A 72,089-nucleotide genomic window follows, 5' to 3' on the forward strand; every position below is an offset into this window, starting at 1 on the left:
TAAACCTATGTCTAAAGACCTTATAACTTCTTATTTTAACCGAACTCCCCCATTCACACACATACACTCAAAAATCACGTGGATTTGATGAAACAATCTTTTTTTGCTAGGCATTCAAAGCACTTCAGCTGCAGCAGGTGTCAAGTAGTTCTTTCAACATGGGGTATAATGACAGGGCTATGTTTGGATTTTAAAATTGTTAGATTTCAGTTGAAGCTTTACTGCAAATTCCAGAAAACACAATCAGTCAAGGGAGAATCAATCTTGAAGCAAAGACTCTTAGATTGGAAGTAAAGAAAAATAAATTTTGCTACCTCCAGCAATATGAATGTTCTCTTCAAAAGGGATTTTTTCTCTTTAGGCAATTAACACAGCCGTCGCTCTTGTAAATATTCTACAGAGAGAATTCTCTTCTTTCAAGGCAAGCATGCTTCACTGGTGTTTCTCAAACTGGTTTTAACTGGTTGGTGCACACAGTTAAAAGTTATATTACATCATGTGACGTCTCGACTCTCCTGCTGTTGCCTAAGTAACAGGCGCAACTGGCAAACTGTGCCTTGAAATCTAAAACCCCTCTCTTCGTCTTAAAGGCACACTGTTTTAATCAGAGGAAAAAATAAATAGTTCAGTGTTATCACAAATACTTGCAGTGTTCATCAAACTAATTTTATATCCAATTGCACATTTAAAGGCCCCCAAAACAACATAATCATTACAAAAAAAATTGAAAAAGTCAGATCTTTTTTGGAAATTTCCATTAAAGGCTCACTTTTGATGCAAAAGATGCATAACTTGTAACTCCATTGTTCACTCTTTATACTTATGGATCCAACTGCACTGCCATTTGTGGATGAGTCCAGAACGAAAGGAAATAAATATAAGATAGTCACCAACAGATCAAATAAATAATGTAGGAGGAATTTCTTTACCTGGAGTGGTGAAAATGTGGAACTTGCAGCCAAGTAAAGTGATTAAAGTAGATATATTTGATGCAATTTAAAGGGACCCTTGATGCATACATGAAGGAGAAGGGAATAGTGGGATAGGACAGCATGATGGGAATAAGTAATTAGAATCAGAAGAGACTCGTGTAGAGCATAAACATTGGCATAGAGCAGTTTGGACCACTACCATATGTTTCCATGCTATACAGAAATAAAGAACTTTCATTTATATAGTGCATTTCATGACCTCAAGACATCCCAAGATGCTCCACAGCCAATGAAGCACTTTTGAAGTGTAATCACTGTTGTAATGCAACAGCAGCCAATTTACGCACAGCAATCTCCCACAAACGGTCACACAATAAAGACCACATAATCTATTTTTTGTGATATTGGTTGAAGGATAAATAGTGGCCAGGACACTGATGAAAAGTTCTTCCTCTTCTGAAATAGTGCCATTAGATTTCTTTTACGCCCACCTGAGAGGGAAGATGGGAACTCAGTTTAGTATCTCTTCCAAAAGGTGACGCCTCTGACAGTGTAGCGCTCACTCAATATTGCACTGAAATGTAGCTTCAATGTTGTTCTGTGTACTGCAAGGTAGTTGCAGTTGGAAGGGAATATGTGAGGCCAGAATTGCTCATTAGCATCTATAACAAATGTTCCTCCATAATCTGCAAAGCACAAAATAGTGTCTTTGTTCTGAGATCCTAGCAGTTCTGGTATCTTTAAGAATGTTGTTAGTTAAGTAAAGGAAGGAAATAACTGCCCACATTTCATGAAATCTAATCCATGAAATGGTTTGTGTATGGCTGCCCACTGGAGCAATGGTATATTATACACTGCATAATTACCACTGTGGACTTTTGTCAGCAGTGTGTTGACTGGAGGATTAGGTGAAAGAAAATAAAGGAAGTACCATATTTTCTTAGCAAGGATCAACTGATACTTGATATCTAATATGGTAGATGGTAATATCAGATCGTATGCTTTGAATTCCAAGATTTAATATTTATAGAGCAGAGAAATGTATGTTTTAAATTTGCAGTTACGAACATCGAACACAAGTTAACTAAGGCTCTAAGCCCTAAACACTAAAAATCTCCAATAGCATGTGTGGGAGTTCATATTTTTCGACAATTTTTCAAGGCTTCATTTATTATTTTCTTTCCTGGTCATGCCTATTAAACATACACTTAAAGTGTTAAATTGTAAAAGCCACAACTTCGTAAACCTCCATTTTTGGGACTCATACCACTCAGAAGTTCTTCCCAAGCTTTTCCTCGTGTTATTTAAAAATGGAAAAAATTTTTAAATATTATGAATTTCCCTGTTTGTAACCTTGGTGTCCTATTTAACCCTGAACTAGGTCTTTGATCTCATATCCGCTGCATCACCAAAACTACCTACTTCCACCTCTGTAATATCTCCTGTTTCCACTCCTGTCTCAGCCCATCTACTGCTGAAACCCTCGTCCATGCTTCTGTTTCCTCCAGATTTGACTATTCCAATACTTTGCTGGTTTCCCATCTTCCACCCTCCATAAACTTAAGCTCATCCAAAACTCCGCTGATACATATTTTAATTTCCACCAAGTCCCCTTCACCCATTATACCTGCGCTTGCTGACCTACACTGGTTTCCTGTATGCCAATGCCTTGATTTTATGATTCTCATCCTCATGTTCAAATTTTTCCATGACCTCATGCCTCCCTATCTCTGTAACTTCCCCCAGTCCTACAAAACTCTGAGAATTCTGCATTTCTCCAATTCTGATCTCTTGTACATCCCCATTTTCTTCACCCCATTAGCAACCATGTCTTCAGCCATCTAGACTCTAAGCTCTGAAATTCCCTCCCTAAACCTCTCCACCTCTTTCTTCTCCATTAAGACACATCTTAAGATCTCCCTCTTTGACCAAGCTTTTGCCAACATGTCCTAATTTATCCTTCTTTGGCTTGGTATCAATTTTTGTCTGACTAAACTCTGTTGCAGCACCTTGGGATGTTTTACTATGTTAAAGGTGCAATATAAATGCAAGTTGTTGCTGTTTGAATAAAATACAATAATGTATTTTGGAAAGAAACAATATATATGAGCACGAGAAAGAAAAGAATTCTTTCTGCATTGAAATACCTGCATGTGTAACTTTCCATCTCAATGTCCATTGGCACAGGTTTCTATCCCTAAAATAAAAGACTGCTTGATTCCCTTATGTGGAATTAATATTTCCATTTTAATGAGTATTTTTGATTTTACAAGCAGCCCAAAGTGCTTTAGGGTAAATTCACTAATCAGACTTCCTGTAAGGTCATAGAGTCACAGAGTCATACAGCACAGAAACAGGCCCTTCGGCCCATTGTGTCTGTGCCAGCCACCCAGTACCCAACTATTCTAATTTCATACTTTTGCACTTGGCCCATAGCCTTGTATGCTATGGCGTTTCAAGTGCTCATCTGAATACTTCTTAAATGTTGTGAGGGTTCCTGCCTCCACCACCTCTTCAGGCAGTGCTTTCCAGATTCCAACCACCCACTGGGTGAAAAAAGTTTTCCTCAAATCCCCTCTAAACCTCCTACCTCTTACTCTAAATCTATGCCCCCTGATTCTTGACCCCTCCGCTAAGGGAAAAAGTTTCTTCCTATCTAACCTTTCAATGTCCCTCATAATCTGGTACTCCTCAATCATTTCCCCTGTCAGCCTTCTCTACTCCAAGGAAAACAACTCCAGCCTTTTCAGTCTCTCTTCATAACTGAAATGCTCCAGCCAAGGCAACATCCTGGTGAATCTCCTCTGCACCCTCTCCAGTGCAATTACATCCTTCCTATAGTGTGGTGACCGGAACTGTACACAGTACTCCAGCTGTGGCCTAACTAGCGTTAGGTGTTATGCTTGAAAGGAGCACAGTTTGGAGATAAGGCCAGAACACTGTAGTTCTTATTCTCCAATCCAATAGGGGAGATGGTGGCATAGTGGTAATGTAATTGGGCTAGTAATCCAGAGGCCCATGCTAATACCCTGGGGACACAGGTTCAAATCCCACCACAGCAGTTGGTGGAATTTAAATTCAATTAATTAAAAATCTGGAATTAAAAGCTTGACAGTGTCAGTAATAGTGCCTCGAAACTATCATTGATTATTGTAAAATCCCATCTGGTTTATTATTGTCCTTTAGGGAGGAACTCTGCCATCTTACCTGGTCTGGTCTACATGTGACTCCAGTCCCACAGCAATGTGGTTGACTCTTAACTATGCTCTGAAATAGCCTAGCAAGCCACTCAGTTTAAGGGCAATTAGGGATGGGCAAGAAATGTTGGTCTGCCAGCGATACCCACACCCCATGAAATAATTTTTAAAAATCTATAAACTTTTTGTACTGACCTTGGGTTTGGGGAATTTATCTTTTTATGTATAATTTCTGGTATAATCATTGAAGACTTTTTTGTGTCAGTTTTAAAATGTCCAAACTATTTGTGTTTACTTTCTGCTCTGAGTTGAGTGTTTTTTTATTGGTGTGCTTGTAATTTCTGAATAGTTGGAGAGATCTATGAAGTAAACCACACGCACATGATTAAGTGTGGTTACATCATCCAGTATCTTGTTCAGATGGTCAGTCTTCTTGTGAGTTTAGATATGGTACTAAAGGTCACAGGTTTTCTACCATATGGGGGCAGGGCATCACAGCCAAGTGGTCCTCACCCAATGTTGGCAATTTTGCGTTTGTCACCAGGAGTCATGATGAAATTACAGCAGAATTCCTCCCTAGCCCAGCCCTGCTGAGGTTAATTGTAGTTTTTACCCTAACTGAGATCAACTGTGACTCAGTTGGTAGCACTCTCATCTCTGAATCAGAAGATTGTGGGTTCATTGTCCAATGCTGGAAACTTGAGCACAAAAGCCTAAGTTAACAATTCAGCGCGGTCCTGAAGGAGTGCTGCATTGTCGGCAGTGCTGTCTTTTGGATGAGACATGAAAGCAAGGCCCCATCTGCTCCTTCAGTTGGTTGTAAAATATACCGTGGCGCTATTTCGAAGAAGAGCAGGGGATTTATCCTTGGTATCTTGGCCAATATTAATCCCTCAATCAACATTAAAACAGATTGGTCATTATCATATTGTTGTTTATGGGAGCTTACTTTGCACAAATGGCTGCCACGTTTCCGACATTACAACAGTGACTACATTTAAAAAGTACTTCCCTGATTGTAAAGTGCTTTGGGACATCCAAGGATATAATTGCATTGGAAGCAGTCCAGACAAGGTTCACTCAACTGATTCCTGGGATGATAGAGTTATCTTATGAGGAAAGGTTGGACAGGTTGGGTCTGTATTCATTGGCTTTTAGAAGGATGAGAGGTGATCTGATTGAAACATATAAGATCCTGAGAGGACTTGACAGGGTGGACGTTGAAAGGATATTTCCCCTTGTGGGAGATACCAAAACTAGGGGTCACAGTTTAATAGAAGGGGTCTCCTATTTAAAACAGAGATGAGGAGACATTTTTTCTCTCTGAGGATCGTGAGTCTGTGGAACTCTCTTCCCCAGAGAGCAGTAAAGGCAGGGTCATTGAATGTTTTTAAGGCAGAGGTGGACAGATTCTTGACAAACAAGAGAGTCAAAGAGTATCGGAGGTAGACAGGAAAATGGAATTGAGTCCACAAACAGATCAGCCATGATCTTCTAGAATGGCGGAGCAGGCTCGAGGGACCGAATAGCCTACTCCTGCTCCTTGTTTGTATGTTCATATGTAGATCATGAAATACGCCATATAAATGAATGTCTTTGTGATTTAGCACTGACCGATGATCAAATATGAGACCTACTTCATCCATGTGGCTCAGTTCCACACTGAGCAGCGCCTTTACTAGCTGAGCCATCAGGGGAGCTGCATTTGATGAATCTTATTGGGACCTGGTTGGCAATGGATACTTGTACTATAATGTTAGGTTGATGAGCTCTGAAAGTCAGAAAGCAAATTGTGAACAAGACTCATCAGGGTGACTGAAAAACATTTAAAAGTGGGTGTTCACCCTTAATATAACAGGAGCCGCTGATCTGCACCCCCAGTGACACGGCACCCCTTAGTTCAGATGCTGAACGGAAACCCGATTAGAAAATTTTGGTTGAATAAATCTCTGCTTGGTCTTTCTCTCCTCTTCAACAACAACTACTTGAATTTATATAGCACCTTTTACATAGTAAAATGGCCCAAAATACTTCTCCACCCTTCTTTCTTTCTTACTACCTCCCTCCTTCTCCACTACCAGCTGTCCCAGCCCAGGAATTACATGAAAAGCTAGAATTTCACATCTCTTCTAGCCTAGTAAGTGACTGGAGACATTGAGGAATCATTCATCCTCATTCAGGTTTCATATGCCCTGTTTGCACTTAAGTGAACTTGCGATTTTCATAATTTCACACAAACCTCATAGTATATTCCTTTCTGAATTCCACAATACAAGTTCAAGCCACCATGAAAGCCCATTTCACTTGAGGTTTACTTCCAGTATGATGCCAGTGGCACTCAATACTATATAAAATGGTAAACTCAGAAGCTGGTGCCTGCTATGTCCACTGGCAGATGGTCATTGCTCAGTCTTTTCAAAGTATTTTTAAAATTCCTCTATTCAGTTTGTCCCAATAGACTATAGAATGATGGAACTGTTCATTGACATCCAAAACAGAATGGATTTGTAACAAAAATAGTAGTCAGGCATGGAAAAAGCCGTGATGAAATAAACAATGAAATGGAAAAGTTATGAATTTAAAAAGTCACCTGTTAAACAAAACCACAAGAACATGGACACCTGTACCACAGTCAAAATGGAGTAGTGGTCACGTGACCCCTCCTGTACTGGAAATCAACAAACCCGTCTACAAAAATGGAACTCGTTAACCTCATCTGGAATAGCTCTGGGGAGAACCGCTTTGAAATTGAAAGGCCACTATGGCATATTAATGACTCTTATCAACATGAATGAGCTAACAAAGGATTCTGGACGCAAACTGACTCACAGCCCAAACCAAATGAATATATAGGTGTGAAATAGCACCGTGTTAACAGAATGATCCGCATTCAGACATCAGTTGATAGGCATGGTTATCTTATCCTGGCCCATTGTGTGGTTACACGAGGGGAGAGGGCCATGTGTCTCCTAACAGAAACTCTAATGTGATGGATTTTTTTGCCTTTAAAAGGTACCCCTCTGGAGAGAGAGGGGAGATCAAGCCAACACCTCAGAAAGCCAGTCCACTCGGGCTGTGCAAGGGATCCAGCCAAGCAAGAAGAACCCTGCTGAACATTAACTGAACAGCCACGACAGCAGAGATATCATAAAGTGACTTTAAGACTCTCCATCTGTGAAGGTAACAGCATCCCCACCATCCGCTTTGTACTGAGCTGTAACCACTTGAACTCTACAACACCTCAACAAATTCAAGACTACAAACACCCAGGCCTGCACCTTTAAAAAAGACTTTCATCCTATGAAGACCCAACAAACCACAAACACTTACCTCATTTTAGAATTTAAACTACCTCCTACCGTTTTCTCTCTACCTGTCTATTCTTGTGTGAGTCAATGTGTGTGTGGGTGAGGTTGCGACCATTTCAGGAATTGTGTAAAAATAAATAGTTGTCTTTTTTTAACCTGTGAGAAAACGTATCATTTGCCTGTTTATTTGACCCTAAAAAATCCCTCAGGGACTAACCCTCCATTTTTAACAAAACACGATTGCAATCATTTGGGAGGTGAACAGAGGGAACCACTCACAACCCTTTCCATCTTTCCGTAACACAGTATATTAACTTGTAATTGGGTGCTTATAGCAGAAAATAACAAGTGTCTTGGGCATTGGAAGACAAAGTACACTTATCATCACAGAGGACACACATGCTCTTTGTAAGGGAGCTATGCACTAGAGGTGGAAGGCCCCCACTATGGTTCTATGATGCAATAACCAGAATGGGATCAAAACCTCCATGTTGTATAATTAAAGTGTTAGACTCCCTAGCTAGATACCAAAGATGCCTTGAGGCCACACCTACTGGTTAGTTCAGTTTTTTGACAAGCAATGCCCCACTTACATTGCTGAAATTTCAATTCTGCTTTCTAGAAGGGAGTTCTGTGCAGGTGTATAAGCATAGATATGCAAATTTCCTCACTCAGCAGTGTTATTGCTTCTATTTCTTTTGTAAAATATGTGTTAAGGGCATATATTTAAATTATGGACACTGATTCATCTGGAATCTTGAAGAGATGGCTGAAGTTTGTAGTTTTTCTTTACAAAAGTTACCAGAAAGTTTGAATTGCAGTTACTGAAAGGCACCTGTTTTCAAATAACCCAACAGGGGTTGTTTTTCTTTAGAGAGATGTTTACAAAGAAGTCACAAGCCAAGATTTATGGTTGTCACAAAGCTTGTGTCTGGAAAAGTTTTAGTTTCAATTTGAACTGTTAAAAAAGCAAGTTTGCTTATTGCTTTGCCAGGAGAAGACAGCTCGCCTCTTTCGCTTGAAAAGAAATCCTGCATCTTGAAAAGAAATCCTGCATCGTGTGTTTGCTATTTCCTCCTATATTTGAAGAAACCTTTACTGCTACATTTCTGCTGTAAGACCTATCTGAAACCTCCTGTTGCTGAATCTCTTGCAAAGCCTACCCAAACTGATCTTCAACACTGTCTGGAAGGAACTGTTCTGGGAAGATCCTTGTGACAGCTGCCTATTCACATTTGGGATGCCTAACCAACACAAAGGACATACCTTCCTTTCAGATTAAATTTTTTTTTACTCCTTCAATTTCTTTGTAAAAGCTGTAAACAAAAATCCCTTTTATTTTTTCCTGGTTAACTGGTTGTGGATGTGAGTGAGGGCTAGGATAAATAAGGGGCTTTAATATTTCAGTTTGTCTGTATGTTTTACTTCATTATTGGTTAAAACATTGTTTATAATAAATTGATAATTTTCCTGTTTATCAAAGACCTCGGGTGAAGGTGCTAAATTGGGGAAAGGCTAATTATAACAATATTAGGCAGGAACTGAAGAATTTAGATTGGGGCGGCTGTTTGAGGGTAAATCAACATCTGACATGTGGGAGTCTTTCAAACGTCAGTTGATTAGAATCCAGGACCAGCATGTTCCTGTGAGGAAGAAGGATAAGTTTGGCAAGTTTTGGGAACCTTGGATAATGCGGGATATTGTGAGTCTCGTCAAAAAGAAAAAGGAAGCATTTGTAAGGGCTGGAAGGCTAGGAACAGCTGAATCCCTTGAGGAATATAAAGACAGCAGGAAGGTACTTAAGCAAGGAGTCAGGAGGGCTAAAAGGGGTTATGAGAAGTAATTGACAAACAGGATTAAGGAAAATCCCAAGGCTTTTTATACATATATAAAGAGCAAGAGGGTAACCAGGGAAAGGGTTGGCCCACTCAAGGACAGAGAAGGGAATCTATGTGTGGAGCCAGAGGAAATGGGCGAGGTACTAAATGAGTACTTTGCATCAGTATTCACCAAGGAGAAGGACTTGGTGGATGATGAGCCGAGGGAAGGGAGTGTAGATAGTCTCAGTCATCTCATTATCAAAAAGGAGGAGGTGTTGGGTGTTTTGCAAAGCATTAAGTCCCCAGGACTTGATGGGATCTACCCCAGAATACTGAGGGTGGCAAGGGACGAAATTGCTGGGGCCTTGACAGAAATATTTGCATCCTCATTGGCTACAGGTGAGGTCCCAGAGGACTGGAGAATAGCCAATGTTGTTCCTTTGTTTAAGAAGGGTAGCAAGGATAATCCAGGAAATTATAAGCCGGTGAGCCTTACGTCAGTGGTAGGGAAATTATTAGAGAGGATTCTTCGGGACAGGATTTACTCCCATTTGGAAACAAACGAACTTATTAGCGAGAGGCAGCATGGTTTTGTGAAGGGGAGGTCGTGTCTCACTAATTTGATTGAGTTTTTTGAGGAAGTGACAAAGATGATTGATGAAGGAAGGGCAGTGGATGTAATCTATATGGACTTCAGTAAAGCCTTTAACAAGGTCCCTCATGGCAGACTGATACAAAAGGTGAAGTCACATGGGATCAGAGGGGAGCTGGCAAGATGGATACAGAACTGGCTCGGTCATAGAAGACAGAGGGTAGCAGTGGAAGGGTGCTTTTCTGAATGGAGGGATGTGACTAGTGGTGTTCCGCAGGGATCAGTGCTGGGACTTTTGCTGTTTGTAGTATATATAAATGATTTGGAAGAAAATGTAGCTGGTCTGATTAGTAAGTTTGCAAACGACACAAAGGTTGGTGGAGTTGCGGACAGTGATGAGGATTGTCGGAGGATACAGCAGGATATAGATCGGTTGGAGACTTGGGCGGAGAAATGGCAGATGGAGTTTAATTCGGACAAATGTGAGTTAATGCAATTTGGAAGGTCTAATGCAGGTGGGAAGTATGCAGTAAATGGCAGAACCCTTAGGAGTATTGACAGGCAGAGAGATCTGGGCGTACAGGTCCACAGGTCACTGAAAGTGGCAACGCAGGTGGATAAGGTAGTCAAGAAGGCATATGGCATGCTTGCCTTCATCAGTCGGGGCATAGAGTATAAAAATAGGCAAGTCATGCTGCAGCTGTACAGAACTTTAGTTAGGCCACACTTAGAATATTGCGTGCAATTCTGGTCGCCACACTACCAGAAGGACGTGGAGGCTTTGGAGAGGGCACAGAAGAGGTTTACCGGATGTTGCCCGGTCTGGAGGGCATTAGCTATGAGAGGAGGTTGGATAAACTCGGATTGTTTTCACTGGAACGACAGAGGTGGAGGGGCGACATGATGGAGGTTTACAAAGTTATAAGCGGCATGGACAGAGTGGATAGTCAGAAGCTTTTTCCCAGGGTGGAAGAGTCAGTTACTAGGGGACATAGGTTTAAGGTGAGAGGGGCAAAGTTTAAAGGGGATGTGAGAGGCAAGTTCTTTACACAGAGGGTGGTGAGTGCCTGGAACCTGTTGCCGGGGGAGGTGGGTGGAAGCAGGTACCATGGAGATGTTTAAGAGGCATCTTGACAAATACATGAATAGGATGGGAATAGAGGGATATGGACCCCGAAAGTGCAGAAGGTTTTAGATTAGGCAGGCATGAAGATCGGCGCAGGCTTGGAGGGCCGAATGGCCTGTTCCTGTGCTGTACTGTTCTTTGTTCTTTGAAACTTGGTTGGTGTGCTTTATTCTGGGGAAAAATAAAGTATATGATTGACTGTTTCAGTAAGTGGTAAAATTTAAATATATGTTGTGACCTGTGGAGAAGTGGGACTGAATTAACAGTGCACTCCTCCCGCCTCAGTTGTAATAGCAGTTATATTTTAAATAGTCAGGCAGTCCAATGGCATTGACCTCAATGCCTGAAGATTTAAATAATTGCAGGAAGGTTTAAAAAATGTTCAGGAGGGAGACACTGAGTATTTTTAGCACCTGGTTTGACATCACACTAGAGTTGCACTACATTGCCCTTTTAGTACAATGTGAGAGCCGTACTAGCAGCAGCAGTTCCCTGTGCAGGGATCTTGCGAGACTCGTTATAACCGGATGATAAATCTTCTGGGGTTTGCTAAAACTGGTGTTTGGAAAGACATGAATTCATTGGACATTTCTTGGCCAACCGAGTGAATTGATCAGGTTTACCTTTGGGTTGCAGTTGGCTATGTGAGATCAATGCACTGGGAAACTGGAGTTCTAAAACGGGTCGCACATAATATAAAAGCAGTGCCAAATGGAAACAGTACAAGACTACCCCTCGAAAAAGTTCCATTCCCTTTCTCTCTGGCGTCAGCTCGCGTCTTTACTCTGGATCTAAAAGCTCTAAATGTGTTGCCATGTTTCAGGATTTTTGGCTGTTTAATATAGAAGGAACTTTGGGAAATTTATATGAAGATATTAGGGATCATTATGGCTTTGGGTGGTGGTGTATAAAAGACCATAGTGAATCAGCTGTCCATCTTCCCTTATTTTCATTGAAATGAAGTGGGACCCCCAACCGCCCCCTCCATCCTCCCCAACCCCATCCCACTGATTTGTATATTAGAAGCAGGCTCCTGCCTGAAACAGGTGGGTATTTTGGCAGCCTATTTCCACCATCAACCAGAAATAGCAGCAGGCAAATTGGGAGCGAGAATGTGTGATAAATTCAGTGCTACAATTTTTAGAGCAGTACCATCCCTTTCCTGCCGGGTGGATAATCAGCCCAGTTTCACTACTGAGGAGTGTTTAACAAGATTCATGTGGTGGAACATTTATGAATTATCCACCATGAAAGGCTCATACCCAGTCCAGCAGACGGCAGCTGCTCTAAATTTCTGAATGTTGAATGTTTGCAACTTGGATAAATTTGAATAAATCTTCACAAATCAGATTTGGGTCAATTTAGATGTGGCTAGAATTGAAAATGATTTTGGAGTTTGTTTCCTGATGTTTTCTGATACTTTATGGGCGGCACAGTGGCGCAGTGGTTAGCACCGCAGCCTCACAGCTCCAGCGACCCGGGTTCAATTCTGGGTACTGCCTGTGTGGAGTTTGCAAGTTCTCCCTGTGTCTGCGTGGGTTTTCGCCGGGTGCTCCGGTTTCCTCCCACATGCCAAAGACTTGCAGGTTGATAGGTAAATTGGCCATTAGCAATTGCCCCTAGTATAGGTAGGTGGTAGGGAAATATAGGGACAGCTGGGGATGTGGTAGGAATATGGAATTAGTGTAGGATTAGTATAAATGGGTGGTTGATGGTCGGCACAGACTCGGTGGGCCGAAGGGCCTGTTTCAGTGCTGTATCTCTAAACTAAACTAAAACTAAACTTCAGTGCAACTAGTCGAGGTTTATTAATCACCTGTTTATACCAGTGTGTTACCAGACTCATGTTTGAACACAATATGTCATTATGATGAAACTCTTCAACAGTATTAGTCACCCCAAGGTGACACAATCGAAACAAGCTATCGAGTGGAAGTTTTCCAGTTGCCTGGCAACTGGGCACTAACTGTTAGATTAAATGGATGGTTGTTTTGAAGTGTTTAATGTACACGTCCTACCTGGCCTAGAACTTGATTTGTTCCAGCCTACCAGCTGGGAACTGAGCACAGGGAACAATTCCTTTGTCAGTACAGGTGGACCTGAGCCACACCCGATATTGGGCCTTGGGCTTTATTTACATGAAACAGCGAGCTGCAGAACGCATGCTGGGCTTTCCCAGGCAGCTTGCTAGTGGAGAATTTAAATCTCAGACCCTGGAAGGGGGTTGTGGGAATTGTGGCTCATCCAAAGTTTGATGTTGAACAAGCAGTCTGAGAACACAGACGCAGTGGAATGGTTGATAGAGGTGGTAGGGCCAGGTATCACTCATGTATAATTTTTGATAAAAATATTGCCAAGGGGCAGCATGTACATGTGGAAAAGGACAGGCTCCAGGATAGAACTCAAGAGATTTCAGAGGCAATGGTTTGGGGGCAGGAAGGGAAGCCATTGCTAAAGACACTTTTACAATGATTGGATAAGTAAGCATAAAATTAAGTGAGGACAGTTCCACCGAGCTCGACAATGGAAGAGAGGCTTTGGAGGAGGCTGGTTGATTGAGAATGACAGAGTTGTAATGCACCACAGTAGCAGTTATGGAGAACAGAAACAACTGAGCCCTAAACTCTGGAATTCCCTCCCTAAACCTCTCTGCCTCTGTACTTTGCTGTCCTCCTTTCAGATGTTCTTTAAAACCAACCTCTTTGACCAAGCTTTTTGTTATCTCTTTATGTGGCTTGGTGTCATATTTTGTTTTACAAAATCCCTTCGAAGTTCCTTGGGACATTTTATAACATCAAAGACACTATATAACTAAAAGTTGACAAAGTCATGGGGGAATTCATTTATAACTTTGGATAGGGCTGTTTCAATGCAGTGGCAGGGGCAGAAGATTGATAGGAGAAATTCAAACAGGGATTTCTGGCAAAGATGGGCATCAATGACAATACATTCAAGGACTTCAGAGAAAAAAGGAAAGTTGTAGATGAGGTGATAGTTTGCAAGGTCAGAGGAGTTGAGGGTAGAGTTTTTGAAGAGGGGTTGATGACAGCCGTTTTGAAGGTAAGAAGGACAGCACCTGAGGAGACAAGGTCACTTACAACACTAGCTTGCATGGGAACAGGAAGTGGTCACCGATCTACTGGAAATGGGCCAAAGGTGCAGAAAGTGTGTCTTCTGAACAAGATGATCTCAGACAGGGTATGAGCGGAGCTGGGAGACAAATTAGAGAGAGATGTGGGTTCAGGTCCAGGAGTGTCTGCGGGAAGGTTTGACGTGGAGGACAAGGTGAAAGGAAGGACACAGCAAAAGCATCTGAACGGATGGTCTCATAGATGACAAAGAAGCCCTTGCACTTGTGGAAGCAGGGGAGAGCAATTTAAAGAGACGGTTGGTAGCGGAGAAAGGAATATCTTTGCTCTGCAGGATGATCCTGAAGCAGTGGATGTCTTTAGCGGAGGAGGTGATAGGAATGTAGCCAAATCTGCTAGGATTCATAAGAATGAGGTCACTGCTTTCAAAGTGATCTGTTCTGATGTATTTTACTCATAAAAATAAACTCAGCTCTAAATGTTGCCATCTGTGTCACTCCAACTGATTATAAATTTTACTCCTATTATTTTCTTAGTATTGATGGCACTGATTACAGCAGTAGTATCCAGCAAGAAATTAGGCTACCACCTGTCAATAACATGTCATGACAGCATGTTTTAGAGGAGCTGTTCTGGTTGTCATAAATTATTAATGCCAAAGTGATAAAGGTAAATCATGGCCTGATTGAATTATCTATGCTCATGGGTGTAAGCTTACCTTATGGGCTGAAGAGAAAACATTATATTAGTCCCTAAATTAAAACATTTTATTGTTAGAATTTGCTGGAGTTGGGTATCTCACAGTGAGTGCCATGAGTTGAATTATTTTTCCTCATCTTTCTACTCTAATTGATTTTGCGTTGCAAATTTCTGGAAGTGTGAGCTGATAACGGGACATCTGGACCTTGGTGAAGAAAGGACCAATAGTCTATCTACCTAATCAGTGAAAGTTAAGGGTCTCAATGGATAGCAAAGCTCTAAAGTGTCAGCTTGGACATCTAATTAAACTAGGGGCTGAATTTTCAATAGCCTGTGGTAGCATGTCTGGTGGTCGAGGGGCGGGCGCTGAAAATTGGAGGGGTTTCCCATCGGGCCGGCTCCACGACATATTCCAGCCTCCACAGGATTATGAAGGAGTCAGATTGATGGAGGGAATGGTTACCTGCCTGGCCAAATCTGCAAGGATTCTTAAGAATGAGGCAACTCTACTTTCAAAAGTGATCTGTTCTGATGTGTTTTATTCATAAAATAAACCCAGCTCTAAATGCTGCCATCTGCGTCACTTCTATTGATTATAAATTTAAGGGTGTAATTATGGGCACTCTCCTGATGCCAACCGTCATGTGAGGAGACAGTCCATGAAACCGTGGCAGCCTCCCAGTGGCGGGGTGGGCAGACGTCGGAGCCAGAGGCTCCAATCTATTTGGAACCCTCCACTCTGAACATTGGCTGCAACCACAGCAATGCCCGTTACTATGGGAGCTTTCCCCCTCATCTCTGAGGGCCCTAATCCTTCTGGCCTTTGTACTTATTTGACATGTGGCCAGCGACCGGGAATGGTGGCACCTCCTTGCCTCCCTACCTACTTCAGCAGCTGTCACCTCTGATGGTGAGGCTGCTGATCATTGACTGCTGGAAGGTCTCCTATTGACTCTCCAGACTTGGGAGCCCAATTAGACGGGGCTCCTGCAGGCATCCACTTAATTGGTCGCCTCCTTCAAAATCGCCCCCGGGTCCCTCAGCTGGCATTTCTGGTTCGCAAGCTGCATTTTATCCCCAGGGCAGGATCAGGACCCGAGAATGAAAATTCAGCCCAAAGTTTATGAAAATATCATCAAATTAAATGCAGGAAAATGTGTAATTCTATGTTTTGTTTCCTATGGAATTTGACACATAAATGTATTAATAAGACAGCCTCTTGTCTAGGGGTCAGATTGTTATAAAAGCAAAATACTGCAGATGCTGGAAATCTGAAATAAAAACAGAAAGTGTTGGAAATACTCAGCATGTGTGGAGAGAGAAGCAGAGTTAAAGTTTCAGGTCTGTGATCTTTCATCAGAACCTGAAACGTTAACTCTGCTTCTCTCTCCACAGATGCAGCCTGACCTGCTGAGTACTTCCAGCACTTTCTGTTTATGTCAGATTATTCTTTACATTTACTACTCACTGACACCCTAGGACTTGCCTGAGACTAGTGTTGGAGAGGCAAGTGCCCCAAAATTCCATCACTCTGAAGGGAGAGCTGCTCGTGGGGCCTCGACAGGTGCTGGCAACTCACCCAAAATATTTTTTTTAAGGGCCAAGGCCCAGTTTTATGCCTTGGGCCTCTCAGTTCAGGTTTGCATTGCCTAGGCAGAACATGGGCCCATTCTATCAGCCTTAACTTTAAATGGACAAACCAGGGTAACAACCCACTGTTAACCATTTTGTGTTGGCATACAGGTGAAAGCAGATTTTCCTTGGTTTGATTTACTCACAATTATAAATAGTTTCTGTTCGATCAAACATGGTAAAATTGTTATTCTGTAACCTGCAATAAACTTCCTCCATTGTATAGATCTTATTCCTTTGCATGATTTCAAAAGATTACTTGTTAGAGAAATTCTAAATCCATTTATTGTTGGAAAATTAATTAGCAATAATAATTGAAAGTCAAGATGACCTATAGGGAGTTGGTGGTCACTTTACAGCACATACAGATGTGTAATTGATGCTTTATCATTCCATTTTGCGAGTCAGGATACATTAATTGCATGTACTTTAAACATCTTCCTCCAAAACAAATTAAGCAGTTATTTGATCTCTGTTTTTCAAGTCCATAATTTTTGGATTAGGTCATTTCACAAAGTAATGTAATGTTCTGCCAGTGAACTGATTTGAAGAGACACAATCCAGATCTTTAGTTAAAACTAAAAACATTTTATTTTTGCAGCAAATTACTGCAAAAATATCACTGACCATGTGGTGCTTCAAAGTGTTGTCCTGTGGATTTGAATATAACAGTGGGGATCTGCTTAGTATTCCTTTTCATAGTTCTTCATCTTGGTGCGGTAACAGCATTTTTCACTTCATCCAATAACAGCTGTTGCACTCTATCAGCCTTAATTTTAAATGGACGAACCAGCATTAAAAAGCCACTGCTATCAAAGGGGTAGAATTTTGTGTTGTCTCTCCCAATCGGCCATCATAACTTTGACAAAAGATCTGCCCCAAAGAAGTTTACGCATCTCTCTGGGGTCTCCACTGATTTTTTTGCTGACGTTCTAGTGGATGATCAGGAGAACTTCCATGGGAATTCTGCCCTATAATCTCTTATTTGACCATATCAGTATTCTCAGTTCCCATTCACTTTGTTCTGTCAAGTTTTGAAAAGCTCAAAGTCTCAAAGATAAAAGAAGGAACTTGAAAGAGTTAAGGAGATTAGTACTTCATTTCGCTTTCATTTCATTCTGAATTGTTTCAGTATGATGATGACCAAGTGCATAACTGCACACAGAGCAGAAATTTCACTAGTTTGATTCCTGGTCTTTGCTGAAGTTTCTGATTTCAACCAGGGGTCTAATTGGCTTTAGTATTCCCAGACTAGGGAAGGAAAAAGTCCAGCAGGATTCCAGCTGTTCATCACTTTCCAATGATAACATCTAACATGAGCAACTTTAGAATGTTGGGTAATGACCTCACCTGTGGGGCATCCCATGGCAAATTAAACTCTCAACACTCGCTATCTGGGCAAACAGATGAACAATGTTTAGTTAGATGAGGCATCAAGGACCATCAGTGTTGGGGAACCACAATCCTGCTTTAATTACACTATTAGAAAAAGACGGAAAATATTTGGAGAAAATAAACAAATGCCAAGAACATCCATGATGTACCTCAAGCTTTGATTTGTCTTTTCTGGCATTCCAGTGCAATACTTAGACTGCTATATGGCCAGAAGCGCTGTCCTTTGGGTAAGATGCTCAGCTGAGACCTGATTGCCTGTATGTTCAGTTCAGATCCCCTGGCAATATTCATTAATGTACTGGCTAACATTTCTTCCTCAATCAACAGCCCCAAAAATGGATTAATTGTCATGCCAAAATTGTAATTAGCTGTTCGTGGGGAAATGGCTGTAATTTCTCCCTACAAAACCCAATAAAGCACTCGATTAGGGTGTTCACTGGTAGTTTTTCACTATCTCCTTGTCGCTAACAGAGTAACATCTTCCACTGTCTTTACAACGTGCATTCCTTTAAAACATTGCTAATACAACAAAAGTCTTTATGTATTATCCTAACAAAGAACCACATAAACCACAATCTGTTCATGAAACTAATTTTTCACACCCTTTCAAAGACAGTGTTACAGAGTCTATCCATTGTAATTAGAACGTAGTGGGTGGCTCAGGTATGACTCAAGTGTTAAATGAAACCAAGGGTTTTTTTCTTTGACAGGTGGACTTAGCAAGCTTATATGTGCTATAATTCATTTCAGACCATGGCATTATAGGACAACAAATAAAGGACAAATAGAAAAAAATGCTGCGTGACTTCAGTAAATAGAATTGATGAATATGCAGTGCTCAGTGTGAAGATCACATTACCCACATTATTGGTTCTGAAAAATAACAGACCAGAAACAAAGAGCAATTTAATTATAGACTCTGCACATACTGAATCATAAAACAAAGTTTATTGTATAAAAAATTATGAATAGTTATGTTTCCTAAATACTGCAAAAATAATAAATGTGCTAACCAGCGATATGGAAGTATAATCACTACCAAATGTTTTTATGGGTCCAAACAAATTTAGAAAGATAGATGGGAATACTGGTTTCTGACTCCAGCAATTAAGTGAACAATGGAACAGCAGAATGTATGTGCATTTTCCTTTACTTTAAACAAATTCATTGATTGTTTGTATGAAGATTATCACAAAGGTTTATTACTGGTGGTTAATTCTTGTTTTTTTTTTACAATTTGTCCTATTCCCTGACAAGCCGATTACTAAGCTGCACATGCACAGCTATTTCTCTCTCAATCAACAGTCAATGAACAAATATTACTTCCTCTCCGATGATCTCATGCCATCAAAATAATCCCAATTGCAATCTCTCTGCCTCTGTTCTGGCTTCTCTCCCATACTTTTTTACTATTTCTTTCTCCTTTCCCAGGTTCTCCTCTCAAATCCAGTTGCCTTCCTTATTTTTCCATATTTTGACCTGACCTTCTTATCAGAGGGAATCCAGATACGGTGCTGTGTGATCCCCAGGGGCAATTTTTAACTGACAGCAACATGTTTCTCACCTGACAAGCAAGCAGCTGGCTGTTGAAGCCCAGTTTTAAACCTCAAATTACCTATTGATGACCAATTGTTTGATGCAATTTTCAGGCAGTTCTGTAAGTGGGCAAACAGGCTGCCCATCTGGTTCAATAAGGAGGTTGTTTAAATTTGAAAATCTTGTCTGACTCCAATTGTAGGACCTGACTGCAACTCTTTGGTACAATTGAGAGGCCCAACTTTCAGGGACCATTGGAGGCAGTTCAAAAAATGGCGGAAGAAATTTTTATTTTTATTTTTGTGGGGCCAGGAGGAGCAGGGGTGGCATCCTATATAAGTACCCCCACCATCCCTTCAAGATTACTTGCTGCTGCTCCCCACCCCCAGGCTTGACAGTGTCAGGGCCAGCTGATTTCTTGCCCTCCCAAAATGTGAGCTAAGCAGAGTACCTGCTTTGTGCCTGAACCTTGCTAGTGGCATTTAAATGAAGCCTGAATTGCAAAATAGCTTGGGCTCTTTTCTATTTGTCCTTGGGACATGGGCATTGCTGGCAAGGCCAGTGTTTATTGCCCATCCCTAATTGCCCTTGAGAAGGTGGTGGTGAGCCACCTTCTTGAACTGCTGCAGTCCATGTGATGTAGGTACACCCACAGTGTTTTTTCCGCAGTGATTTGATACAACTGAGTGGCTTGCTAGGCTATTTCAGAGAGCAGTTAAGAGTCAACCACATAGCTATGGATCTGGAGTCATGGGTAGGCCAGATTGGGTGAGGATGGCAGATTTCCTCCCTTGAAGGTGAGTAGTGAACCAGATGGGTTTTTACGACAATCCAGTAGTTTAAGAAAATGATTCATTATTATTGTAACTAGCATTTTATTCCAGATTTATTAATTAATTGAATTTAAATGCCCCCAGCTGCCATGGTGGTTTTGAACTCAACTCTCTGGAGTTTTAGACCAGACGTCTAGATTATTAGTCCAGTAACATTACCACTATGCTACTGACCCCTATGTGATTGTCTCCCTTCTCGATGCCGGTTCTGGGCTGTTCTGTGGCTACTCGACTGACCTTGCATCCATTTCAGTTGTTAAAATGCCCTTTCTATGGACTGAATTTTATGGGGCCATTTGAGATGGCAATGGAGGCGGGGATGGGGGGAGTTTGCTGTCTCGAGATTCTTAAATCTGGATCTTAATACCACTGACAGAAAACATTCCTTCCATACTTACAAATCTAAAATATACATTAAAGACTAACATATAATTACAGTTTTCTGTTAACAACAAGACCATGTTTTTGGGCGCCAACTGAAGTGAATTATGACTTTAACCCCTTATCGGGGCTAAACCAAACAGGAGTACATACCTATGAATCTCCTTCAATCAAGTTCAAACCAGACAAATTCTCAGACACTTAATTGGGTCCAAAGAATTGCACTAGCTTTCCCTCAAAGAAAGAAAAGCAACAGAGAATTTTACCATCTTTTGGATAGCCTATTTCTAATATTCTATGGCTAATTCATAAATATCCCAGATATCATAAGGGTCTGGGAAACTCTCTTTAATATGTATCTCTCCACTTAAAGAATCACAGAGAGGGGGTTCTTGTAGTTGCATACAGAATACTACATGAGATGATTTATTAACTTTTATATATTTATTAAAGAATTTAACATGCAAAAAACTTCTTAAGTGGATAAGTACATCACAATATCAAACATTAATGAGAGATGTAACACATATTCTTATTTCTAACATAGAATCCAAAAGTTTAACCTTGCTAATATTACAGCAAAATTATCTTAGAATATCAAAATTTAAAGTAAACTTGTACCTTAAATCCCCGAATAAGGCATGGGACGAGAAGTGTTGTTTGAGGATTCAACACCCCTAAGTATTTGCTTCAGAACCTTTCATTTTTATACTATTTCAAAGGTATCATATAACCTTTGTATTCGATCTGACCTTCCTGTGTTCCTTTTAAATCCATATCTTTAATTACCATTTCCACTTAATGTTGTACTGGAATTTGAAGTTGTGAGGTTTTATCTGGTCAAAATGTTCATAATTGTGTTTACTTGACCTCTCTTGTTCCCGTGAGTACATTCTCATTTATTGTTAATTGCCCTTTTCATGGCACTCCAAAGCAATCGGCAGAGCCAATTTGTCTGAACAAACCAATTAAGTTTGTTCCTACCTCTGACTGACAGGATCTTTCAATGTATGTTTTAGCTTCCAAGTCCCTGACAACAGAGATTCTATTCCAACAGGGACCTTGAAATATTTAACTCTACCATCTTAAATGGGAACTTCAGTGAGCTCTGAAAACTAGCCATTTATTCAATCTTTAACTCTAAAGGCATAATACACTAACTTTGATTCTCTAGCCAGCGGAAAAGCCCCTGGGAAGGACGGCATTACCCCTGAAATAATCAAGAGTGCTAAGCCTGCCATACTCTCAGCACTCTACGAACTGCTTTGACTGTGCTGGGACGAGGGAGCAGTACCACAGGACATGCGCGATGCCAATATCATCGCCCTCTGTAAAAACAAAGGTGACCGCGGTGACTGCAACAACTACCATGGAATCACCCTGCTCAGCATAGTGGGGAAAGTCTTCGCTCGAGTCGCTTTAAACAGGCTCCAGAAGCTGGCCGAGCGTGTCTACCCTGAGGCACAGTGTGGCTTTTGAGCAGAGAGATCGACCATTGACATGCTGTTCTCCCTTCGTCAGCTACAGGAGAAATGCCGCGAACAACAGATGCCCCTCTATGTTGCTTTCATTGATCTCACCAAAGCCTTTGACTTCGTCAGCAGACGTGGTCTCTTCAGACTACTAGAAAAGATCGGATGTCCACCAAAGCTACTAAGTATCATCACCTCATTCCATGACAATATGAAAGGCACATTTCAGCATAGAGGCACCTCATCAGACCCTTTTCCGATCCTGAGTGGCGTGAAACAGGGCTGTGTTCTCGCACCTACACTGTTTGGGATTTTCTTCTCCCTGCTGCTCTCACACGCGTTCAAGTCTTCAGAAGAAGGAATTTTCCTCCACACAAGATCAGGTGGCAGGTTGTTCAACCTTGCCCGCCTAAGAGCGAAGACGGAAAGTCCTCATCTGGGAGCTCCTCTTTGCTGACGATGCTGCATTAACATCTCACACTGAAGAGTATCTGCAGAGTCTCATCGACAGGTTTGCGGCTGCCTGCAACGAATTTGACCTAACCATTAGCCTCAAGAAAACGAACATCATGGTACAGGACGTCAGAAATGCCCCATCCATCAATATTGGCGACCACGCTCTGGAAGTGGTTCAAGAGTTCACCTACCTAGGCTCAACTATCACCAGTAACCTGTCTCTCGAAATCAACAAGCGCATGGGAAAGGCTTCCACTGCTATGTCCAGACTGGCCAAGAAAGTGTGGGAAAATGGTGCACTGACACGGAACACAAAAGTCTGAGTGTGTCAAGCCTGTGTCCTCAGTACCTTGCTCTACGGCAGCGAGGCCTGGACAACGTATGTCAGCCAAGAGCGACGTCTCAATTCATTCCATCTTCGCTGCCTCCGGAGAATCCTTGGTATCAGGTGGCAGGACCGCATCTCCAACACAGTAGTCCTCGAGGCGGCCAACATCCCCAGCTTATACGCACTACTGAGTCGGCGGCGTTTGAGATGGCTTGGCCATGTGAGCCGCATGGAAGATGGCAGGATCCCCAAGGACACATTGTACAGCGAGCTCGCCACTGGTATCAGACCTACCGGCCATCCATGTCTCCGTTTTAAAGACGCCTGCAAACGCGACATGAAGTCCTGTAACATTGATCACAAGTTGTGGGAGTCAGTTGCCCGCGATCGCCAGAGCTGGCGGGCAGCCATAAAGGCGGGGCTAAAGTGTGGCGAGTCGAAGAGACTTAGTAGTTGGCAGGAAAAAAGACAGAAGCGCAAGGAGAAAGCCAACTGTGTAACTGCTCTGACAACCAATTTTTTCTGCAGCACCTGTGGAAGAGTCTGTCACTCTAGTATTGGCCTTCATAGCCACTCCAGGCGCTGATCCACAAACCACTGACCACCTCCAGGCGCTTACCCATTGTCTCCCGAGACAAGGAGGCCAAAGAAGAAGAAGATTTCCAAATTCTTCTTAATCAAGCCTATTATACCTATATTCCATCACAGGCGCATTTATGCTGTGCTCACCAGGTTGTGTGCCCATATCTAAAAGCGTGTGACTACCCACCGATGTGGGAGTATCTGTGCTGGTGCAGGGTGCAGGGGAATGATGTGACGGTGGACCCTCTGAGACTGCCTCCTCCTCCTTAGAGGTGGCCGACTGTCTCCCAGCTTCTTGAGCCTCCTGGTCACCTTGACTTAGATGAGAAATCATAGAAATAGAAGGATTAGGGTCTGCCCATCGTGACATTCCTACCACCCCAAATGTACCTCTCCATTGATGCCATGGGGATGACATGCACTGCATGGCTCTTTGACACCAGATACACCTTTGTGCCCTGGGAGATGCTCTCTCACTCTGTTGGGTGGGCACCCCTGTCTAGCCATCAGCTGTAGCACAGCTGCCTTGTTGCCCTGCCAGTTCCATGGTCTCCTCCTCTGTTGGTGTAATGAGATGCAGATAAGGAACTCCAATACTGGCCTTGGCATGCTGCTTCTATTGTGGGCCTTCTTCTTCTGCAGACAAGGTTAGTCTCCCAGTGGGAAAACCAGCCCTCTGATGATGATAGCCCATTGAGCCATGATGGGGGCTCACATATGCCTCCTGCATGGGGTCACTCTCGAGGGACTCTGCAGGGAAATGCATTGACAGACGGGAACCTCTAACTTTTGGGGCTCATAACCCATTGCCATGGCTGGGTGGTCCCTCCCACTCCACCAAATGAATTTGCTCACTCTGACATAAATTTGGTGGAAAGGGTTGGAATTGAATGGAACCTTACCTTTGCAGACTTGATGACATTATTGACCCTTTACCGGCACTAGATCCAGGTCCTTGGGGTGACCCCATAGTTGCTGACCTCCTCCGCTATCTCTATGCAGTCTTGCTTGGCCAGGTGGGCTGGTCTCCTCCTCCCATCCCTGGGAAAGAGGACCTCCCACCTTTGCCTTGCAGCCTGGAGCAGAGTCTGGAGGGAGGCATCACTGAACCGTGGGACCACCCGGGGTCTTCCTTCTGCCATTCTGCCTGTAGGCTTCCAAGCCGATGCCTGGCACTCCTGAATGCAGGGGCTCACTTCAGGCTCTGAGATGTGAGGCAGGGCTGTCAGCTGTTTAAGTATGGTACCTGGAGCTTCCACGGCATCACCTGACACTCTATCCTCTCACTGGCCAGCCCCCGTGACTCCCAATCCTTAATTGGCTAGCTGCCGCTGAATTACGTTTGGCCGGTTACTGATTGCCCCAACAGATGCTGCACCCGCTTCCAGTCCCGACGTCGGGACCTGCAGCCGAGAAATAGAGTTCAGTCCTATGGCTTTGTTCAAGGACTTTATCACTTATTATTAGACCCATGTTTCTACATATCAGTCATCATCTCCAGAACACAACGCTTCTAAAATATTTGATTTGAAATGGATTTATTTTATATATTCTGCTATGTATTTTCTGTATGCATCCAAAAACTTGAGGGACGAATGGGCAGTTAGAGATAGGGAGGGCAGAGGGTTGGAGGTGGGTTTTATGAGGAAAGTGGTGATGATAGAAGATTTAAAAGGGAAAAGGTATGGGTGCCTGAGAAATAGGAAGCATTGACAATTTTAGCTAGCGTGAGAGCCAGGAGTCGCATCTTTAGTGGTGAAAAGCTGAGCAGGGGAGGAATAAAGGGCCAAGAGGTGGGCTTATGGAGGAAGTGCCAAAACTGCACATTGCCCCAGGACTATCCTGGAATGCAAACTTGGGGCTGGATTTTAACCAGTCCTCTAGGGATGGGCTGGGAGGCGGGGCAGCCCATAAAATGGCAAGGGACGGTGGGGGAGGGGGGTGGAGCGGGAGTGCCCGTAATCTTCGTGTCCGCATGGCAATTTACCAGAGGTGGGGAAGGTGGAGGATGGCCCTCCTGCCCAGAGGCCAATTGCACCACTTAAGTGGCCAATTAAGGGTGTCTTCCTGCTGCCGTTGACATTTTACCAGTGACGGATGTGCCCTCTGTCACATGGGGAGACTGCCTGGCTTGGCGGGAGGCCCTCCCAATTGGGCACTCTGTGGCCCATGCAAGATCCCCTCAGTGGCAATATCTGCCCCTGCGGCAACATCTCCCCCCCTCCCCAACCTCACCAACCCCCCATTCTCCACCTGTCTGGGGCCTGCCTGACTGGCTCCGGTGACCCCTGACCCCACTCATCATGTTACGAAGGCTGCGTCCATTGCTGCGTCCTCCTGGCTGGGTGCTGTCTGGATGGGTCTAAAATGCAACTGGGAGTCCCACAGGGGAAGGGTTGCCCCTGTATTCGGGCATATCATTGGGATCTCTGCCGCCCTGACAAAATTCAGCCCTTGGCTTTCGAACTACCTTCTTTTTTTCACTAACAAACATCACTTTAAACCCCTCTCCTCTGCCTCTTCCACCCTTATCTTCAACAAGTATGAGGAACTCATGGACTTCTTTGCCACTAAAGTTGTGACCATCCATTCAACTGTCTCTGCAACATACCTCCCTCCTTTTGCCCACCAAAATTGTACTTCCCTCAAGGTTCCCTAGCCCTGCCTGGAACTCGCATCTTCCTCTAGTTTCTCTCCTATCTGAAAGTCAGAGTCCCCATACATAGGTTCAGCAGTGAGACCTGGTGAATGGTTGGCAGTGGTCAGCCTGGTGAGACCAGTGGTGCTTTGTCAATAGTGAAGGGAGTTAGGCTTAGCTGGGGGCCAAACCAGAATCTAGGCCTGGAACTCCAAGAGGAGACAAATTTTAAAAAACTTTTTTTAACTTGGTTCCTTGACAAAAGGGCCAACTGGGTATTCCATAATGCCACTGTATGTTGGGGACCCTTGGCTAAACTTCACAGCCTTCTCAGTATGGCAGGTGCCCTGGCTATGGTCCTAGTGACATGGGTGTTAATTATGGAATAAAAACAGAAAATGCTGGAAATACTCTGCAGGTCTGGCAGCATCTGTGGAGAGAGAAAGAGAGTTAATGTTTCAGGTCTGATGAAAGGTCATAGACCTGAAACGTTAACTCGCTTTCTCTCGCCACAGATGCCACCAGACCGACTGAGCATATCCAGCATTTTCTGTTTTTATTTCAGATTTCCAGCATCCACAATATTTTGCTTTTGTGTTAATTAGGGAACCTCTCGCTTGCCTGAGTCAATGGCAGAAGCTCCTGTGGAAGTTATCCTCGTGCAATTGTTGGGATTGCTGTCCGAGGACTTTTGGGGATGGCAGATTTAAAAGTAAATGGATCATTTTAGACTTCTGAATTGTTGCTGGTAACCATTTAAGTACAGACTTCACTAAATGCATAACTCATGCACATTTCGACTGAGTTGATGCATGTAGCTGGTGATGTTGTCCATGGCACTGCTCCATGTATAATCTCCCTATAAATTAACGCTTCTCTTGATGTTTGATAAGAAACTGGATTTGGCTCAAATGTAAACAACCTGATCTCTGCTCATCGCCTGTCTCAAGAGATTGTCTCACACATGTGATGTATTGTAGGTACTGTTTAATGTTTAGTCAGCATGTGTGTGTCAAGGGGCTAGTTCAAATTTTTGACTATCTTGATGAAAAATATAAGAGGAATGAAACATTTTACACCTTTCTTTTCACTTGCACTCAGGAATTCCCAGATGAGGTATAACACAGACAATGGTTGGAGTGCACACTGCACTACTTCAACAATGTGCCTTAATTCTGTCCTCATAACAGCACCTATCACCCTCTTAATACGTTCATTCTCCAACAAGCCATTCCGTTTTCACTAAGGGTGAGTCTTCAATTAATATTAAATTAGAAGCAGTTTTATACTATGAGCTATGAAAACTAGGCTAAAACTGACCCTAACTGTTTCACCATAATAATTGTTCAAAAGGGATTTATATTCGATTAGTTTGTAGTTGAAAGAAAAATCATTGTACAAACAATGGGTGTGAAATAAGGTTGTATCCACACTGTTGCAGATTTTAAATGGAAACAAGCTGATAGTGATGTTATCTGAAGAGATATACAAAATCATTAAATTTTAAAGTTTGTCTCCATTTGAATGATTTAAAGCAATAACACAATTCATGTTCAATTGGATATCACTTGACATTCTGTGCACATTTTAAGCATGCTGTAACAAATCTGTACTTCATGTTACATGTATTTTTGCCACCTATTTCTTCTCCCCCTGAACTCCTCTAGACCTCCTTCTCCCAACCTAAGATACTATGTGATTTATCCCTATCTTCCCTGGCACTTACCAGAATATATTTTTTTTATTCATTCATGGGATGTGGGCATTGCAGGCAAGACCAGTATTTATTGCCCATGCCTAATTGCATTTGAGAAGGTCCTCTCTTGCCTTCACCTCCCCTTTCACTCCTCACACCACTGCTATCACCTCAGTCCATTGCTGTCAAACATCGTTCCCTTTCCTCAAGCAATGGTGTAATCACCCATGTCCTTGGCCTTTCTATTCTCCCTAACTATTGACTCATCTCCAACTTCACATCCTCTCTGAGACCTGTTGTGATATTGCTTTAATGGAATATGCATATATTAAGTATGCATCATCACTGCAAGAAATGATGTCATACAGCATGTGACACAGCAGTAGTTGCAGTGTTGATCCCTAGTGAGATGTTCATGTCGAGCTCTCCTGTAACTTGTATATAGTATTGTGAGTCTTCAATAAAAACAGCCCAAAATATTTGTTACGTTTCATCAGTGTGTGATTGGTAAGTCTGTATGAAGAACCCAGTAACACAAGACCCTTCAGTGTATTGTTGCCATGCAATTGCATGTGTACCTCTCCCATCACTTCCTGTTCACAGCTCTTCAATCTGAAGCAGTCCCAACCATAGTAGTGGAAGTGCTCTTGTTAAGTTCATTAACAACATTCATAGTGATTGTAGCCCTTCTGTAGCTTTTGGTACATTCAACCACTCCATTCTCCTCCATTGCCTCTCCTTTGTGATCCTTCTTCTTGGCATTACCATCTCATGTTTCCAAACTCACCTATCCTATGTCAACAATGCATTTCATGCTTTAGCTTCTCCTCCTGCTCAGTCAACTACTTATCTTCACCACTAAAGCATAATTTGCATCCGTCCCACTGCTACTGAAACTCTCATCAATGCTTTTGTCATATCCTAACTGATTTTTACAATGCTCCCTTACCAGTCTTCTGAGCTCCACCCACTACAAGCTTCAACTAATCCAGAATTCTGCCACTCACTTTGTCCTTTACAAAGTCTCACTCACCCATCACCTCAGTTCATAGAAATTCCACTGGCACCCCATCTTCCAACACAATGATCTCTAAATCTTGTGTGATGGAAATCATACCTGCCAAATGGAAACAGATTAATTTTGTCATATGAAACACTACTTGAATTTTTTTTTTACTGGACATTGAACATAATTTGTTTAAAGAAACCAGCTGAAAACATGGTTGCACATTTGTATTCTGAGAGACTGTTCCATAGAGAGACAATGGGAGTGCTCCCTGATTCAATTAGCAAGATGAGTTTTGCCAATAGTGATGATCAAATGACATTGAGATCCATTGACTTTGGAAGGGACAAACTTCCATCCCCTCCAATGAGTGTCTGAAAGACTCTGAAGTCCAGCAACCCTCCGAGAAGTTGCTATTTCAAACAAAGAAATGGTCACATGACTTAACTGCTGGCCAGACTGGGGACTGTTTGAATTGTGTCTCACAGAAAGGTAACAGACTGCATGTTGAGAACCAAGGAGGAAGGTCTCCGCTCTCTCTGTCTCTCTCTCCAGCAAAGTCCCAGGCACCCACGGTAGCAGCTTACGCCTCAAGACAGAGAACCTCTTCAGTCTTCTGATACCAGAGAAGCAGGTCGGAAATTGTGCACCGGGCCCCAGCGAGAACTCCAAGACCGTAACTGCAACTAAGGACATTGTATCAAGGACATGACCACCTAGTAACCGAATTCTATTTATTGCCAACCCTACTTCAACGCGCCCCCCCCCAATTCTTTCTTCCCCTCTGATTCTGTGTGTGTGTGTTTCTGTCATGTGCATGCTAGCGTGGTTGCATCACGTACTTTAGTCATTTTTAACCGAGTTAGAGTGATAAGGCTAATAAACTTACATCTTTCTTGTTTAAACTTAAGAAAACCTGTCAGATTGTTTCATTTGCAATTACAATTAGAGTGCAGTGAACAAAGGACTCACTGAGGGAGTAATCTAAAATCACTGTGTTTTAAAAGTTAAACCCTGTTACGGCCAAACCAGGAAAGGGGAAAGAGGGGAGCCTGAGACCCCTTCCTCACCCAGTCATAACATTTGTCTCCATTTACAAATCCCTCCATGGCCTCACTTCACTTTATTGCTGCAACCTCCTCCTGCTTTCTATCCTGGCACATGTCTTTGCTTTGCTGAATCCAGACTTCTGTGGATCCCCTCTCCTTATGCTTCATCACAAGCAGCAGAATCTTTAGCTTTCAAGGTTTTGTCTCTGTAGTACTTTTCTCAAGCCACCCACTTTGCTCCATCTCTTCATCTATCTTAAAAATCTTTCTTGAAACCTATCTCTTTTTTCTTAGCTTTGGTCATTGCTCTTAACCTTCTGCCTACTTTTGTTTGCTGTCCAATCTGCTTCATTCTGAAGAGCTTAGTATATTTTTTCTATATTTGAGGTACTTTCTAAGTGTAGGTTGATGCTATTAATCTAATTAGGCATACATCAGAGCATATCTGCATATGTAACAGTACCACACAATAATGTGCCCTTTCCCTTTATCTCCAGCAGGATGACCAGCTGGGATATTCATTGCAAATGTAGTTGTGGGTTTTCATAGTGTTCATTTTCATGGCGGTTTGCAAGATGTCCTTCAATGATCTTGATTTCCCTAGTGGTCTAGAGAAATGCTCTTCAGTGTCCTAAGCACATAACTTTTAAGTTGAAAATTCAAAGTGTAAATCAAGCAGAACCTCCTTCCTAGTTAGTACTTTGGACTAGGTGCAGGTGAACAACAGATGGATTATCTGCCAGTCGTTAAAGTTATAGTGAAATGCTTTTCTGGTTGATTGAAAGGTCTGAGAATGATTTTTTAAATATATGAATGCGTTCAGCTGGATGAATAGTGGACTCGGAACATAAAGATATTGGGGGTTCTAGGTATAGGAGATGATTGAATACTGTATACAATGGTACCTGAACTGTTGGGTCAATGAAAATAACATGTCAAGATGGGAACTAGTTAAGGATGAATAATACTTGGTTCATATATGCCAACCTAGAAAACTAGCAAAAGCTGGTCAACAGCTTAAAAAATACTGACAGCTTAAAAACTATTCTGAATATAGTCCAATGGCATGAGAAAACATGAGCTAGATTGAGAATACTGTGGGATATAGGCTTGTCTTAACTTAAGCTACAGGTATAACATTATACCATATTTAATGAAATAAACAAAACCTCAGTTAGCAGCAGTGCAAATTTAGATCTTCCTTAAACCCACCTCTTTGTTAAAGCTGTTGATAATCGCCACCACCCCCCCCCACCCACCCCCCCCCCCCCCCCCACCCCCCAACTACATATTCTTTTGGGCTCGGCTTCTATTTTTATCTTATTACACATCCATGAAGAAATTTGGGATACTTTCCAATGTTAAAGCTACTGGATAAATACAAGTTCTAGTTGTTATGAGTTTTATTCTTGAGCGCTGGATGTACAAGAATGCTTTGACCAAAAGATACAGCATCAGCAAGGTCTGTCCTTCAAGTTCTGTTACGTCTGAAAGTGGTACGCTAATATACTGCTCATTATTCATGGCATTTTATCGATGCTCAATGAGACAGCTTAGTTCAAACTTGATGGGGTTCATTTTTTTTGGTCTCATGAACTGAAAGTGAGTTATTCATTCTGCTAATATTCTGCTAATATGACAACTTAGTCATCAAAATATAGGATATTTTTCAACATCGATCAATATTAAGGCAGACAAGGTTTTTAATGTAGCATATGATTTTGAGGTCTCCGACAAGCAACCATATATTCCATTCGAATTTCAAAAAGTGGAATTGGTTCTTCAATCTACTTGATTTTTTTAACTGAGAAACTTAGGCAAAGGCCCATTGCATTCTGGTATAAAAGCAAAATACTCCAGATGCTGAAATAAAAACAAGAAATGCTGGAAATACTCAGCAGTATTTCCAGCATTTCTTGTTTTTATTGCATTCTGTTGTATGTTGGTTTGGTACGCTGCCACCTTACTTATCTAGCTGATTGAGAAACTCCAGTCTGGGCTCGTTAGAACACTGATGTTTATTATATTAGAACCATATACATCTTCACGCTAGTCTGTGTGACTCCAAAAGCCACGCTGCATTCAGCTCCAAGTCTCTTTCACACATGATCACTTACATCATCATGGTAGGAGGTATACTTTACATACCCTCAAGAATAACCCTTTCAGACCTTATATTACATCGCCCCATAAGTCTTTATCCAAATATATATTTAAATACGTTCACTTTTCATTTACATACTACCCCATCTCCCCCCAAGTCTCTGACTTCATAGATTCATTCTGTCAGGAGGCTTCACAACTCTCCCTGATCTTGTTGTCATCAAATGTGGATGATTTGGTAGTCTTTCTCTGGAGTCTTGTCTCTTGAGCTGGATGGCCGTCATTGAGGTTTGTAGTATCCTGATTTTTCTGAATTTCTGGTTCACCATCTGATTCGTCCAAATGTATGACTGATTGACTTTTTTGATGTAAAATAATAAGATTCCTTTGATTTCTTCGGATAGTTCTTAGTAAATAAGATCGCTGTTGATTCTCCTCTTTCTAGAGAATAACTCCTTCTCTGTTTTGGTCTCATACCCATGCCTTTTGCCCTTATGGTGAAAAATTTTGGAAATTCCTCTTGGTAGTGACTCCCAGATTCCTGTTGCTTAACTTATTCTACTTTCCTTATAAGATGAAGGTCAATACAAGACCTTTGACTTAAAAAGAGAACTCCTGGTTCTTTATGACATATAAGGTTTCTAATATTTGCTTTCCTTTGCACTGGAGTGTTGCCTGTAGCTTCCACTTTACTTCAAGTTCAACCCCTCCTGGGGCATGTAACTGGGTTTCTGCTGGTTGCAGAAAATGTGTTGCTAACCATGGCTCTTTGTTTGATAAGACTGTTATATTTGCTCCAGTGTCGAGTTTGAAATTAGTGATATGTCCGTTGACATATATTTCTGCAGATCAAAATGCCTGACTAGGGATCATGGATCTCTCCAAGAAAGTTGCTTTCTCAGAAGATTGTTGAACTTCGTTGACCACTCTCTTCTTGAATGGTTTTTCTTTTGCTCCTGTGGGAGTAGATATTTTTGTCTGACATATTTTACGAAAATGCCCTATCTTCTTATAGTAGAAGCATTCTGCTTTGTTTGCAGGATACTGTTTGTGTCTGTGGTTACTTTTGGTGCCACATCGAGGGCAGGGTTTAATGGCGTCTGTCGCTTCCCCCCCAGTGTACCTTTTCTCCTGGTGCATGTTTCACAGCCCTCTGGTTAAGGAACTGTAGAGTTGCTGGAGGTTTCCTGAACCAAGGTCTTTCTTCACCTCTCAGGATTGATCTGTTGTTCTTTCAGACCTCTGCTTGTCTCAACAGCTGAATAGCTTTGTCCAGGGTGAGGTCTTCTTTAGACTGCAATAGATCTGATAAGGACTCACTAGCGATGCCTACAACAATACAGTCTCTTATCAATTCTGCTTTCAGGTTTCCATATTCACATCTCTCTTCAAGCCTACATAGGTAATTGATGAAAGAATCAACTGTTTTGCCCGGTTTCTGGACCCTTCTGTTGAACCTTGCTCTTTTGAAAATCTTATTGCTCCATAAATTAAAATAAGAGTCAAAAGTTTTTAAAAGTTCTTTGAATTTGGTTGATGTTTTATTGATGACTTGTCTTGCAATTATATCATCTGCTATAGCCCCAGTTGAATATAATAAAGTATTAACTTGTTCTGTCTCAGACTGGCTTTCTAATTTAGAAGCTATTCTGTACCTGAGGAAGCTTTTCTGCCAGAGCGACCAATTTTGGGTTTGATTTGCTCCTTCTACATCTCCAAATCTATGGAATTGAGAATCTAATTTCCATTGCTTTAAATTGTTTTGCTTTCACTTTCGTGCTCTTCCCTCCAGTATTGGAAGTTTCCGGTGCCTTTTCTCAACTCCGTGCTGATTCCTGCTATGGCCGTTTAGGTGGGATGTTATCTTTACATACTCTCGATTAACCCTTTCAAACCCTTATATACACATTCCACAGAGGTTGGAAGGAATGAGACAAAAGACATAGGCCAGGAAACTTTTCGGAGCTGGCGATGTGTCTGTACATCAGGTGAAGTGACACTGCCGGAGCGGGTGCAGCTCTGGAGAATTTCTGAACTAGATGGTGATTAAATTATACCAAGTCTGGCTTTTAAAAGCTTGAAGGTTGCAGGAGAAAGGGCTGTTTGAGAGTGGTAAATAATTGCGCAGTTTTGAGATTCTTCAAGGCATTAGTTAGATGAGAGCGTGTGTAATGAATTTTAATTTCACACATTGGAGTAGATTTTCATTTTCAGTGACTGGGTGGTGATCAAACAATGAATTACACAGGCTTTATAATCCCTTTGATTTCCTTAAAAAATGAAAAAAGAAGCATTTAAAAAAGTTCAGTGTACTTTTCTTAATTTAGTTTTACCACAGCTTTATACAGATGTCCAGGAAATTGATAGGGTATCAGTGCGACTAGTTGCACTTAATAATCAACTTTACAAAGTTCAAATGTTATTTTTCTGCTGTTGTTGTAATTATTACTCATCCCTTGCTGGTCCAGACTTTGGTCCACCCTATAACTGCCACTTGCAGCTGTCATTCTCACAATCTATCAATACTGCACATCCTTTTGAAGCCATAAATAACCCAATTAAAAATCATTGCTGCAGCCAGCTGTGTAGAGCCATCTTTTGCTGACTCCAATCATACTTTTCCTCTGTAAAAATTAAGAGTTCCTGGTTTTTGACCCATGTTGTATATTACGCTATCTATTAGCAGCAAAAAATGGAGAGACGTTTCCTCTCTGACGGACAGTGTAATTCCTTTGAGAGAACTCTCTTGGGTGATATGAGGGAAAGTAAATCAGACAGTGCCTAGCGCCATTCCCCTCAAAAAAAGGAAAAGGAAAAGCTACCATTTTATATAATCATGGGAGTGATCGCATTTAATTTCCCTTCATTAATATGAGATAAGAATATGGGAGCACAACTAAAAGCTCATGATTTAAGACAATAATTATAAATGTCAGATTTTCCATCTCGAAAAAATAATTCCTGCTCTGCGAACAGTTACAGTTTTAATAAGCAAATTCTGGAATGTTGTTACTGCTTTCTTTTCTAAAGGGGTGCATTTTGAAGGTGTATATTGGCTTAATGCAGCAACTGTTAATGGTATGGAGTGTAGCAACAGATAAAAGGATAATTTATGCTGAAGTAGGCCTTTGCGAGAAAAAAATCCAAAATGTTAAACTTAATTTAGGTCTTGTAGTTACTGATATCAGCTGGCTTTTTTTCCTAAAATGTGACAGCATTTTAAAATTTAAAGTGTTATGTAATGAAACTGCAATTGCCAGGTTTGGCGGTCCAAGAACAAACATGATAGTGAGTTGATGTGTCTCTCTCTAAGATGTGTTGATATGGAAATAGATAGAGTCATTGGGCTGAATTTTAAGGAACACTCGACATCGGGATCCGTGGCGGGGGGTGGTGGGGTCTGAAGATGGCCCCGGATCAGGACCGCCATGGACCTTGACACCGGCAGGGCCCGACCTGATATTACTGGGGGCAGTGAAGCCTCGTGGTGGCAGCCCCCCCGCCACTTGGCGATGGGACTGCAAATTAAATATTTAAATCAATTAAAATACCTGAATTAATTAATTTCACGTTGCCTCCTGATGTCCCGCCGCAATCTATAAAATTCTAACAGGATTAGACAGGTTAGATGCAGGGAGGATGTTTCCGATAGCTAGGGTGTCCAGAACCAGGGGTCACAGTCTCAGGATATGGGGTATGCCACTGAGAACCGAGATGAGGATAAATTTCTTCACTCAGAGGGTGGTGAACCTGTGGAATTCTCTACCGCAGAAAGCAGTGGAGGCCAAATCATTAAATATATTCAAGAAAGAGATAGATATATTTCTTAATGCCAAAGGGATCAAGGGATATGGGGAACAGGGTACTGCATTAGATGATCAACCATGATCTTTTTGAATGGCGGTGCAGGCCCGAAGGGCCGAATGGCCTACTTTTGCACCTATTTTCTATGTTTTCTATGATCTTCACCCCGGCAGCCAGCACTGCTTGCCTTTGGATCCCCGCTGGGGAAACGAGGTGAACACTTTGGGTGGGCGGGGGGGGTAAGTTTATCAGTGCGGGGGTTGGGGTGGGAACAGAGTCAAATTAGCAACATGGGTGTAGGGGATGGTGGGAAGGGTTGTAAGTGAAAGTTTGTGCAGTTTTAGGGGGGCAGGTCAGATGGTAAAGGTAAGTATTTGGGGTGGAAAGAGCAAATAATTAATTTAACTGTTATGGGGGGTGGGAGAGGGTCAAAAGAAATGAATTTTTTTAAAATTCCATTTGCCTTTAAATATTTAAATTTCCTGTTAGGACTAACAGTCCTTTAAAAATGACAACTTCGCCTGGGCACAGGCAGCTGGCGCCATTGCCAGGGACAGACAGCCTGCCCCCTCCACATGATTGGGGGGGGGCGGGTGCAGCCCGCCCTGGCTATTTAAATGGGCTGCCGCTCTTGGGATCGCGATGGCTCTTTGGCATGCAGCCCACACTGGGAGGCAGGGGCCACCATTTCTTTTGCCCGCTGCCATTTTGGCAACGGGCTTATAAAATGAAGCCCATAAGAGTCATTACGATACAGAAGGAGGCCATTCAGCCCATCAAGTCCATGCCGGCTCTCTGGAGAGCAATCCAATCAGTCCCGTTCCCCCGCTCGATCCCTGTAGCCATGTAAGTTTATTTCCCTCAAGTGTCCATCCAATCTCCTTTTGAAATCATTCATTCTCTTAATTTCCACCACCTTTATAGGCAACAAGCTCCAGGTCATTACCACTTGCTGCGTTAAAAAGTTCTTCCTCACATACCACTGCATCTCTTGCCTTTGCATCTGAGTCCCCTATTCCTTGTACCATCAAAGAACAAAGAACAAAGAACAGTACAGCACAGGAACACGCCATTCGGTCCTCTAAGCCTGCGCCAATCTTGATGCTTGCCTAAACGAACACCTTCTGCACTTCCGGGGCCCATATCCCTCTATTCCCTTCCTATTCATATATTTGTCAAGATGTCTCTGAAACGTCGCTATCGTATCTGCTTCCACCACCTCCCCTGGCAGCATGTTCCAGGCACTCACCACCCTCTGTGTAAAAAACTTGCCTCGCACATCCCCTCTAAACTTTGCCCCTCGCACCTTAAACCTATGTCCCCTAGTAACTGACTCTTCCACCCTGGGAAAAAGCTTCTGACTATCCACTCTGTCCATGCCGCTTATAACTTTGTAAACCTCTATCATGTCGCCCCTCCACCTCCGTCGTTCCAGTGAAAAAAATCCGAGTTTTTCCAACCTCTCCTCATAGCTACTGCCCTCCAGACCAGGCAACATCCTGGTAAACCTCCTCTGTACCCTTTCCAAAGCCTCCACGTCCTTCTGGTAGTGTGGCGACCCCAGAATTGCACGCAATATTCTAAGTGTGGCCTAACTAAGGTTCTGTACAGCTGCAACATGACTTGCCAATTTTTATACTCTATGCCCCGACCGATGAAGGCAAGCATGCCGTATGCCTTCTTGACTACCTTATCCACCTGCGTTGCCACTTTCAGTGACCTGTGGACCTGTACGCCCAGATCTCTCTGCCTGTCAATACTCCTAAGGGTTCTGCCATTTACTGTATACCTATCACCTGCATTAGAACTTCCAAAATGCATTACCTCACATTTGTCCGAATTAAACTCCATCTGCCATTTCTCCACCCAAGTCTCCAACCGATCTATATCCTGCTGTACCCTTTGACAATCCTCATCATTATCCGCAACTCCACCAACCTTTGTGTCGTCCGCAAACTTACTAATCAGACCAGCTACATTTTCCTCCAAATCATTTATATATACTACAAACAGCAAAGGTCCCAGCACTTATCCCTGCGGAACACCACTAGTCACATCCCTCCATTCAGAAAAACACCCATCCACTGTTACCTTCTGTCTTCTGTGACTGAGCCAGTTCTGTATCCATCTTGCCAGCTCACCTCTGATCCCGTGTGACTTCACCTTTTGTACCAGTCTGCCATGCGGGACCTTGTCAAAGGCTTTACTAAAGTCCATATAGATAGCATCCACTGCCCTTCCTTCATCAATCATCTTCGTCACTTCCTCAAAAAATTCAATCAAATTAGTAAGACACGACCTTCCCTTCACAAAACCATGCTGTCTCTCGCTAATAAGTTCGTTTGTTTCCAAATGGGAGTAAACCCCGTCCCGAATAATCCTCTCTAATAGTTTCCCTACCACTGACGTAAGGCTCACCGGCCTATAATTTCCTGGATTATCCTTGCCACCCTTCTTAAACAAAGGCACAACATTGGCTATTCTCCAGTCCTCTGGGACCTCACCTGTAGCCAATGAGGATGCAAAGATTTCTGTCAAGGCCCCAGCAATTTCTTCCCCTGCCTCCCTCAGTATTCTGGGGTAGATCCCATCAGGCCCTGGGGACTTATCTACCTTAATGCTTTGCAAGACACCCAACACCTCCTCCTTTTTGATAATGAGATGACTGAGACTATCTGCACTCCCTTCCCTAGACTCATCATCCACCAAGTCCTTCTCTTTGGTGAATACTGATGCAAAGTACTCATTTAACACCTCGCCCATTTCCTCTGGCTCCACACATAGATTCCCATCTCTGTCCTTAAGTGGGCCAACCCTTTCCCTGGTTACCCTCTTGCTCTTTATATACATATAAAAAGCCTTGGGATTTTCCTTAATCCTGTTTGCCAATGACTTTTCATGACCCCTTTTAGCCCTCCTAATTCCTTGCTTAAGTTCCTTCCTACTGTCTTTATATTCCTCAAGGGATTCATCTGTTCCTAGCCTTCCAGCCCTTACAAATGCTTCCTTTTTCTTTTTGACTAGGCTCACAATATCCCGTGTTATCCAAGCTTCCCGAAACTTGCCAAACTGGTCTTTCTTCCTCACAGGAACATGCTGGTCCTGGATTCTAATCAGCTGACGTTTGAAAGACTCCCACATGTCAGATGTTGATTTACCCTCAAACAGCCTCCCCCAATCTAAATTCTTCAGTTCCTGCCTAATATTGTTATAATTAGCCTTCCCCCAATTTAGCACCTTCACCCGAGGACTACTCTTATCCTTATCCACAAGTACCTTAAAACTTATGGAATCATGGTCACTGCTCCCGAAATGCTTCCCCACTGAAACTTCAACTACCTGGCCGGGCTCATTCCCCAATACCAGGTCCAGAATGGCCCCATCCCTAGTTGGACTATCTACATACTGTTTCAAGAAGCCCTCCTGGATGCTCCTCACAAATTCTGCCCCATCCAAGCCCCTAGCACTAAGTGAGTCCCAGTCAATATTGGGGAAGTTAAAATCACCCACCACCACAACCCTGTTACCTTTACATCTTTCCAAAATCTGTCTACATATCTGCTCCTCTACCTCCCGCTGGCTGTCAGGAGGCCTGTAGTAAACCCCCAACATCGTGAATGCACCCTTCCTATTCCTGAGCTCCACCCATATTGCCTCGCTGCATGACCCCTCTGAGATGTCCTCCCGCAGTACAGCTGTGATATTCTCCTTAACCAGTAATGCAACTCCCCCTCCCCTTTTACATCCCCCTTTATCCCGCCTGAAGCTTCTAAAGCCTGGAACATTTAGCTGCCAATCCTGCCCTTCCCTCAACCAAGTCTCTGTAATAGCAACAACATCATATTTCCAAGTACTAATCCAAGCTCTAAGTTCATCTGCCTTACCTGTTATACTTCTTGCATTGAAACAAATGCACTTCAGACCACCAGTCCCGCTGTGCTCAGCAACATCTCCCTGCCTGCTCCTTCTCTTAGTCCTACTGGCCTTATTTACTATGTCCTCCTCATTTATTTCACTCGCTGTCCTACTGCTCCTGTTCCCACCCCACTGCCACACTAGTTTAAACCCTCCCGAGTGATGCTAGCAAACCTTGCAGCCAGGATATTAGTGCCCTTCCAGTTTAGATGCAACCTGTCCTTCTTGTACAGGACCCATCTGTCCCTGAAGAGAGCCCAATGGTCCAGATATCTGAAACCCTCCCTTCTACACCAGCTGCTCAGCCACGTGTTTAGCTGCACTATCTTCCTATTTCTAGCCTCACTGGCACGTGGCACAGGGAGTAATCCAGAGATTACAACCCTAGAGGTCCTGTTTTTTAACTTACTACCTAACTCACTAAACTCCCTCTGCAGGACCTCATCACTTTTCCTGCCTATGTCATTGGTACCGATGCGTACCACAACCTCTGGCTGTTCACCCACCCCCTTCAGAATGCCCCCTGTCCGTTCAGAGACATCCTTGACCCTGGCACCAGGGAGGCAACATACCATCCTGGAGTCTCTTTCACGTCCACAGATGCGCCTATCTATGGAGTCCCCTATAACTATTGCTCTTCTGCGCTTTGTCCCTCCCTGCTGAACAACAGTTAATGGGAACAGCTTTTCTTTGTCTACCTTATATAAACATATCATGAGCTTGTCCTTTAGGGACAGAAATCTGCCATCCTTACCCGGTCTGACGTACATGTGACTCCAGACATACAGCAATGTGGTTGACTCTTAACTGCCCTCTGAAATGGTCTAGCAAGCCATTCGGTTATCAAAGACAATTAGGGATGGGCAACAAATGCTGGCCTTGCCAGCAATGCCCACATCCCATGAAAATTCTAATCTTGTATACCTCTATTAAATCTCCCCTCAATCTCCTTTGTTCCAAGAAGAACAACCCCATCTTCTCCAACCTAACCTTGTAGCTAAAATCCCTGATCTCTGGAACCATTCTGGTTAATCTCCTCTGCACTCTCTCACAATCCTCACATCCTTGCTCAAGTGTGGTGACCAGAACTGAACACAATACTCTAGTTGTGGCCTAACCAGAGCTTTATAAAGGTTCAGCATAACTTCCCTGCTTTAGTACTCAATACTGCTATTTGTGAATCTCAAGATCCCATATGCTTTGCTAACTACTTTCTCAATATGTCCTGCCACCTTCAAACATCAATGTACATGAACCCCAGGTCCCTCTGTCCCAGTACGTTCATTAGAGTTGTGCCATTTAGTTTATAGTGCCTCTCCCTAATCCTTTCTGCCAAAATGCACCACTTCACACCTCTCTCTATTAAATTCCATCTGCCACTTGTCTGCCCATTCTTCTTGCCTATCTATGTGCTGTTACAGTCAATTGGTATCATTCTCATTGTCTGCCAGACCTCCAATTTGGTATCATCAACCAATTTTGAAATTTTACTCAGTATTCCAATATCCATGTCATTTATATATATCAAAAAAGCAGTGGTCCTAGCACTGACCCTTGGGGAACACCACCACCACTGTCTACCAGTCCAGTCTGAAAAACAACCATTTACCACAACTTGTTGTTTTCTATCCTTAAGCCAGTTTCTTTTATCCAAGCTGACACTGACCCTCCTATTCCATGATCCTCAGTTTTGTTAACCAGCCATTTATGCAGTACATTGTCAAATGCTCTATTAAAATCCATTAGACAACATCCATTGCTTTCTCTTCCACAACATTCTGTTACTTCGTCAAAAAATTCAGTTAGATTAGTCAAACACAATCTGCCTTTTACAAATCCGTGCTGGCTCTCCTTAATTAACTCAAACCTCTCCAAGTGCCTATTGATTTTTTCCCTGATGGTTATTTCTAAAACCTTACCTACCACTGATGTTAAACCAACTGGCTTGTATTTACTGGACATCCAAAATCCAGCTGTCCACAAACTGGAACTGTCTGAAAACCAGGCATTTAAAAAAAATATTGAGGATACTATCGTTCACCATCAGCTGGGTTTTAATCAGCAGAGATGTACAGAATGAAAGTTGCTTTGCAATTATATAGCGCTCACTGTGAAAATCAATTCAGGAACCTTTAAAGTTGTGCTAATTGGCAATCTGACCAGGAGGGGTTACAAACTGGCTGATGTGGGAAATAGAGGCAGTGAAGTAGCAAATGCTTTTGAAGCAGCAAATGCTTTTGAAGTTTAGGTGGATGCACATTGGAGCTTTGTACCCCTTTCATTTATCTCTTATTCATTGAATTATTCTTTGAATTCATTGAATAGGATGGGCTACCTGATGTTATTGTCCAAAATCCTGGAAAATCCGAAATCTGGCACTGTCTCAGTCCCGAGGGTGCTGGATTTTGGACGTTCAACCTATAGGAGTGTCCTTACACAATTTCTTGAATAATGGTGTCACGTTTGCCACTCTTCAATCCTCTGGCACTGCCCCCATATCTCGGGAAGATTGGAAGATTATGGCAAGCCCTTCTGCTATCTCCACCCCAGCAACTTGTGATGCAAACCATCTGGACCGGGCGACTTATCCACTCTAAGCATAGCCAGTCTTTCCAATTTACATCCCATGCATTACCTCTGCCATCTCTGCCTCTACTGATATTTTGTCAGCATCCTCTTCCTTAGTGAACACTGACCCAAAGTACTCATTAAGTATTCTAGCCTTGCCCTGTGCCTCTAAGCATATATCACCCTCTTTGTCCCTAATAGGCCCCACCCCATCTCTTATTACCCGCTTGCTTTTTACATGCCAGTAGAAGATTTTGGGTTCCCTTTTATGTGAATTGCCATTGTTACGACCAAGGTTGGAGGAGTGCACTGTCTTTTCCACTTCTCTACTGGTAACAGCATATATTTAAATGTTTACTCAGTTGCCCGTTACGGTCAATCATAGACTCTTTATTCCAGAATAAAATACACCAACCAGGTTTCTTGAATAAACAACAAAATGATCAGTTTATTATAAAACAAGACTTAACCAGTAATGAAGCAAAGCATTAACACACAGATTGAAATATGAAAGTTCCCTTTTTACCTTAACCCCTCACACACACCGGTTAACCGAAAAATAAAGAGATTTTCTCTTTAGAGCTCTATTACAAAAAAAAAACCCGGAAAAAGAATAGTTTGGTCAAATATTTGCTAATTCTTGAAGAAAAAAGAAAAGATATGGAAAGACATCAGATGTCCTTTTTTTGGTTTGGCCTCCCAAATAAATGTAGATGGCTGCCGCTGGGATCCTTTCTCTGGAGCAATACGTTCAGGTGGTGTTGAGGATTTATCCGGTTTTTCCAGCGTCTCAGGACAAATGCAGCAACCGAGGTTTCAGGCAGGCCTTTCAGGAGGAATGCATTATCAATTTCTTTAATTCTTACACACGCTTCTAAGAGCTTCTCTAAGAGATGGAAAACTGGCAAGCTTTTCAAAGAGATGGAACAGGCTGATCTGGGATGCTGTCCTTCAATTTGATTGTTAAAACTCCAACTGACTGTCCAAAGTGAAATATCCCAAGAGCCAAGCCTCTGACCCCTATAAATCTTGACCTATCACTTCAATGTATACATCTCCCCGAAGTCAAAAATCCCCTGCTGGGTAATTATCTGAAGACAGGTGACTTCCAGTCCATGTTGTTTCAAATAAGACCTCTCAGTCCCTTCAATGACCCCTGTGAGAAAATCATCCAAGGAATCCTTTTCAGTTTTCCCAAATAAAACACAAATCATCACAATTTAACAAAAAGTGGAAGTACTTTCATAACACCATTCTATTCTCGTATTTTCTCTTTGAGGTCTTATTTCCTTCTTCACTTCCCCTCTCAACATATTGTATTTGGCCTGGTTCTCATTCGAAGAATTCACTTGACATGCATCATCTACCCTCTTTTTTATTTCATCATATTCCCTATCTCTCTCATTATCCAAGGAGTCCTAGCTTTGGTTCCCTCACCTTTGGCCCTTGTTGGAATGTACCTAACCTGTACCTGAAACATTTCTTCCTTAATGATCACCCATTGATTTGTTACAGCTTTTCCTGTCAACATTTGGTTACATTTTACCATGGCTAGACCCCCTCTCATCCGATTGAAGTTAGCTCCCTTCCAATTTAGAACTTCCAATTGATTGTTCCTTGCTCTTCTTCATTACTAATCTAAACCTTATAATACGATGATCACTCTTATCCAAGTGCTCCCCCACAGACATTTGGTCCACTTGGCTCACCTCATTCCCCAGCACCAGTTTCAGCAATGCCCCCTTCCTAGATGGACCAGGAACATACTAGTCAAGGAAGTTCTCCTGAACACATTTCAGAAATTCTTCTCTCTCCTTACCCTTTACTCTAATATTATCCCAACCGATATTTGGTTAATTAAAGTCCTCCAATATCACCACTCTGTAGTTTTTGCACATCTCTGTGATATCCCTGCAGATTTGCTCCTCTATCGCTCTTACTATTTGGAGGCCTATGGAATACCCCCCGTAGCTTGTTCATCCCTTTTTTGCCCCTCAACTCTAACCAAATTGATTCTGCCTTTGCACCCTCAAGGACATCTTCCCTTTCCAAAATAACAATGTCTTCTCGAATCAGTACTGTCACCCACCTCTTTTTTTTCTTCCCTATCTTTTCCAAAGATTTTGTATCCTTGAATATTAAGCACTCAATCCTTACCATTTTAAGCCCCATTTCCGTTATTGCCACTACATCATATTTCTACATGACGATTTGTGCTTGTAGCTCACCAAGCATATTCATACCACACTTTGTGCATTTACATATTGCACTGCAAGCCTGTCTTTGTAATTCTCGTAGTCCTTCTTAGTCTGCTCCAATCTAATATGGTACTACTTCCTTCTGTAGTACTATTCAACACTTTTATTCCTTTATGTACACTATTTCTCTTTTCTACTTCTAGATGCTGATGCCTAGTCCCCTGCCAATTTAGTTTAAACCTTCCCCAACCACATGAGTAACCACATGAGTGATGGGCTTGTTGGTCCCAGTCCTGTTGAGGTGCAAATGTATCACTTCACATTTCTCTGCACTGAATTTTATGTCACCTGTCCACCCATTCCACCAACATGTCTATGTCCTTTTGAAGTTCTACACTATCCACCTCACAGTTCATAATGCTTCCAAGTTTCAAATCATGTGCAAACTTTGAAATTGTGCCCTGTACACAAAGGTCTAGGTTATTAATATCTATCAGGAAAAACAAGGGTCCCTACACTGACCCCTGGGGAACTCAACTACAAGCTTTCCTCCAGCCCGAAAAACATCCATTAACCACTACTCTTCGTTTCCTGTCACTCAGCCAATTCCATATCCATGTTGTAACTATCCCACTTATTCCATGAGCTATAACTTTGCTCACAAGTCTATTGTGTAGCACTGTATCAAACGCCTTTTGGAAGTTCATGTAGACCACATCAACTACATTGCCCTCATTGAAGGTGGCAGGACAGATGAGGTGGCAGGAAAGATGGGAAGGCATTGGAGAGAGTGCAGAAAAGATTCACGAGAAAGGTTCCAGGGATGAGGAACTTCGTTCATGAAGATAGATTGGAGAAGTTGGGACTGTTTTCCTTGGAGAAGAGAATGCTGAGAGGATATTTGATAGAGGTATTCAAAATCATGAGGGGTTCTTCCCACTCGTGAAAGGATCAAGAATGAGATGGTGCATATTTAAGGTAATTAGCAAAAGAAGCAAAAGCAACATGAGGAAAAACTTTTTAACGCAGCAAGCGGTTAAGATCTCGAATGCACTGCAGAAAGTGCGGTGGAGGTAGGTTCAATCGAGGCATTCAAAAGGGAATTAAATAGTTATCTGAAAAGGAAAAATGTGTAGGGTTATGGGGAGAAGGTCAGGGACTAGCACTAAGTGAATTGCTCACTCGGAGAGCCAGTGCAAACACGATGAGCCGAATGATCTCTTCTGTGCTTTAACAATTCTATGGTTCAGTCACCTCAGCACCTGCTGTCTCTATGTCGTTGATACCGACATATACCACAACTACTGGCTCACTCCCTTCCCTTTCAGAATATTCTACACCCTCTCCGTGATGTCCCCTGGTACCAGGGAAGTAACACATTATGTAGGACTCACATTGACGGTTGCAGAAATGCCTGTCTGTCCCCCTGACTATGGAATCTCCTGTAACGACTGCATTTGTACTGTTTGCTGTTTCCCTCCCTTACAGTCCCTTGCCCATTGGTGCCATGGTCTGGACTGTACTCCTTCAAGGTATCATCACTTCCAGCAGTCTCCAAAGCTGAGTACCAGTTTGAGAGTGACGCACACACATGGAAGACTCCTGCACCTCCTGCCTCCTGCCTCTTTCAGATGGCCACCCATCTACTATCCTGAACTCTCACTGCCTTTGAGATGACCACCTTCTGGAACATATGATCCAGGAAACTCTCATCCTCCCTGATATTCCGCACTGAGTCCAGATGACCCTCAAGCTCAGAAATCCTGAGCTCAAGCTCAAGCAGCTGGAGACACTTATTACACACTTGGTGGTCTAAGACATATGAAATGTCCTGAAGTTCCCACATGGTGCAGGAATTGCAAGCAATCTCAGCTGTCAATCTATGATCTCAATCAAGATCTCTATTCCGTTTTTTAGAATCTAGTTAGTACCTTATTTAAACTAGTAATTTTAATTAATGTCTGTAGATCTGCTCTGTGCTAATACTCTTATTAATTCACTTACCGTTATACTTCACTTGATTGAAATTTTTATTAACCAGGTTAATCAGTTAAGCTATACATTTACTACTGTACTTTATAGTTTCCCGGTCCTAGTTTAAACCAGTGCCCTAGTTTTTTTTTTAAAGAAACCTAATCCTCACCAACCAATCACCTACTTGCTGTCCTCTGACGTCACTTCTTGTTTTTTGGGAAATGTGTTGATCAAGTCCACAGAGTTTTCCCATGCTCTCTTTCTCTCTCTTCTATCCTCTGCCACCTCTCCTGGTGTCTCTGATCAGGGCCATGATGTTATGTCAATTGTAAAACACACAGTCGTAGCCAACTTTTCTTACGTATTTCAAATTGGAGAATCTGACAAAGACAAACACAGCCCGTCCCTTTCTACATCACATGCTAGTGATTAATAGCTCTGCTATTCAATGTCAGTAGATTTTAATACTTTTTACTCATTTCATGGATTAATATTCTGGACCTTTGGCCTACATAAACTATTTTATCTCTGTCACACTTTAGACTCAGACCCGTCAAGATCTTAATTCATTTCTTCTCGAAATGATTCCACAGATCCTGCATTCTGTGCATCTGGTGGTGGTTTATATTCTATCAGTTTATCATTCCGACTCTGAAGACAATGCACAGTAAGCCCAGTTTAGCTTGCGGTTTCCTAACCTTATAATCATCCGACCGATTTTTCTGCCATGCTCTCACACTCGGAGCAGCAGTGGGTGCGCCAAAAGGCGGCAGTCCGCATGTGATATGAGTGGCTGCATCACAGCAATTGTGTGGTGGGTGGCCATTTTGCAAAATAACAGCGGCCGTCCTCTCCAATCAGGTGGCGGGGGCGGCAATGGAGATGCCGTTCATGGAGTCACCTGATGTCAACCCCCTTCACACATAAGCCCCTTTCAGAGATCCGTCCATTCACACATATGCCCCTTGGACACTCAGCATAGCGGCAATGGCCGCTGTAAACCCCACTTCCCCTATGCTACTCTGGTTAGGTTATCTTCCCTTTTGCAGCACCGAGAACTCTTGTCTTGATGCCGTCAGCCTTTCAAATTTGCAAAACTGAAGGCACGTTAATCACAAAATTGAGAAATCTTTGTTGGATCACAGTGAATTAGATTCAAATTTATTTAAAGGAGCATTTCAAACATTTAAATGTCATGCCGTCGTGTTGGGGCAGCAGAGTGGGGATAAATGAATGCTATTCTGGCTGGCAATCTGTCACTAGTGGTGTGCCTCAGGGATCGGTGTTGGGACCGCAATTATTTACAATTTATATAGATGATTTGGAGTTGGGGACCACGTGTAGGGTGTCAAAGTTTGCAGATGACACTAAGATGAGTGGCAGAGCAAAGTGTGCAGATGACTGTGAAACTTTGCAGAGGAACATAGATACATTGAGTGAGTGGGCAAAGGTCTGGCAGATGGAATACAATGTTAATAAATGTGAAGTCATTCATTTCGGTAGGAGTAACAGTAAAAAGGATTATTACTTGAATGGTAAAAAGTTGCAGTATGCTGCTATGCAGAGGGACCTGGGTGTCCTTGTGCATGAATCGCAGAAGGTTGGTCTGCAGGTACAGCAAGTAATTAGGAAGGCAAATGGAATTTTGTCCTTCATTGCTAAAGGGATTGAGTTTAAAAGCAGAGAGGTTATGTTGCAGCTGTATAAGGTACTGGTGAGGCTGCACCTGGAGTACTGTGTGCAGTTTTGGTCTCTTTACTTGAGAAAGGATGTACTGGCACTGGAGGGGATGCAGAGGAGGTTCACTAGGTTGATTCCGGAGTTGAGGGGGTTGGCTTATGAGGAGAGACTGAGTAGATTGGGATTATATTCATTGGAATTCAGAAGAATGAGGGGGGAATCTTATAGAAACATATAAAATTATGAAGGGAATAGATAAGATACAAGTAGAGAGGATGTTTCCACTGGCAGGTGAAGCTAGGACAAGAGGGCATAGCCTCAAGATTAGAGGGAGAAGATTTAGGACTGAATTGAGAAGGAGCTTCTTCACCCAGAGGGTTGTTAATCTATGGAATTCCTTGCCCAGTGAAGTAGTTGAAGCTACTTCAGTAAACGTTTTTAAAGCTAAGGTAGATATCTTTTTGAACAATAAAGGAATTAAGGGATACGGTGAGAGAGCGGGTAAGTGGATCTGAGTCCATGAAAAGATCAGCCATGATCTTATTGAATGGCGGAGCAGGCTCGAGGGGCCGGACAGCCTACTCCTGCTCCTAGTTCTTATGTTCTTATGGTACTTCCCCGCCTCTGACAAAATTGGCACACCGAGATATGGTGGCAGGTTTCGTGGCAGATGGCTCTGTGGAGATTCACCAGCTTCCCACACCACCAAACCCACCTCCGACAAGAGAACAAAATTCAGCCCAAAGAAATCTCTGAATTCCATTAATAATTTTAAAGACTTGGATCATATTCCTCATCTGTTACCAATGGAAATAGCCTGATTTCCTTGTAGCTCAATTATTGAAGTAGAGTAATCAATGTGAATCTTCTTTCTAATTCCAATCACCGAGAAATTATAAAAAGCAAATTGCTGCAGATGCTGGAAATTTGAAATGAAAACAGAAAATGCTGAAAACAATCAATAAGTCAGGCAGAATCTTAGTCAGACCCCATCTGGTGTTCAGTTTTGGACACCAAACTTGAGAAAAGATTAATTGGAGGGGGTATGGCGCAGATTCACCAGAATGCTGCCAAGGCTTAAAGGGTTTACTTATGAGGATGCAGTTTGTATTGCCTTGAATTTAGAAGGCTGATAGGTAATGTAATTGAAGTTATTAAAATGATTAAGGAATTCACTAGGGTAGATCCAGGTAAACTGTTTAGTCTGGCGGAGGAATCCAGAACAAGAGGGCATAATTTTAAAATTAGAGCTGGGCCATTTAGGCATGATATCGGGAAGCACTTTTTCACACAAGGGGTCGTGGAAATCTAGAACCTGCTCCCCCAAAGGTCCTGTGGATGCTGGGCCAGCTGAAACTTTCAAGACTGAGATGATCGATTTCAGAGTTACTGGGCTGGATTTTACCAGCCCCTCGACGTCATGGATCATGGCGGGGAGGCCTATAGAATGCTTGCGGGGGATGCCCGCTAAGACCCATGACACCAAGAAGTTCCCGCCACATATTACCGGCGGTGGTAAGGCCTCAGTGCGGCCCTGCCATCGCCAAGTGGTGGGGCCATCATTTAAATATTAAAATTAAGTTAAATTAATGCAAATTGCCTTACCTGCTCCTGGCGGCCGTCCCACGCCGATTTTACGGCCTCTGGTCTCAACTCGCGTGCCTTCGGACCTCCATGCGGATTTCCAAGGCAAAACCCTGGTGGGGAGGGGGGAGGATTGAAATTATCAGGGTGGGAGGGGAGGAGCAGGAAAAACAACAATCATTGGCTGTGCGGATGGTGGGAAGAGGTTGAATGGCAAATGTGGTGAGGGTGCGGGGGGGATGCTCATGCTGGGACCAAAACACATTTCAATGACATCTGACAGTAAAAAAAAACATTATGGTGGTCGGGAAAGGGTCTCCATGTATTATTGTTTTATTTGTATGAAATGTGTATTGATAGTGCTTTAAAAATGTAAATTTACCTGAAGGGCTTGAAGCCCTTTAAAAATGGCGTTGGTGCCTACACGGTGGCACCGGACACCGTTTCCAGGGACGCAGCAGCCAGCCGCTATAAGGTATCGGGGGAAGATGCTCCGCCCCCTCCATTTAAATGAGCCCCTACGAGTAATATTGCAAGGGCTCTGTGGTAGCGCTTTCGTGTTGGAACACCGCCGACTTCAAGGCGTGCCACCGCAGATAGTGACGCTCTGATAAACTTCAGACCATTGTTTCAGGTCTGTGACCTTTCATCATGTGTTCTCATGAAAGGTCACAGTCCTGAAACTTTATCTCTGTTTCTCTCTCCACAGATGCTACCAGACATGCTGTGTATTTCCAGAACTTTCTGTTTTTATTTCAAATTTCCAACATCCGCAGTATTTTGCTTTTATGATAGAATTCAGTTAGGTAAGAGGGATATGGATGAAAGTTGGGTACAGATCAGTCATGATCTAGTTGAATGGAGGAACAGATTTAAGGGGCTGAATGACCTATTCCTGTTCCAATTTTCCTATTTTCTTCCTGTTCCTCAACTTGTTCCTGCTCATGCAGTTTCAATCTTTGTCCCTTTTCCAAGGTGAACTTGTGCAACATGCAATGACGCTCACTCCGGATTATATTGAAGCTGTCTCCACAGCTATCAAGCCATTGGAACATTTGCTTCAGAATCCCAGTGTTCTGATCTAAGACAGCCTGAGATCTGCCTTGGCACTCATTTTGTATGCATGCTGTGCATTTGTGCTGGGTTCCTGGCAGAAATCCTGAGCCAGGTGTTCAGGGGATAGCCCTTGTTCCCAAGCAGGCAACTTACACCTGACTATCTGAGTGGAAGAGAGGAGATATTGACAATTGGCGCAAGATGAATGACTATGACTGCTTACAGTATATCAGGCACAAACCAACAGAATTCATTCCCTATGGTCGCATACAAGATGGAGATTTAATGAATGGAATCCTTTCCTGTTGAATTCGAGAACTTAGTCACGGACATAAGCATGCTGGACCACACTGGGTGTAGTGGATGACACCCAGTACCTGAGAAAATCCAGCAACTTTCACAAAGTCTACCAGTCTCTCTTCCTGCTTCCAGCCTCCATTAGGAAGGTGATGAATTCCTGGTGCTAGCAACAATAACAATGACTGTATTTATAAAGCGCCTTTAACGTAATAAAACGTCCCAAGGTGCTACACAGCAGCATTATAAAATACATGTTGACAGTAAGCCACATAAGGAGATATAAGGGCAGATGACCAAAAGCTTGGTGAAAGAAGTCGGATGTAAGGAGCATCTTAAAGGAGGAAAGTGAGGTAGAGAATCAGAGAGGTTTGGGGAGGAAATTGAAGAGCTTAGGGTCCAGACAGCTAAAGGTACAGCCACCAACTTTGGAGCAATTCGAACTGTGGTTGCTCAAAAGGCCAGAATTAGTGGAGCACAGATATCTCAGAGGGTTGTGGGGCTGGAGGAGATTACAGAGATAGGGTGGGGCAAGGAAAACAAGGATGAGAACTTTAAAATTGAGGTGTTGCTCCCCCAGGAGCAAATGAAGGTCAGTGAGAACAGGGTGCTGGGCCAATTGAACTTGGTGTGAGTTAGGACATAGGCCACAAAGTTTTAAATGACCTCAAGTGTATGGAGGATAGAACGTGGGAGGCTGGCCAGGAGTTCATTGACGTAGTCAAGTCGAGAGGGAACAAAGGCATGGACGAGGGTTTCAGCAGCAGATGAGTTGAGGTAGGGGTGGAGTCAGGTGATATTACGGAGGTGGAAATAGGAAGTCTTAGTGACGGTGCGGATATGTGGTCAGAAGCTCATCTCGGGATCAAATATGACGATAAGTTTGCAAACAATCTGGTTCAGCCTCAGACAGTTGCCAGGGAGAGGGCTGGAGTCAGTGGTGAGAGAACAGCCAAATAATGCATCTGTGACCTCCTTCATTTCTGTGTATGCAACAAACTGAGGGATGTTACTGATGGCACCCGCAGGGCTACAGTGACCTCCGTAGCCACAGGCAGTGCTGTGGAGCTGGGTTACACGTCTTGGTTGAGCAGGCGGCAGAGTACTGGACACCTTCCTGTAGCCCCAGAACCACCTGATGCACTGCTTCTCTGTAAGGGTGAGGTTTGAAGTCTGGTGCCTGTGCACTCTCATGGTGTAAGGCGTCCACCATGCTGCCTACCTTCACCCTCTTTAGCAGCCTGTGAAGTGCTTTGCTGCCTTCCTGCTGCTGTTGCTGCTGCTCATCTCATGGTGCCAAAAGCAGATTAAACAGAACACTGATGTTCTAACAATGTTAGGAAGGCAATCCTTTGCAAGAGTGCAGGACCTACAAAAAATCACCCTCCGAGTTCAGTTCAGTGCAACAGTCATCAAGATTCAGAAAAAACATCTCCAGTACCCTATCAATTCCTCAGTTGAAGTGAGTATGCCATTAAATAGCACTTCTGCAGCATGCTTTCTGACTGTTAAGGCAATGGCTTCTTGGTCAAGGTCAAGACCCAGGAAATCAGGCACTTCCACGCCCAAATTTCAGAAATTGTTTCTTATTCAGTAACAGGATCCTAATTTTAATATTAAAATCAATGTTGTGCTCTTTCCAGGCAGCTGCCAGGATCAGCTCAAAACAATCTCAGGATGTATTTTGCAGTGATGCAGGTACCCGTGTAAATTGGGTGTAGATTCTCGCACTTCTAAGTTAGTCAATGTCACACCTATTTGATACCTAAAACACAGGAGCATAAATGATGAATTTAGACTCCAATTATATCCAATGAGAAGAATTATTCATTGGTCTGGACATAAAGTTCAGTTGATACAGTTTTCTTCTGCGACATATTGAGCAGATTTTAGCTTTTGGCTCAGAAAGCTCACTTCTTTCCTGCTGAAAACTGGGTTCTCGGCAATGTATAAATCATTACAGGGGGTTGGACTTTCCTTTTGATGTTGGGACTCCGAATAGTCACCTGACTTGATTTTTGGTGAGCTGGCTAATTAGTGGCCAGAGGATGCGCACCCCATCCAATTAAGGATGGTGGGTGGGTTGCTGAGGCTGGAGGGCCAATGGGAGGCCCTCCAGTGATGACACATCAACAACCCTACCATCTGAGGTGAGAGATGCTGATGCCTGCAAAGAGAGAAAGAAGGGGCGCCCCAAGATGAAGGTGTCCTCTGAAGACAAAGTTAAACAAAAATTAAAAACGGCCACAGCTGCCAGCCTGTGATAGTGAAGGGGAAAGAAACCCTTCCACTGGATGGCCATCAGTTGCAGCTATCCCCAGTGAGATAAAGTGCTGCGCCATCTCCTTCCTCCTCCCCACTGTCTCCCACCTGGAGGTCGCCTCCTCTTACTGGCCATGTTTCCGAGGCAGTGCGAGTCACGCTTGCCTGCCGCCGACCAGGGGCACGAATGTTTGGGCCTGCCAGTCTCCGGTCCTGCCCCCATGGGCCTCTGAAAATCCTGCCCGTAAACTCTAATTGGATAGATGTGTCAGTTGCACACATGACATCATGGACTAATTCCTCAACTGTTACTAGTAATGCCCTTAATAAGGCAAATAATTAATAGCCTCCAGCACAACTGGAAGTCGATCAAACATCCTACTATGTGATAATATGAGCAGTGCAGGAATTTAAATTAACGGGGGTGGTGGGAAAACACCCATGGCAGAAGGACTGCAGGTAGCAATTGTGTGATTTAACAGCCCGAATCATTGTGATAAAAGCAGCTGGGGCCTGTTAAACAGCTGTGGAACACAAAGGAACAGATAAATTATAGCTGCTACCCGCACCAGGAAAGTACATTTTCCTGGCCATGCTGTATCTGTACTTGCAAATGAAGTGTTGGTGGAATAGTCACTTGTTTTGAAGACCAAAGGAAACTGTAAAGGGATATTAATTAGGTGGCGAAATGAGCTTAAAAGTGGCAGATTGAATTCAAAGTAGCATGATGTATTTTACTTAAAAAAGGCAATTATACTCTGAATGGAAATAGCTTTGGTGCAGTGCAAGAGTAAAGGGATTTGACTGTAATGGTTCATAGGATGCTAAAGCAGCATTTCAGGTTGATGAGGCTGTAAAGAAAAAAAATCCAATAAAATTTTAGATTTCACCAGAGGTAGAGAATATAAAAGCCAAAAGGTAATGATGATCCTTTTAAAAAACATTAGTAACACCTCAATGCAGTATTGGGTTCCACACGATGTGAAGCAAATTGAGGTTTTAGAGAAGATACTGTGCAAATTCACTAGGATGCTGTTGTGGGATGGCCTTAAGAACAGACCACCTTAAGGCAGACCACCTTAAGGAACTGTAAGTGAAGATCACCAGAGGAAGTGATGGCCTGTCACACATGACCAGTTAGATGTCGGTGGAGCCCAACAGAGCAAGACGTGTTTCGATGTAGCTCATGCAGTAACCATTTGTATATATATGTTCCAGTTAAAGTTAATACAACCCGCATTTATTTTGGATAGAACTTGTAGTCCTGTGTGTCTTATAACAGATCACACACCAAAGGAACAAGTAATATTACATGGTGGCAATGTTTGGGATTTTTTCTGAAGACTACCAAAAATTACATCATGGCAACATTAGATTTTTTCTGAAGAACACACCAACAAAGAGCAAACAAGGAACAGCAGACTGCCTACTTGTAGAGACTGAAGAGACTGGAACGCAGTCAGCAGGAGACCCTATAACACGTTAGTGATCTAGACTACAGTCAGAACCCCAGGAGGTGTTGAAAATCTGTGAGGAGGTCAAGAGTGGAAGAGCAATAGTGATAGGGGATTCGATAGTCAGGGGATCAGACAGGCGCTTCTGCGGCAGTAAACGTGACTCCCGGATGGTGTGTTGCCTCCCTGGTGCCAGGGTCAAGGATGTCACGGAGCGGCTGCAGGACATCCTTCTGGGGGAGGGTGAACAGCCAGAAGTCATGGTCCACATTGGTACCAATGAAATAGCTAGGAAGAGGGATGAGGTCCTGAAAGCAGATTTTAGGGAGTTAGGAAGGAAATTAAAAAGCAGGACCTCAAGAGCAGTAATCTCAGGATTACTCCCATTGCCACATGCTAGTGAGCATAGGAATAGGATCGATTAAACATGTGGCTGGAGACTTGGTGTAGGAGGGAGGGCATCAGATTTCTGAGGCATTGTGACTGGTTCTGGGGCAGGTGGGACCTCTGCAAGATGGACGGGCTATACCTTAACAGGACCGGAACTAATATCCTAGCAGAGAGTTTTGCTAGTCCTGTTGAGGAGAGTTGAAACAAACTTCTGAGGGGGATGGGAACCTGAGGGGAGGTAAAATTGGAAGGAAGTAAAGCTGGTAACAGGAAGTAGAGAAGTATCAGGCGACATTAAAAGGCAGGCGAAACAAAGGCAAGCAACAATTAGGTTTAGAATGCAGAATAATGTCAAGAAGACAAGGTTAAGGGCACTCTATCTGAATGCATACAGCATTCACAATATGTTAGATGATTTAAAGGCACAAATAGAGGTAAATGGGTATGATCTAATTGCCATTATGGAAATTTGGCTACAGGGTGACCAAGACTGGGAACTGAATATTCAAGGATATTTGACCTTTAGGAAGGGCAGGAATAAAGGAAAAGGAGGTGGTGTTGTGCTGATAATAAGGGATGGGATCAGTACTTTAGTAAGGGAAGATCTCAGATCGAAAGAACAAAATGTGAATTCTGTTTGGATGGAGCTAAGAAACAGCAAGGGGAGCAAACATTGGTCGGAGTTGTTGATAGGCCACCAAACAGTAGTGGTATTAATCAGGAGATTAGAGAAGCATGTAGCATGGGTAATATAATAATGATGGGTGACTTTCATCTGCTCATAAACTGGGTAAACCTAATGAGCACTAATGTTGTGGAGGACGTGTTTCGGGAGTGTGTTAGGGATGGTTTCCTAGAGCAGGATGTTGAGGAACCAATAGACAGAACAGGCTATTTTAGATCTGCTATTATGTAAAGAGAAAGGGCTAATTAATAATCTTGTTGTAAAAGAACCTTTAGGGATGAGTGACCATAATATGATAGAATATCACACTATGTTTGAAAGTGAGGTAGTTCAATCGGAAGCCAAAATATGAAATCTGAACAAAGGAAATTATGAAGGTATGAAGGGCAAATTGGCTGAGGTGGATTGGGAAAATACGTTAAAAGGTACGATAGTGCATAGACAATGGGTAGTTTTCAAAGAATTAATGTATAGTTTACAGCAACCATACATTCCTTCAAGGCACAAAAACCCCAAAAGTAAAGGCAATGAACTGTGGCTAACAAAGGAAGTTAAGGATTGTATCTGATTAATAGGAAAGGCCTATAAAGTTGCCAGAAATAGTAGTAAACCTGAGAATTGGGAGGATTTTAGAATACAGCAAAGGAGGACCACGAAACAGGTAAAGAAAGGGAGAATAGAATATGAATGTAAACTAGCAAAAAACATAAGAATGGACTGTAAAAGCTTCTTTAGGTACGTAAAAAGGAAACGTTTGGCTAAGACAAATGTGGATCTATTAGAGGCAGAGTCAGGAGAATTTATAATGGGAAATAGAGAAATGGCAGAGATGCTAAATGATTACTTTGGGCTGGATTTTAACTGCCCCTCAACTCCGTGGATTACGGCGCGGGGGCCGGTGAAATGCTATGGGGAGAGGCCCACCTTGACCCGAGACGTCGTGAAGGGCCCGACGCATATTAGCGACGGTGGATCACACTGTGTGATCCTCTACATTTGAAGATCCATATGCGCCAGACGCAATACCAACAGGCAGGTGCAATCCATTTAGAGGCCCCCGGTCAAGAGCAGCAGCCCCAAAGGGGATCTCGCCATTAAGTTTGCTGTGCATCTACAGGCCCCACATGACATGCCATCGGATGTCAAAGCACCAGTGTCAGAGGAGATTGCGCGTCTAGAGAGGGTGGTGACACGTCTCTATGCCCTGCTCAAGGATGACCTGCAGCCCATGGGCTCCGATGGACATCCCATGTCTTTGTTGCTCATAGCAGCAGAAGTTCTCAAGCCTAACGCCTCTGCAGCCTTTTAGGGGCCCACCAGAGACCTTTGTGGGGTCACACAGTCTGTAGTGCACCGCTGCATCAGGGAGGTCACCAATGCCCTGCACCGGAGGGCAGTGAGTATGTCCGCTTCAGGATGGACTCTCACAGCCAGACCCAGAGGGCCATTGGTTCTGGCACCATTGCCGGTGAACCATAGGTTGTAATGTTCATAGACTGCACTCATGTGGCCATCAGGCCATCTGCCAGGCTACCACATACAGACGTTATCATTAAAGGAGCCTCTCAATCTAGGTGAAGCTGTTATGTGAACACCACAGATGCTTGCAGCGAATGTGTGACCGCTTCTCAGGCAGCTGCCATGACACCTGGGTCTTGCACCAGTCACGGCCACCACCGCTGTTCACTGAACTGGCTCAGATGGAGGGGTGGCTTCTTGGAGATAAGGGCTATCCTTTGTAGACATGGCTTTTAACACCAGTGAGAGACTCCATCACTGCTGCAGAGGAGAGTTACAACGCCAGCCACTGAGCTACATGATCCACCATCGAACAGGAGATCAGCCTGCTGAAAGAGCGCCTCCAATGCCTGGATGGATAGGGTGATACCCTGTACTACGGGCCGAAAAGGCCAGCTCCTTTCTTTGCTGCTCTACACAACTACGCACCCAATAGGAGCCAGGCATGATGAGGAGAGATGTCAACAGGATTCTTCCTCGGACTATGAGGACGCTGAAGACCTACAACATGAAAGACACATGGGAGGGCAGATGGCACCCAGGCTATCCACGCAGGGCTAGGTGTGAGCTAGGGATGTACAGAAGTGGCTTATCAGACAAAGGCTGTCTGCTCCATAGGAACTGACATGAGCTCTGCAAGCCACACATCACCCTCGCTCACCTGCTGTGCACCAGTCCACATCTGCAGCATCCCTGTGTAGACCATTAGAGGCAGAAGCTGACTGAGCCAATGTCCATGTCACTGAATCCATGGAGACGCGCATGTGTAATGGTGGCATGGCAATGATGTTATTGCATATGTTGGCTCTCCTGGAAGGCCAACAGTGCAAAGGGATGTGACATTGACACTGCATGGTGGCACACATCATTCGCACAGAGAAAAGGACACACATGTTGGTGAGAAATATTTAGTGAAAGACATATTTGCTTTGCTGTGACACCCGTGCATTCCCATTTGTGTCAGTGTGTTCGCTGTAAACCTCTGTAATACCTTTTATGGTCCATTTAAGTCTCACGTTCTGGAATGTGCAAAATTAAGATTATTCACCCAGTTGCGGCATGCCTACAATGTCACACTTGAGTGGGAGAAGAGGATCGCAACTTCATAGGACACAGCAGGGCAAGTATGTGGCAGCAAAGCAGATAGTGATGGGGTCACTCAGCAGGTCAGCCAGCATTTGTGGAGAGAGAAGCAGAGTTAACTTTCAAGTCTGCGAACTTGGACAAGTTAACTCTGCTTCTCTCTCCACAGATGCTGCCTGACCTGCTGGATTTCTGCAGCACTTTCTGCTTTGCTGCCAGATTGACAGCAGCCCCACTCTTTAGTAGTCAGGTAAGTATTCTTTGACAGCTGTCAGGAAGCAGGTGCTGGGATGCATAAAATAGGGCCCCAGCACCTGCTGCACAGCTGTCAAAAACTCTCTCACCGTGCGGAATGTCCCGCTTCTCCCCACGTAATATGGGGAGGGCAGTTTGGCGCCATGATTCACATGAGCCCCCGCGCATAATATCACCGGGGCTCTGCAGCGGCCACTAAATGGGGGTGTCACATTGAGTTGAAAGGGTGCCGCTGCGCAGCGCAGCGCCCGAATAAAATTCAGCCCTTTGTGTCTGTCTTCACTGAGGAAGATACAAGAAGTCTCCCAAAATTAGAGATCCAAGGGACTAGGGAAAATGAGAAATTGAAGGAAATTAGTATTAGTAAGAAGGTTGTATTGGAGAAATTAATGAGGCTGAAGGTTGATAAGTCCCCAGGACCTGATATTTTACATCCCAGAGTGTTGAAAGAGGTAGCTATAGAGATAGCGGATGTACTGGTAATCATCTTCCAAAATTCTATAGCTTCTGGAACGGTTCCTACATATTGGAAGGTAGCAAATGTCACCCCACTATTTAAGAAAGGAGGGAGTGAGAAAACAGGGAACTACAGAGCTGTTAGCCTTACATCAATCATAGGGAAAATGTTAGAATCTATTCTAAAGCATGTGATAAATGGACACTTGGGTAATAATGATCTGATTGGCCACAGTCAACATGGATTTATGAATGGGAAACTATGTTTGATGAACCTGTTGGAGTTTTGTGAGGATGTTAACAGAATTGATAAAAGGGAGTTGTTGGACGTAGTATACTTGGATTTTCAGAAATCTTTTGATAAAGTCTCCCACAGGAGGTTGGTTAGCAAAATTAAAGCACATGAGATAGGAGGTAATATACTGGCATGGATTAAGGATTGGTTAACAGGCAGAAAACAGAATGTAGGAATAAATGGATCATTCTCATGTTAGAAAGCTGTGACTCGTGGGGTACCGCAAGGATCAGTACTTGAGCCCCAGCTATTTGCAATATTGGATGTGGGGACCAAATGTAATATTTCCAGGTTCGCAGATGACACAAAACTAGGTGGGAATGTGTGTTGTGAGTAAGATGTAAAGCAGCTTCAAGGGGATTTGGACAGACTTAGTGACTGGGCAAGAATGTGGCAGATGGAATATAATGTGGAAAAATATGAAGTTATCCATTTTGGTAGGAGGAATAGATGTGCAGAGTATTTCTTAAATGGTAAGAGATTAGAAAGTGTAGATATACAAAGGGACCTGGGTCTGCTCGTCAATAAGTCACTGAAAGCTAATATGCAGGTGCAGCAAGCAACTAAGAAAGCTAATGGTATGTTAGCCTTTATCACCAGAGGATTTGAATACAGGAGTAGTGAAGTCTTCCTTCAATTGTATAGAACCTTGGTTAGACTGCATCTGGAGAACTATGTGAAGTTTTGGTCCCTTACCTTAGGAAGGATATTATTGCCAGAGAGGGAGTGCAACGAAGGTTCACCAGACTTGTTCCCGGGATGGCAAGACTGTCCTATGAAGAGAGATTGGGGAAACTGGGTATGTATTCTCTAGAGTTTTGAAGAATGAGAGGGGATCTCATTGAAACCTACAAAATACTTAAAAGGATAGACAGGGTAGATGCAGGTAAGATGTTTCCCCTGGTTGGGGAGTCTAGAACCAAGGGACACAATTTCAAAATAAGGGGGAAGCCACTTAGGACAGAGATGAGGAGAAATGTCTTTACTCAGAGGGTTGTTAATCTTTGGAATTCTCTACCCCAGAGGACTGTGGAAGCTCAGTTATTGAATATGTTTAAAGTATTTCTAAATACAAATGACATAAAGGGATATGGGGATAGTTTTGGGAAAAGGTATTGAAGTATTGATCAGCCATGATCGTATTGAATGGTACAGCTGGCTCAATGGGCTGAATGGCCTACTCCTGATCCTATGTTCCTATGTTTCTATGAGTACAGAAGGAAATTTACCAGGAAATCAGAACTTTCACCTATCTGGCAGTGGATTGAAAAATTTGAAAATCAGTAGCTAAATGCACGAGTGTTTTAGCTTTCCTGGCTTTGTTTTAGCTTTTTGGGTGGGGCCTCAGACAATAATTGAGGGAACAAGTCGACAGCACCATTGGAGTTCCAGCTCAAAGTAAAAGGCTGGTTGTGGCAGGTGCCGATACCGCAAGCTCAAGCCCTCTTTAAAAAAAACTCCTCTGTTTTAAAAAAAAAGGCAGCTCACAGCTAAAAAAAGAACCAGCCTGTGTAAACACAACTGTTGCTTGGTTTAAAAACAAATGTTGTCTCACTCTTAAAAGGGGCAGGCCTGCAAATCTGTCTTAAAAAGGAAACAAAAAGAACTGTGCCTGTGAAAAAGAAAACCGGTGGAAAATCTGTATTTATATATAAAAAAAACAGGACCATCAAAACAGTAGCTTACAGATATCTGGTTATGGACTGGATGGTGTCGGACATAACATCTGAATTTAAACTGTTTTGACAGTGAATGGAGCTGTGTTTCCTTGATCAAGAAGTGAGAAAACCAGAGAAACAAGCTACCAACATTAATTTCGCATTGGGCAACGAGGGCTTGAAACAGATCAATACGTCAGGATTGTTAGCTGAAGACCAGAAGGACCCTAACAAGATATGGGCATTCCTGGAGCAACAACTCAAAGTGAAGGTTATTTTCAGAGTACATAGTCTTGAACTTATAACCTACCAGCAAAGGCAAGATGAGTCCGTTAACCAGTTTGTCACAAGGAGCCGAGATAAAACTCAGTATTGTGACTTCACAGATATTGAATTATCGGAATGGGTTATAGAGCTAGTAATCATGTCTACCCCACTAGAGGCCTTTCAAAAATATCTGCTAGAAAAGAAGAAAGGGAACACTATAGATGCACTAATTAATGTGGAAGAAAATTTGAAGCCAGCATGGCTGGGCACCAACAATTACAAGCTTTGGGGGTGGCTACAACAATTGGTATGGTAACCAAAGCTCAAAGCCAACTAAGCCTTGTGACAAATGTGGGCTGTCTCACCCAATTCGCAGTTGTCCGGTGTAGCTGGACCTATGCAAAGCTTATGACATGCAAGGACATTGGGCAAGGCAGTGCAGAAGGCCCAGCTCAGAGACTGTACACAGGAATGGTGGCAAATCACATGCAGAGAGAACAGGATGGCAAACACAACAAAAGGTATGCCAATACACAACAAAAGCCCAAGCAGATACATCACGTTGGCAGAGAGACAGATTGCCAGGAGGACACGAATGAAAAGTGTGCTTGTGCAAACAGCGAGCAAGCATTTCACATAGTCAATTTAGATCAATATGTCAATGCTTTCATGCAATCTAAGACATTCACCATGATTGGGATTGTATGTCCTCAGAAGAGTGGCAAGCATAAGCTCAGAGTAAAAATTGACACCACAGCAAGTGCAAATATTTTGCCCATCCGTATATTGAAGAATGTGTACTTAAAGCAATGGGAATCTATGATGCAACCCACCACAGCTCGGCTGACTGCCTGCAAAGGTTCTCCAAACAAGTGCATTGGAATGACAGCCTTACAGTACAGCTATGGGAGCTCCAAATGGCTACCACAAATATTTTATATTGTAGACACAACTGGACCAGCTATTGCAGGACTTCCTGTATGCCAAGATTTACGAATCATCACAATACCTGAAGTCAGTATCACACCGAAGACGGTACAAAATATTCAGGTCGAGTGTATTGGGTCGGTCCATGTAAAGGATGACACAAAGGCTGGGAGTCTTGACATGAAGATGCAATATGGTCGGGAGTCTCTCCTCCAGCTTCAGTTTATTGCAGCAAGTACCTGGAGGCCAGAGGGATGGCTGGTGATTCATGATGTTGCCAGTTATCACTCTTTCTAAGATTTCCAAACAAGGAAAGAGGTTGACGATAACCAGATTGGAATGAAGAAGCAAACTCCTCTATGTTTTAGGGAGGGTTAAATTTGCTTACTTGTAAATAATGTTTTGTTTTAATCATGCATAGCTAGTCCAAGCCACAACACCATTGCTTATTGTACATAAGTTTTTATCTTTGGTAAAAAAAAAGGGGAGGTTGTGGGACAACCTTAAGAACGGACCAACTTAAGAAGCTGTAAGTGAAGTACACTGGTGGAAGTGATGTTGTGTCACACATGACTAGTTTGTTGTGGGTGGAACCTGACAGGGCAAGATGCATTTAGATGTAGCTTGTGCAGTCACTGTTTGTATATATATGTTCCAGTTAAAGTATAATAAAACCCACATTTACTTTGGATATTACTTGTAGTCCTGTGAGTCTTAAAACAGATCACACACCAAAGGATCAAGTAATGTTACAGATGCTGCCTGGTATGAGGTAATAATTGGGTAATTTTTCATTGGAACAACACAGATTATGGGTGATATGATAGAAGTATTTTACATTATGAAATGGTGAGATGGGGTATATAGAAGCAGACCTTTTCAAGTAGTTGAAGGGGGCCAAGAAACAGGGGTCATTAATACAAGATTAAATACAAGAAATTTGAACAGAGGGCAGGAGACATTTCTTTGCACAGAGATTTGTGAAACTATGGAATTAACTGCCAGCGTTGGTAGTTGAAGCAGAAACTATGGGCTGAATTTTCTCAGACCATTGGGGTTAGTCTAGGAAGCGGGAGGTGTCAGAATATTGGGATGGAAGGAATCAGGATGGAAGTCTGATGTCTTCACGTCGTAACCAGATATTCCAAGCAGTGGCCAGCATAGCAAGAGGACCTAGTGCTCACAAATAGCAGGAAAGTAACAAAGTATATTAAACAGGCAATTGACTTAGATTTTACAAGGGTTTTCAGCTTTCTTTCGGGAGTGCATGGGAACCATGGGGCTTCAAAGCCTCGCCAGGTAAAAGGAGGCAGTTGGCTAGCTGGAGGCCAGTTCTGGCTTCCGATGGCAGCCATCGTGAATCTTAGCATGCCTTGGGAGGGAGGCTGGAACAGCGCGGGCATTGGCAGTGTCAGTTGGTAGAAGGGTAAAACTCGCCAGAACTGTGGGGCATGCCGCCGGAGTGCAAACTTGTGTGGGTAAAGCGGGGGGCAGGGGGTTTAAGAGGCCCTGGAGACTGAGTGCATCTACCTGCCATGGACTTTATTCACTCAGGTTTCAGGTCCTCCAGTGAGGAGTAGCATCAGAGAGGGAGAGAGCTGCAGCCACAGTCAGTGGGGGCAGCAGCAACCAGAGGAGCAGCAGGCACACCAGTCTCAGGGGTGCGAGGGATGCAGGAGAAGGGCACAGAGGGGCGTACAACCAGCGTCCTGTGCAAAGAAGAGGTTAACTGCCACAGAGGGTCTACCGACCGAGGTTCAGCAACCTTCAAATGTCAGGGCAGCAGTGTTGCCGAAGACTCTGTCACTCTCCAGAGAGGCCATCACAGAGCTGTGAGCCATGATGGAGAATGGGCTGAGTCCCATGGGAAGTGGTGGGCACCCAATGCCAGTGGCACTGAAGGTCACCGTAGTGCTGAATTTCTACGCCTCAGGATCATTCCAGGGATCCACTGCAAATATCCACTGGGATCCCCAAGTCAGCAGCACATTGCTGCATCAAGATGGTCACCAATGTCATGTTCAAGAGGGCCAGCCAGTATGTGTACTTTTCACTGATCCGGACAGTCAGGCTGAGAAGACTGTAGGATTTGGAGCCATCATTGGATTCCCGCAGGTGCAGGGTGTCATCGACTACATGCATATGGCCATCAAGTTTCCCACAGACTAGGCTGCAGCCTTCATCAACAGGAAGGGCTTCCACTCACTCAATGTACAACTGGCCTGCGACCCCTGCAAGTGCTTCCTGCAGGTAGGTGCATAGCCTACTGGAAGTAGCCAAGATGCCTACATACTGAAGTAGTCCCAGATGCTAGACCTTGTTGGAGCCCCCGTGTGCCTTCAAGGCTAGATACTGGGTGATAAGGGCTGCCAACTGAAGATGAGGATAAATATGGCACCAGCACTTCCAGTAGTATGTCTCCTCTGCCCAGCAGCTGTTAATTGGCCGGCTGCCACAGAATACTGATCCCAAGCTCGCACACCCCCGCACCAGCCCCCCCCCCCCCCCCCCCCGCCCCGCCCAAGTGGCAGTGGCTCTGCATCCGGTCCCAGCTGTGGGACCTTGGGCCTTGCCGCAAAATGTAGCTCTATGTCAGCATTATAGATTAGATTGAAAAGGTGGATAAAGGAATAGGGGATTGAGGGATATGGGAATAGAGTAGATAAATGTGATTAGAATTATTTGCTCGCATGGAGAATGAATGTCAATACAGACTGGTTGGACCAAGAGCTTGTTTCCATGTTGTAACTTCAATATATGTCTGTAAGTGGTCTGCTGAAATAAACTTAAGTCAGCGTGCTTGATGCTACCAATAGAAGAAGAATTCAAACCTTTGTGTCGGTATGTTTACTGTGAGGGCAAATCACTGTCACTTTTAGTCTGCAGCAGAACTGCATTAAACATCAGGGGATATAGTTTCCACTTTATGTGCAATCTACAATCTGGCCACAAATGGCACTCAAAATTACACTAGTTTTCTGAATTGAAATATTTGCTCAAGTTCCTGCTCAAACCTATTTGCAAATCATTGAATGTAAAATCTTCCATGAACCAGCATAATTGGGCAGTGGTTTAAAATGTAATTTTTTGTTCTTGCATTAAAAAAATATTCCTTGACATATTTAACAGTGATAACCTGGTGCATTTTTATTAATACAGCTGAAAATAGGCTTATCACAAAGAACAAGGATTTTTAATAAGCATATCTAGTTTACCACCTGTGAGTAACCTAATTTTAAACAACTGAAAATGACTTAAAGACTATACTGAACTGTTCATTAATTTTGTTAGTGTACAGTTCAGATTTTTAATAAACAATTTTTTTATTATTTAAAAGCTTTTAAAAGGTGCCTATTAGTGTCCTTGCACCTAAAAAAAAGCCCACAAACAGGTGCAATGAGTGAAAATGCATCACAGTGATTAATTCAATCTGGGGGTATGACCAGTTTTGTGGACAGGGCTGATTTCCAGCACAGTTTTTAAATCAGAGCAAAAGATTGAGGAAAGTTGAATTGCACTGACATAATTTACACTTGAAATTCCTCAATCTTTTGCACTGGCTTGGTCGATTTGGGGTGAATTGCACTGGAAATACCATTGCAATCTAGCAGAAACTTCACCCCGTGAAATCATACTTTAGGTTCAGATCCAATGGAGATCAATGCCACAGCATAGCTATCAATATATTGTTTAAAACAACAAATTAAAATAGAGTTTAACAGATAACTTCCACAATATTTGAAACTTTAATACAATCTTAGAGTTCAAGTTACATTTATACACTTCTCATGTTTCATTCTTCTGATTCAGTACCTTGTTACCAACTTTAAGCCCCATTCATTTTAATATTCTCCTTAATACAGCATCCAAATCCATATTTCTTTGCCACGCAAATGATGGGAGTTTTTTTTCGATGCATTGCTGAGGCGGTTCCAATATAACAGAAGGGTGAAGCATGGCTGCATTTGGAAAAGATCCTAACCTTAAATTCAATCCATACCAGTTTCTTTGCACGGCATGTGCAAACATTTTACAACAATTAAAGGAAACAGTTGTTGGATGTTGTTTAGTGCAGACAAAAGGAATAGGAAAGAAAACAAATCTTTTCCTTGCCAAGCATCTCAGAAATTTCAGATGTTTGATCTTGTGATGTTTTATGTCACATGTTGTAGGCATATGTACATGCGTAAATGTGGGTCTCTTGCTCCTCATCACAGCCAACAAGCACCAATATGACATCATTGCTAAAGATAACTGAGACATCAGCTGTCATTTTACTCTGGATTATATTGCAGTCAGTGTCCGGGATTTCACATTGGGTGGACGGGAGCTGTGGCCACTGCTGAGACTGCAGCCCAGCCAAAGACATGGAACCAGGAGGTTTTGGTTGCCTTGTCGGGGGTAATCGGTCAGGCCCCGGTGAGGCAAGGGTGGTCGGTTGGAGGGAAGAGGGACGTGTTGGGTGCTGGGGGTGGTTGGGGTAGCGGGGGCAACCCTCCATCGGGCACCCTGTTCCCGATGAGCAGGCCACTCCCTGGGACGATCGCAGCCATCTGGTTTTCACAGGTGGCTTTTCCCAGCTCCAGGATGCCCACTTGCCACACGTAAAATCCGCGTGGAGGCGGGTAAAGGGCCTTAAGTGGCCGTTAAGTGGCTACTTAAGGGCCTTGATTAGCCTGGGGCGGGCAGGCCGTTTTCCGCACCCCCCCTCCACCCCCAGCCCTACGTAAAGCGGAGTGGAGGCGGGAGTGGGTTGGGAAAGCCTCCTGGAGCCTCCTGCTCCATTTTATGTCACCCCACTGCCTCCACCCCACCCCACAACTGGCTTGTTGGAGTGGCGTAAATACAGTAGCTCTGTTCTAAATGTCCAATTCTCCGGTACAAATTAACATTTTCTAAGAACTAAGAATGATACAATCTCATTTTGGGCTTGTATGAACCATGCTTATCTATATATTTGCCAGAGTTTTAATCTCCATTTCCTCCAGAATTCTCAAGAGATGGCATGGTTTAAATAAAACTTTATTAAAGAGTATCACCTTTCTTAATTCCTGTGCTATATTAATCTGCAGTAAGATTATTCCATTTTAGGTACATTAGGGAATTTTTTTAAAGAAATGGACGACATTCATTACGCATTTAGTGTCAAACTTTCCAGTGAAATTCGGTTCTATCTTTGAAAGTGTGAGGAAAAGCAAAAGTGTTTGTTGTTTCATTAACAGCTGTATTTTCATTTCAATTAGTGAAAATGCTCATGACAGAAAATGTTCCACACATTCAGGAATAAAATTTTGAAGAGAAAGAATATGTTTGCATTATACTTACATTGTTGTTTTAAACTCCCCTAACACACAAATACTCCAAATAAGTGGGTCAGGATGTATTAGTATAAAGTTACTATTGAATACATTATGAAGACTAAAAACATCAGCAGAATCTGCAGTATCCATTTCACTGAATAGTTTCACTGAAACTATTAGAGGATCTGCCTGATGGTTTCTTTTAAAATACAATTTTTCCTCATTTGTAGCGTTTTTGTTTTAATACTTATTTTGAAGTTAAAAAAAAAAGGACTTGCACTTATGTAGCACCTTTCATGACCTTAGGACCTCCCAAAGCAATGATGCAATGAAAACCGGTGAAATACTTTGGAAGCATAGTCACTATTGTAAAGCAGGAAAACTGTTAATTCCATTTTGAAAGTGATGAAATGAATATTGAAGAATGGATTCTTGATCTTGGAACATACCAGAAGGTAAGTGGTAAGGAGTAGCTTCTCAAAGAGAGCATATCAGTGGTAGGATTGCTATGATACCGCATGATATTTGAAAAGTATGAAAATTTTTGAAAATAACTTACTGTCAACTTTATTTACTCATCTACTGTTTTCTTCCTGCACCTATACTTGAGTCTTGTTATGCTCCACACGCAACTCTTATTTCAGTTCACTGTCTGTTCCTAAAGGACATTGTTGGTTTTTCTCTTTTCATTTTCCAGCAAAAATTTATTTTTTGCTATTACAAAAAATTTGACCTTTCCTTTTCTTTTTGTTAGTCGCTGCAATGCATTAATGCAGGGACAGTTGTACTGTGGTATTTGATCAGCAACTTTAACTTGAGTGATTACAAAGCTGATCTGGTACTAATCTAGAGGGAGGTGTCCATGGACTGAGTTGTGGGCAGAACAGAAGAACTGTACATACTTTACCCGTGATGAACAGGAGCTCATTCAAAGCTAAGCATACTTAAAGAGGGAGTTTCACCACCAAAAGTCTTTACAAAATATAAACACTAGTTAATCTCCCATGGCATTGCACATTCAATCTTCAGGTCACTAGTGGGCATTGTCCAAGGAACATCAGTTTTTCATCAGGTGATGGGGTTTTAGGGGATCATTTGAGCCATACTGACATTACTGTGGAAGTTTTAAATTGTTAACATTTACAAAACACTAAAAGTTCATGGGTTACTCATACTCATAAGATATCTTACAAAGCCAGGAGTTGGAAAATTCAAATTGAATGGGTTTCCGCCGGGTGCTCCGGTTTCCTCCCACCACCAAAGCCTTGCAAATTGATAGGTAAATTGGCCATTGTAAATTGCCCCTAGTGTAGGTAGGTGGTAGGGAATATGGGATTAATGTAGGAGGGGATGTGGTAGGGAATATGGGATTAATGTAGGAGGGGATGTGGTAGGGAATATGGGATTAATGTAGGAGGGGATGCGGTAGGGAATATGGGATTAATGTAGGATTAGTATAAATGGGTGGTTGATGGTCAGACTCGGTGGGCCGAAGGGCCTGTTTCAGTGCTGTATCTCTCTGTGACTCTATGACTCTATGAAGTAGAGTCAACAGCTGAGTAAAGCGTGGAACTGCACAGAAACATGAACCAGGCTTTTCAGTAGGGAACAAGATAAAGCTTTTATGACTGAGAAAAGGTGAAAATTGGTTGTGTGCTTTAAATGGGAAAACATCATTGGAGCACCACTTGCAGGCATCACAGGTATGGATACAATTTATATAGAAATCTTTCTCCTTTAGGGATTATTGACAAGTGGCAGAACATACCAATTTTAATGATATAGAGTTACTGCTCTATTAACCTCTATTTTGTTTTGCTCAATACACTTCAAAAATAGTTTTATCTTTACTCCTTAACAGTGTTTGCTACACAAATCAAAGGATACTGCCTTGAGGAAGTTATTGCAATGATCCTTTGAGGATTCATCATTAATAGAAAAATAGTTGTAAGGTCATTCATGATCATTTTTACATGTTAATTCAGCTTCTTCACAATATTGCATTAAGCATTTTTATAGTAGTTATTTGATGCCACAAGGGAAATTTTGGAAGTGATGGATCTATAAATGTGACTTCATTCCTCCTACTTTGTAAACTCCCACCCGCAAATCTCACAAATTTTACTTTGTAAGATTCCCTCCAGGTATGCACCATGGTTTCTGAAGTGGCCCAGATACAAGAACCCTGCAGGATAAGTTTGCAGAAAAGAAGCATTCCAGAAATGGCATTGCAGAGTCATGAGTGATTAAAAGATCAGGCTGCCTGTTAAGTTCTGAGATTTTCTTTCTTTTCAGTCATGATTAACTGGCAGCTGAAGGTCTTAAATACAGTTTGTACTTGAATGTGGGTTTGCATAGAATTTTTACAACTGTACATAACAACTCATCCATGGAGCTTACACAGTAGAAACCTCAAAATTCACCTTTTAAGGTCATTTTATTCAAAACCGGCATCATAAAAATTTTCCATCCAGTTTCAGTAGCTCAAAGGAGATCTGTCTGTGGTCAGTGCTACATATGGTGAATTCAGTAATGGCATGTACATCAATATATTTTATACTTCTCTCCACATCATTAATAAGTGATATTCACTTTAGTCATGTTTTAAGACTCAGTGGTTGCCCTTTAATACTTCTGTAAATGTGACTACTTGGTGGATAGCTTCAGACATGGTGAATAATGCTAGAAATCTATGAGTTGTGGTCAGACTCTATGTCATCAGGTGTAGACATGCCTATAAACAGTGTTGCAGCTTCAAAAGTGAAGGAGTGAGAATTAAGTGATACAATCCTGAATCATCTTTATGAAATGGGTGTCTAGTTTAAATAACAGGGTTTTACAGTCAGTGAAACTTACTGCTCTCAGGGTCCAAATGTGTTTCTCATATGACTAATTCTTCATTTTTTTAATATATTACATTTAAAACTGGAGCAAGAATGATATATTTGTATCAAGTAATGGCATCAAGTAATCGTTTGTTAAACATCCCACATGTATGTTCATGAAATCCAGGAGTATTCATTAACTTTTGGTTGAGGTTTAAAATTGGTGACGTACTCAAGGTCTTCTTTCACAGACAGACCTTAAGGTGGTGAAGATTGGGGCTGGCAGTGAGAGTGAGATCAGGTCTCAGGAGAGGGAGTAGAATCAGGTTCAGGAATCATGGTGAGTTAAGCATCAATTAGGGTTGTAAACTTTTGCCAGAAAATACATAATTGATAGGATTAGGAGTGACATCATATGTAATTTGCAGATTTTTTAAAGTTACAAAGTCCATTGCACTCTCAACTAGCCCCAACTTCAGGAATTTTCCTTATCTTTAAAAAAAAATACAGTCTAGAAAGTAATGTTTTCCTTAACAGCCCCACCACCAAAAAATTCCTTTCCACACATTCCCTACTCAGGGCAGCAATTCAGAATTTATATATATTTTAAAGCCCCAAAGAGTGTCTCTAAAAAAGAACCCTCCTTCTTGCTATATTTCTTAATGGATCTTGTGCACTGTTTAGTCCAAGCTGTGGAAATTTAACTCCAATGCATATTGATTTGAAACTGAGAAAAACATTCTTTTTTTTTGTAATAAACCTAAAACAAATGTTCATACTACAAAACAGGCCAGCTAAAAGATAATTCAGTATCTGCAAGAAAGCCCCAATAAAGTCTGTTGCCAGAGTACTAGTGCAACATTGATTCCTTGTTTAAAGCTTGTTATTTATTTGTCAAAATGCAGCTTATACAGCTTCTATAATGTATAATTCACTTCAGGAACAGCATAGCATAGAAATTACCATAAGCACTACCATTCACTATCCTTCTTCTACAGATTTGGTCAAGCATACAACTATTGAAATTAATTTGTGTCTTCTTTGGCCTCCTTATCTTGAGAGACAATGGGTAAGCGCCTGGAGGTGGTCAGTGGTGTGTGGAGCAGCGCCTAGAGTGGCTATAAAGGCCAATTCTAGAGTGACAGGCTCTTCCACAGGTGCTGCAGAAAAAATTGTTTGTCAGGGCTGTTACACAGTTGACTCTCCCCTTGCGCTTCTGTCTTTTTTCCTGCCAACTGCTAAGTCTTTTCGACTTGCCACACTTTAGCCCCGCCTTTATGGCTGCCTGCCAATTTGTGTAACTGAGTGAATTCTATCTGTTTACTTCTAATAGTCTCCATGATTGCACGGACAAACTGCATATGCCGAGCACTTTTTTTTTGAACGCTGCACTGATGAGATTGAGATTAGTGGTGAGGTGTGTTCAGGACTAGTGGCAGTTTCTGGACTTTTGGTGGGAGTCGAACCAAGATTGGCAACAGAAAGGGAAAGATTAGTCACAACAGGAGATTATAAAATTGCTATTTGGTTCATAGGCCACACACTGATGATCCTTCCTCTGATAATGCTTCCTCGCAGAAATTTAATTAATTGGAAAATATCCTATTTTTAATGCATTCTACCCAGTGTGTCAGTGTCTGCAATGAGGCATTACATTACTGACTGTTACTCTTTACTATCATCCAGAACAGTAAAGACACACTTTTTCTAATTAACAGTGTTAGCACCTTTCTCTGCCTGCGGAATCCTGGCCCAATAGAGCTAGGAG

The sequence above is a fragment of the Heterodontus francisci genome, chromosome 11 (genome assembly GCF_036365525.1).
Source record: "Heterodontus francisci isolate sHetFra1 chromosome 11, sHetFra1.hap1, whole genome shotgun sequence".
NCBI classification, from domain to species: domain Eukaryota; kingdom Metazoa; phylum Chordata; class Chondrichthyes; order Heterodontiformes; family Heterodontidae; genus Heterodontus; species Heterodontus francisci.